The 72,089-nt window shown below is 40.5% G+C and overlaps 2 protein-coding genes across 3 annotated transcripts; both read right to left on the bottom strand.

Annotated features, from left to right (window-relative positions):
• Nucleotides 1-12,234: 12,234 nt before the first annotated feature.
• RPS13 (ribosomal protein S13) lies at nt 12,235-16,626 on the bottom strand. The gene is made up of 6 exons (XM_039553332.1): nt 16,560-16,626; nt 16,266-16,314; nt 14,524-14,602; nt 13,450-13,619; nt 12,985-13,085; nt 12,235-12,312 (listed from the first exon to the last, which is right to left on the bottom strand). Exons 1-6 carry the CDS (start codon nt 16,580-16,582, stop codon nt 12,279-12,281), a joined length of 456 nt encoding a protein of 151 aa, XP_039409266.1. The 5' UTR covers nt 16,583-16,626; the 3' UTR covers nt 12,235-12,278.
• A 133-nt stretch (nt 16,627-16,759) lies between these two features.
• On the bottom strand, nt 16,760-67,567 carry PIK3C2A (phosphatidylinositol-4-phosphate 3-kinase catalytic subunit type 2 alpha). Of its 2 annotated transcripts, none has more exons than XM_039552247.1 (33): nt 67,463-67,567; nt 54,840-56,014; nt 49,251-49,357; nt 47,470-47,627; nt 44,426-44,546; nt 43,652-43,763; nt 43,019-43,098; nt 42,849-42,912; nt 40,379-40,522; nt 38,315-38,357; nt 38,013-38,226; nt 37,798-37,920; nt 36,194-36,361; nt 33,942-34,050; nt 33,045-33,187; nt 32,234-32,422; nt 31,666-31,759; nt 31,315-31,409; nt 30,794-30,974; nt 30,148-30,252; nt 29,008-29,100; nt 28,626-28,755; nt 27,037-27,173; nt 26,204-26,373; nt 25,774-25,930; nt 25,245-25,354; nt 23,847-24,054; nt 21,923-22,047; nt 21,407-21,524; nt 21,233-21,314; nt 20,701-20,810; nt 20,341-20,466; nt 16,760-19,807 (listed from the first exon to the last, which is right to left on the bottom strand). In XM_039552247.1, the coding sequence occupies exons 2-33, from the start codon at nt 55,947-55,949 to the stop codon at nt 19,625-19,627; spliced, it is 5,109 nt and encodes a 1,702-aa protein (XP_039408181.1). In that variant the 5' UTR covers nt 55,950-56,014; nt 67,463-67,567; the 3' UTR covers nt 16,760-19,624. The 2 variants fall into 2 exon arrangements, with proteins under 2 accessions (XP_039408181.1, XP_039408182.1); XM_039552248.1 differs by having other exon boundaries at nt 49,251-49,351.
• Between the last annotated feature and the right edge of the window lie 4,522 nt (nt 67,568-72,089).

Here is a 72,089-nt window from a genome sequence, read left to right as displayed (position 1 = left end):
TCTCGTGTGTGTGCAAAAACTGAGGTTTTTCCATTGTTGGCACAAAAGCACAGCCACACACACGTGTTTAGTTCAATTCTTTCGAGAGTTTCCGTTGTTTTAAATACCGTGGTCCCGGCAAACAAACAGATATCCAAGTACCTCTCTACGAGCCCTAATCAATAGCTGAATTCGAGCCACATCGTTAGAGGGCAGGCGTAGGTATTGGTATCAGCGGGAGATGCGCGGGGTAACAGGACACCGCAAATACTTCAGCCAAGGGCACACCGACACTCCCTGCCATCCCAGCAGACGCCCCTGATCCGCATGCCCCGCTCCGGAGGCACATCTCACCAGGTGGAGCTCACAGCCAATGAGGCATGGGACGAGCGTCTGTGACCGACACTCTGCCCTGGGGACACCGCGGAAGAACAGGTAATTGGCCGCGTGGGTGAGTGTGCTGCTAAAAAGATGGGGAAGCAATGAACTAGATGGTCCCCCTAGTGCTTCCTTGCCTTTGGCTGTCGCTGGGAGGTTGGCACGAGAACGGCCCTGCTCGCTCTCACCCTGCTGCCAGTGGAGCAGAGTAGCTCCGCACCTGCTGCACATTCCTGCCTGACTGGGAAAGGTGACCCTTCCTGCTGCAGCAGCTCCCTCTTTGCCAGAGCCACTCCTCACTAGCACAGCCAACACCTCTGTCCAAGATGTACAACATTTTTATTACTGCGGTTAACAAAAAGCAGCAGCTGTTCAAACAATGTATAGTGGCAAGTGCTAATACTTTGAGGAAACATACCCAACTACAAAATGTTCAGCACATCCCTTCCCTCCATCATAGAGGATAAGAGAAGGACTGAAAACAGCTGAGTGGACATAAAGAGCTCACAAATGCCTTATTAATAAGTGTGTTGGATCTAATGATCTGTGAAACTGAAATGAGATTATTTGGATTTTCTCATTAAACAAGAATAATAGCAAGAGTAACCGGGTAGTAATTAAGAGTGGGCCAATCCAAGGACAAACTGAGTAATAAGGCCAAAAGACTCTTAATTAACGCTCTGCTTGTTTGTATCTATGCTTCTACACCCAGAATTTATGAAGAAATTAAAAACAGTGGCTAACGAAACTGCCTGATTTTAACAGCCAGAAAAGAAGCCACTGGCTACCCACACCTGCATGGAGCATTCAGTCTGAAAACTAAACAATGACTAAACGGTGCTATTTGGGCAGAGCCAGCCCTGAGGAAACAAAAACATGTAGCCAAAATGTTAAACTGTTTTTCAAAGGCTCAGCAATTAGCAACCAGCTCCGGGCGAATCTGCAAGGCAGGAGCAGAACAGAAACAATCCATAATCTCAGCCTTTCTCAGGCTTTAACCATCGGCCATCCAACCCCCCAACAAAAGCATCGCTTCTCCTCAAAGCCTGAGAGCAATTCCTAAAGGCTTCAGTGCATAATTTAAAGTGAAACAGCGCATGAATTTTACCTTTTAGGCATTGTTTACATGTAAGTATCAGAAGCTCTTTGGCTCAGGCCAAAGAACAAGACACGTCTGCAGGCTCACAGGGACGGACGGGGCATGAGGGATTAAACATGACAGAATCAGCCTGAGTGGCATTAGGTCAAAAGGTCCCTGGTGTCGAAGCCTGAAGTAATTACTGTTGTGCAAAACCCACTGCTCCCCTTGCCTTCCCTAAGTACTCGTTACTTAAAGGGAAAAGCAGGGACTGGGACTTAATCGCGCAGTACTAAAAGGCTTTCCCAGGGGATTGGATAAAGGAATGCAAAAGGTGAAGACAAACTGCTCCGAGGCCTTGGCACACAGCACTGTCCTCTCGTGGCTTTCCTGGGGAAGCACGATCTGGCCGCACATAATGCTCCAGAGTTACTGAGGCCACGCCACAGCCCAAACGCACACCACGGACTGCATTTACCAAAGGAACTTAAAATGTCGGGACACAAAGCGTTTATCTCCCTTTAAGAATTCACTTCCACATACTGAATTATTAACATTAGCAAAGAAAGAAAAATAAAAGGGTAATTGAAGGAAGGTATCCCGAAGAAAGCTGTCTTTGTTACAGGAGTTATTGAATCAAGAACAGGAACTGCACCCCTACCTAACACACTCATCATTCTCCGTAGAGAATGGTGCAATTTGAATCTTGCTTTTGTAGCAAATTTGAGCTGTAAAAGAACTACAGGGGGTTTTAAATTAATTTTTTAAAATGACAATGGCTTGTAGACATTTGAAAGATAAAGAGAAAAAAAATACAAACCCAATGCCTGCTCAATTACCCTCAAGGGTAAAGAGGCAGACTATCTCTAACATATGAAAAGCGCTCAGAGTAATTCAAGATTGAGGGAAGAAACATTTGAACAGTAATTAAAAGGGAAAAAACTACTCTACTAAGAAGTTTGGGGTCCTTCTGAGAGGAACTACAACACTGCCACATATAAAACTAATTATCCTAATTTTCTGTTTGACTTGTCCCTCACTGGGCTGCTTGGGCTGTGGCCTGTATCCATGCAGGGCAGGACAGGGAACCGTCCCTGTGCTAAAGCTCCTTTCTCTTGGCTTTTCCCCTTTTTGTCACAGATCTATGTGGGTCACATAGCAGGGAGGGGAAGAGAATCTCCCAGAAAAGGCACTGGTGGCAGCAGCCTGCTGCTACGGGGACTACAAAAACTTATCTCACGCACAGTTTCCCAGATTTGCTGGGTTGGTGACACCAGCCGGGCATGGAGGGAAAGCTGCTGAAGTGCCAAGCCTCCTGCAGCACGGCCCGAGCTGCGTGACCCACACACCCACTCACTCCTGTGCTGCCTTGAGCCAGCTGCCAGGCAGAGCTGAAGCTGCAGTCGGCATGACAGCAAAGAGCATTTAACAGACACGTGTGCTGACAGGGATCCTCCTCTGCCTCCCCTTCCTGCACCAACGCTAGCCTTGGGTCAGATCTGGTGTCCGCAGGCCGAGCTGCAACTGCAGCTCCACACTGGATTGCAATTCCAGCAGCACCAGGCTGCTACACCAACGTTGCTCAAGGGGTAAACTGCACCCTACATTGCTACCAGGAGAACTTCTGCGTCCCCTCGCTGGGTGGGGGCAAACAGAGATGCCAAAGGTGCCTGTGGAAGGAGAGGAGAAGAGGATCAGGTAACAGCAGACAGCCGCACACCTGGTGAACAGGGAATATATCCAAAGTGCACAGATACAGAGTCATTGTTTTTCGTGAGATCTTCACCCCTAGAGCGAGCTGAAGCCTAAATGAGCACGAGTGAGGCTTGGCACTTTCTCCAGCCATGGAACTGGGGGATCTTTAGCAGATCACCAGGATGCACTGGCTTGGAGGGGAAGTGATGGAAAAGACAGCACTCAGACTACATCTAACAGATCAGAGAAAGTTACAAACAACACACAACAGGACTCACATACTCCCTGATGAGATTCTGTGCTTTAATGAGTGCAGGAGTACACAGAGACTAGGGAGCATTAAAAAAAGGCCACTCCTTGAAATACCCAGCACAATCTAAGCCATGGTATTGTGGCCATAAAAATGTGGAGTGATGCCACTGCTGAAGACCTCCAGGACAACTACACCTTAACACTTCTTCACAGCATTTGTATCTTTCCATGAAAAAAAACAGGAAGAGGGAATTTCTTAGCGTCTCCCAGCTCACAGGACAGGAAATTAAGACTGAAAATACACCACATTGTGTGCTCATACCTACTCTGTAGTCTGATGCTAATACAGCTTTCTTTCACTTTTAACACATTTTTAACACAAATGTTTAAGGATTAAAAGTCAGGATGCTTAGAGAAAGGTTTATTACTCAGGGTGTTGTGCCTAATAAAAGTTCTGCATTTTAACACTGGCTGGCACACATGAAACATGTTCTAGAGTTGTTTTTAAGTAAAAATTCTCGCTAATTTGCATGGGTCTGGGAGATGGAGCTTTGTGCAATCCACAGTGTCCCTTGTGGAAGTTCCCATGCAGGCTGCTGAACCAAATCCAGTAATGTGTCTGTGGAAACACCCCTCTAAATCAGCACTTCAGCACATCTGCTTTACTGTTGGTGCTGACTCTTGCATGACCCAACTCTGCAGCTCTCCAAAACTGCTGCTCAGTTCCTCATGCTTCCAGAGTGAGCCACTGCAAAAACATCAGAGTGGAGTCCAGTGCATATACTGTTATATTCAGTACTGCCAGGTAAATCTCATGTTCACCATCCCAAATGCCATTTCACTTGACCTTCACTGCAGAGTAAGTGATGGGGCAGAACCCTCCAGTTTAACCTGGCTGTTGGTGGCACACTGGAGCAAAAACTGTGAGCTTGTACAGGACAGTGGAAGGAATAATCCCAGCCTAACCTGCCATCTACATAAACAGTCCTGAACTGCTGTGTGCCGTGGGATTATCCATCAATGTGAGGCACTGCAGCCAAGGCCTGTGTTTTGTTAGACCGTATCTATCATCGGTAGCTGCAGTGTGACATTTCCGATTACAGCTGCTTTCAGAGGAGCTTTGCAATTTTGTTGGGCAGACAAACCTAATTGCTGTTTAATACCAAACAACGCTGCAGCAGAACATGATTGCTTTGCTTAAATAACATTGTTCCATTAAACTGCTCCAATTTAACCCTATTAGTTGGATCTCTGAATCAGAAGCAAGGCTGACAGGAATCATTCCATGAAACAGAATTTCTTACTCAACTGATTTGCAGCTCTCAATTTTCTTAAACAGCTGCAGAAGGGACTGATCTCTGCTAAGAAGAGGAGACACAATTTCCAGAGATCACTGAAGCATAGGCTTTACCTATACTTTAAGGAAAACCTGTATATTTGGCAGCCTGAGGGGATTACTGTGCAGGAATTTACCGCAGAACTTGTAAGTGAAGAAGTTTCAAATCTGAGGACTGTACAACAGGGCCAAGCTCCTAAATTTTCCTGCTTTTTATGTCTTCCTTTCCTACATCCAAAGTTGCCATACACAGAAAGACAACCTGACAGCAGGAGACCAGATCATGATCTGCTCTGAGCTGACAGGAGCATTGAGTTATGTGCCCCACAAGAGCACAGTGATGTAGACACATCTCAGAGACAAAGCTGGCTCCATTTCCCTGCTGTTCCTTTAAGGAAGGAGGGTCCAGCCCACTCCCCACTCTGAGCAGGAAGAGGTTGGGGAATGGTTCCCTCCACTCTAAGCCGTGTACATACATCAGTGCAAAAAGGGATTATTGTAGCTGCCCGCTGTTGCCCACCAAGGGCCACACTCTGGGATCCTGTGGCAGGAGTCAGTGCCAAGGTCTGTGTCCCCAAAAGCATCTGTGAACTGCCTCCATGCTCAGCTCTGCACCACTCCCCACAAAGGCTGTTTATGTATAAACACCCAGCTCTGTTTAAAGTGCAACTATCACAGGCTCACAGGCAGAACATGAGACTGGGATCCAGGACCTCAGAGCTGGTGCCAAACTCTCCTACTGCCCCAAGCAAACTCTTTCACTGCTTTATGCCTCTGTCACCCTGCAAAGCTGGGGTATCTACTCTGTTATCACACAAACCACTGAATTTATGGGTCAAAACTACTACATAAGAGTAGTAGTTTTCTACTATTAGTAGTAGTAGTTTTTGGATGTCAGTGAAATGGTGTTTCTGCAGCATCACATTTGCAACACTCACATTTGGTGAATTCCAGAAAACTAAACATTCTCCAGAAACTGACTATTCCCAGGTCATTACACAACACTCACAAAGAATTTGGGAGCACTGAAACCGTCAACTCCTTGCACATTACAGGAATGTTATTTGTTAGTAAGGGCTTTATTTGCTAATCATATATTATTTTGAGATCCTAGCTTGAGACTACCTAAATACTGTTTCAAAATATTTTTCTTGTAGTGCTTGTCAGATACAGTACTGAAAATAACAGAATAATAAACCAAAAGAGAATCCAGACCTGAATCTACTGTTGAAGAATGTTAGCAGGAATAACTACCTAAGTGATGTGTAAGGAGATGTGTGTAGCATGAGTTTGAGGTGGAAATGGAATACCCACTATAAGAGATAGATATTGCTCCATCAGCAGTTTCTGAGAATTTATCAATTTATAGCCCTAGTTTTGCCAAGGCCAGCAGAGCTGAGCAAGATGGTGAAAGGAATGAGAGACTTGTCTTTACAAACAAGCTCTGGGCCTGCTGGTTCATGAAATTAGCACTGAGAGATAAAAAGAAACAATGAGAAGGGTTCCACTGACTGATGAATAGAAAGAGATTTGTCTCTACAGACAAACTGTAGGTCTGCTGATAAATTAAATTGGATATTGAGAGATGAAAGAAACAATGGGAAAATCATAAAATTCAATAAGAACTGAAAAAAAAGGTAGTTATACATTAGAAGGGAACCTTAGGTATTAGGCATTCCGGGCAGTCTGTACCTCTCGAGTACCTCAGCCGATGGGGAAAGAGAGAGGGAAATGTGGCTGGGAAATTAGGATAAAAAGGAGGCTGCACCCTCCAAAAATATGAGAGACCCCAGGGGAAATGCCCCATGGCATCTCCCTTTATTTGAATAAAGTAACAGGACTCCTCTGTCTCCTTTTTGGACATAAACCTCTGGTGTCTGTGGATTAATTTTCCTGACAACGGGATGGACTTTAAAAAAACAAAGGCATATACTATAGTTTTTCTCTAACAACAAAGCAACAGGGGAAAAAAAACTCATGAGGAAACAATTTCTTTTGTAGCCTGTATTTCACAACAGCTTTCAGTGTGCCCCTGTGTCCACTAACATATTGTACTGAAAAATGTTTCCATCCCCTTTCTTACAAATCTCAAATGCCTTCACCATCAGAACTGGTCCTCTGAGATTTGGATCCTTCCCAAGTTCATTTAACCGATTAATTTTTAATGGCTGTCACTGGTTTCTTCACCCAGTCAGACAGCAGCTTCTACAGTTCAAAACACCAGTCACCCTCTTCCCACTCTGGCATAACACAGGACTCGGGATCTACAGAAATTATTCATCTGCATCAGAAAGAACTTGAAGGAGCTGTAAAAGAGATTGATCCCTGACAGCTGCACTAAACTTGAAAGCCCCTTCCTGGCTCAGAAGGAGAATTCTGACCTGAAAAGGGGTCTTGAGTGAGCAGCCTCAAAGGGAATAAAATATCAGCCTGTAAAACCAGCAGTCACGAGAAAACTCAGGTGATCTTTTAATGTAGGTACACCTCTAGCCTCAGGCACAGCCAACATCATTACTTGCCACCCAGTATTTCAGCTCAGGGGTTGAGCTAGCAGGCTGTGCTTCACTTCCTTTGCCCTAAACACTGAGCAAGCCTCCAGAAAGGGGCTGCCAGTCCTTCTCTAATCACCAGGCCCTGTAGCACAATGTACAACGTGTAGTTTATCCTCACATCCAATACGTACTGCCATGCCATTAATAGTATCCTTTCTTATCGATTCGGCTCCAGTTACGGCTGCGTCTGTGCCGGGTAACATCTCTAATACACCCTGTGGCGAGAGGAAAGCACTCACAACTAATCAGCAACACTGCTCATTACAAAGTTTATAGATTTCTAACCAGACGTAAAATTCATCCTGAAAGCAGGAGAGGGGGTAGAGAAGAGGGAAGCCTTCATTTAACCAATTGCAGCTTTGTCCAGAAATCCTTGGAAGCAAGAAAAGGACATTCACGGACATACCAATAGCACAGCAAACGCTGTGGAAGCATTTCCTGCTGCCAAGATATGTGCTGGCGAAGGAGGGAGGTTACCAGGGCACAGCCACGTATTGTCATGCAAATGTGCCGAGTTATTGAAGGGACTTCCCAGCAACAGCCGCATTTTTTCACGAGTTTGATCCCAGCATTGAAAGGGGAACAAAACAACTGCATGAACGTGAAGCAGCATTAGCCTAAGCCAGAATCACCAGCCATCCCAGAGCCCGGCGAGTACCGAACCTGCCCTCGGTGAATTCCATAGGCTCTACTGCTCTTTATTTAAATGGGAACGGGGAAAGAAACGGGCCCTTGAGCCCCGAGAAACACGTGAGGTGCTTTTTAAAGACGTTGTGTTTCATGATCTGTAAGTGACACTGAAAACAGTGGTAGAAAGTGACACACAAACCATCACTGCGAAAAAAACCGTGCACTTTTCGTTCACTTTTTGCTGCTCGGTATTAACTTCCAAGCAATGATTTTGAGCTGAAAATGCATCTGGGAACAAGCTGTTTTTCAGAAAAAACAAAGCAGGGCTCTACATTTATAAATCCAAATAGTTTCTTGCCTTTTCTGATTGTCATTACTAGAGGTTGGTTTACTTTTTTTGCCCCCTTTTCAGCTAAAAAAATGAATGGTTTCCAGCAGTGGCAATGACTTAACAGCAGAATAATTGGTGTTTAAGTTTCCTTACTTGAAATAAATTACTAAGGTTTTTTTTCATTTTTACAGAGGTACCTGTAAACAGGAACTGTCGATTAGAAAAATTCAGAGGTAAAAGATGGTTTATTTGCCTCCACAACAGAACCAGTCACACACCACCAAAGCCTTCAGAATAAAGAGATACCTAGCAATAAGAGAGTCCTCTGGCCATGACTGAATCAAAGCTTTCCCTTAAATCCCTGTCAAGGTTAATCCTTTTCATACTTAACAGTCACCTTTCAAATGCTTTCCTAGAAATAGAGGTAGAAACTGCACATGGCATCTTTTCATTTAACCAAAGACCTTTCTGGACTTACCATTCCAGGTCGAAGTAAAGAAAACATGAAGTTGTGTTCACACATATCAGCACTGCCCTAGCTCACCCTAATCAGGGTAGGCTAAACTCATGTTACCTAAAGGAAGGGAAGAAAATGGGCTTGACTGATTTGCAAAAAGAGGGTAAATTCCTTAACAAAACTTGGACACACATCCAGAGGTGCCAGGGCAAACAGTGCACAGAAACTTGGGGGGGGGAGCACAGGGAGAAGGGCCAGGAAAGGCAAGAGAGGGAAGCCCTTCATACTCCCGAGAAAAAACATGGATTAGAAGGAAATATGTGGAATTAGAAAAATTGATTATTAAAAAAAATAAACTTTTCTAGTCCATGAAATAATGGATTAGAGAAATCTGTGTGGAAAAAAACCACCTAGAGCCTGAAGAATGCCCATGAGCCATCTCCCTGTGCCCCATCCACTGCAGAACTCAATTCCCTAGACCTAAGGAAACCATTTCTCTCCTTACCACCCTCAGCATTCCAGCAGTGACTGCAAGAACCAGGGTTTCTTCTTAAAACCCTAGGACAAGCCTTCCCAGGGGACAGCAGGCAACCCTGGGCCTCTGCCAGAGGAAAGGGTGCCTCAGCAGCCAGCCTCAAACCCAGCTGTTGATGAGCCAAAGGGAAGCAGGCTCTGCTGTGCACCCCAGAGCCCTGGAAGAGCTGGAGAGCTGGCAAGGACTTAAGCCCTTTAGTGCGAGGTTTTTGTGAACCAAGCCTGCCACAAGATTGCCACCAGAGCAAGCCTGGTGTGGAGCAGCAGTGGCCCTGTGGCTGCTCCTCTCTGGAGAAAGGCCAAGAGAGATCGAAGTGGGGGAAGCTGAGAGCTCCTTTCTGATGCATGCCCCTGCACAAAGCAGGGAAAAACTCACACTGGGATAGGGAAAAAATAAAATAATCATCATCCAGATTTGTAGCAGCTGGGAGAGCAAAAAGTGCCCCAGGAGGAAAAGGCAATGCTGGAAATTTGTAGAAGGCTGCTGAGAATAAGGCAAACCCAGCATCTTCTGAAGGTTAAATCAAGGCAAGGAAGCCTTGGAAGAGATGTGACAGTGACAGGAGAAAGCAAGAGAGCAGTGGGGCCCAAAGCCTGAGAACACCCATAGTGCTAAGGGAGAGGGAAGTCAGAGTGGTGCCTGGAGATAACCATGAGGCAGGGACAGCTTGTGATAGCTCTTAAAGAATTATATTTCAGCAACTACTTGCAGGTCTGGTTTTTGTCTCCAGTATCACATCTCTCCAGACAAGGGAAGTCACAGTACATTTACACAGGGCAGCAAGAAAGACTCCACTAACTCTCCTGGGCAGCTGGATCCCCAGTCCTGAGCTGCCCGGGGCAGTCCTGGTGCTCAGAGCATGGCAGAAAACTTAGCAGACCTGAGTTTCACTCTCATCCAGGCACAGCCCTTTTACCACAAATGATGAACTTACCTGATGCTTCCAAGTGACCATGTTCCTCCCAGAGCACATCCCTCTGACACACTGCTCTGTTTCATGGGTTCCAGGGGTCTGCCCCCAGGGACGATTTACCCCTGCCAGTGCTTGGCCCCAACTTTTCCCACAGCAGCTGGGTTGCCCTGGGGCAAGTGAGCTCAGCTCCTGCTGTGCCTGTTCTGGTAATCCAAAGCGTAAGGGATGGACAATCCCTGGGCTGCAGCAACAGCACCAACAGGTCAAGGCAGGGGATGCTGCCCCTCTGCTCCAGTGAGACTGCACCTGGAGCACTGCATCCAGCTCTGGGGTCCCCAGCATAAAATGAATGTGGAACTTCTGGAGCAAATCCAGAGGAGGGCCACAAAGCTGGTAAGGAGGTCTGGAGCATCTCCCCCTATGCAGACAGGATGAGACGGGGTTTTTCAGTCTGGGGAAGAGGCTGCATGCAAACCTCACAGCAACCTTCCAGTATATGAAGGGGGCCTACAGAGAAGCTGGAGAGGGACTCTTTTGTCAGGAGCTGTAGTGACAGGACAAGGAGTAATGGGTTCAAACCGAGACGGGAAGTTTAGGTTAGGTATTAGGAACAAATTCTTTGCTGTGAGGGTGGTGAGGTGCAGGAACAGGTGGCCCAGGGAGGTTCTGGCTGTCCCATCCCTGGAAGCATTCAAGACCAGGTTGGATGGGCTCTGAGGAGCCCCTGCCCATGGCAGGGGGTTGGAACCGGTTGATCTTTCATGTCCCTTTCAATACAGGCCATTCTGATTTTATGATTAATCCTACTGAGGACAACTTACCTAAGCGAGCCTGTAGGATTTACAGGAAATACAGAATCTTCAGCAACACAAGCAGTAGAACTCCGAGCATAACAGCACGACCGCAACACCATTACCATTCCTCAACAAGAGATATGGTGCACCTCTTTTTCCATCCTCAGGAGCACCTCCAGCTCCAGTGAGCTCCAAGCTCCCAAAGCCCCCCGGAGCAGCTGGCCGTGCTGAAACCCTTCCTGTTCCCTGGCCGAGCGGCGGCCCCGCAGGTGGCGCTGCTCGGCACACGGAAGGGGCAGCACTCTCGGCTCCAAGCGCCACCTCCCGGCCACTTTCCCTATTTACACACAGGTATTTGGGAACAAGGAGCGGGGAAGGCCACCCTGGCTGTTCGGACGGGAGGATGGGAGTTACTCGTACCACACAGCAGCGCTTCAAGAGTGCAACTGGAATGCTGCACCTACAAAAATGACATGGCTCGGATGAATTTACTCAACTTTTAAAGATTATGAAAGTAATGCACCCACGCTTAGAAGCAAGTCACAACAACTCAGACTAACTCTATGTAATTTTCTCCTAGAAAAGGAGCAAGCTGTCACTGTTTTCCCTGTGTCTTCAGAAGAAAGGGGTCTTCAGGTTAAAGCTATTAGAAACCTGGAGGCACAACCTTGGCAAGCGACTGTGCAATAGCACCAGCCCTTTGGGTTTACGGGTAACTACACCAGCAACGACACAACATCTGAGAAGAGCTAAACTGCTGTCTGTACTTACCCAAATCCCAACGATTGTTCTTAAAATCACTTAAAAATGACAGCAAGTTACTGCCAGGAACTGGCTGAGGTCTGCTTAAGCCTCCTGCACAAGCAACAGGACCACACAACCTAGGATGAATTAATTAACCTCTCCAATTTTACCCTCTCCAATTAACCCCTCACCTCCTGCATAATCCCTTCTGCAATTTCTAAATTTCCAAATCTTCCTGCTGTCACTGCTTTCTCTCCCAGTTCTTCTGCAGGACACGAGAGGCACGGCCCCACATGAATGAAATGCATTTGCAGTGAATGACTAGGGCACTTTAACTCAAGGCTCTCAGATCATAAAAAACCAAACCAGTCTGAGCACAGACACCAATGTCCAGCTGGTGCAGCACTGCAACAACCATCACCCAGATCTGATACTGCAGGACAGCAATATGGAAACCACAGCCACAAGCCTGCCCCACCTGGAAAAATTCCCATTTACATGCAGCTTCCTGAAACAAGCAGAAGCTTCTAATACACCAACCATTTAGAGACAACACAAACTCAGGTAACGAAAATTTATTCTTTCAGTAAGTCACAGCCAGCTCTTATGCGACCAGGGCAGAAGCTGTTGATGATTCACTAAAAAGAGAGAAGAGAGACAAAAGAGAAATATTAATTGCAGAAACTATTTGTCAAAAACACAGCTTCAGTTAAAAGTTTTAACTATCACTCCTGAGCTAAATCACTGCTTAAAAATTTTTATGGCCAAAGATTTCACTTGTACTTTTACAATACAAATCTTAGGGTAACAGCACAAACCCATGTGTTTATAAACCTGACTAGCTGCACTCGAGTCTCCTTAGAGAAACAAGGCTAATCCCAACATCTACAGGAATTCTATGGTGGTTACCTCTCATAGAGAAAAGCTACAGTAACTTCCTTTTTGCCACAGCTATTAAGCCATTTCTCAGTACGTTTTGAAAGTGACATGAACAATAAAGGTATCTGAGAACCAAGACCACAGCTTAAAGTGTTGTAAAAATTGTCTGGTAGTGACTTCATTTGTTGTGACCATGATTTTTATCCAAGAGTTTTAACAGTCATTTTAACAGTCCTAACACTCAGCAGTAAGTTTCATTAGTTAGTAAGTTGAATTAATCAGTAATTATGTATGAAAATACCTCTTCTCTGCTGCCTAGATTACCTACACACCAATCACAATGCACTCTTCACCCTCTGAATAACAGCCCCAGCAGAGCTTGTAAGACCATGCAGTCTTCAGTGCCGAGAGGCATGCAGGAGAAGACTTACTACTTCCAGTTGGGTGGCAGCACTCTCTTGGTTTTGTAGTAGCGAGCCAACCTATGGATCCTGCTCTCAATCAGAATCAGGCGGAATTTGGCATCTTTGTCCTTGAAAACAAAGTTACATTACGACCCCAACGTTACAACCACTTGGACTTGTCAATGTAGAATTCAGATGAGTTTCAGTAAAGCAGATAATCCACAGCTACTGCTCAAAACTTCCCATTTCCATCACCAAAGCTTCAGTAAAGTCAGAGCAGGACCAGAAATACATGGTTTAAACATTGCTTTTAAAATCCTTTTCACAAAGACCATTCTCCTTGATCAAAATGCCTCCCCAACCTCCTAAGTTTATTCTAAGGAGGGCTAACAGGAAGCACACAAAGAGTCTTTGCTTTGTCAAGCTGTAAATGAGCTACTGTGTAATTCAAAAACATAGACACTGAGTTAACCTAATTAAAGGAGCACTCACCTTTCTGTTTCTCTCAAGATGCTTACGAACAGCAACTGCTTTCTTGATCAAGTGATAAAGATCCTCTGGGAGGTCTGGGGCCAGTCCCTTGGATTTAAGGATTCTCAGAATCTTGTTGCCAGTTACAAAGCGAACCTGGGCAACACCATGGGAATCCCTCAGGATCACACCTGAAACAAACATTTACATGTTACACTGAAAAGAAAAAACATACACCAACAAGTCTTGTGAAACTGACCTTACAGTTACAAGCTATCCAAAAGAAAGGCCTTCTTCAAGTTAAAAACCTTTTTAGTGGCAACTGAAGAAATGGTGGACATAAGTGAGCAAAATACAACTTACAGAAGCTGAAACATGTTATCTGGTAACACTTAAAAGACAACTGACTCCCCCATCGTGCTCAGGCAGGTAACACATTAGGTGCTACCACACTACTGGAAAATTCTCAACAGGACTCATTAACGCTATGTATTCAATCACTATATGGATCCCTCTAGAAAGAATTATTATTGCTTTCAGGACTGCAATAATAAAAATAATTGTTTACACAGCACCTAATTACACTGCATACATAGCTCATGACAATATAAAGCTGTGTCATGCAAACACTTCAGCTCTGCAAGGGCCCAAACCCTAGAACCAGTCCGTAATGCAGCGGCAGTGCCTGGCTCAGTAAACCCTAAGCACAGGGCTGCTGGCACTGGAAAATTTCCTCCAGGAATTTCCCTATAACACCTCTAAGCAGCCATTCCTAAGGACAGGCTATAAGGTTATACAAATGCTTTAAGTCTTCCACTTGAAAAGAAACCCCAATACCAACCACCTCAGCAAAGATGCTTCTTGCAAGTACAACACATACAATGTCCCAGTGTTGGACTTGCTGATCCCTGGGGGTCCCTCCCAGCTCAGGATATTATCCTAGGACTCTTAGTGGTATCCACAGTGAACACAGGTACACCAGAAATGCTGTGTTCTATTAGCAGGTTATTTAATATAGACTGAAAGAACAATTACAATATTACAGTTAGAAAAACGTGGGTTTGTCCCCATTCAGGAGTGGTTTATAACCCTTACCAATTTGGGAGGGAGTCAGGCCTTTTTTAGCCAACTTGTAGATCTGTTCCTTTACATCATCAGAAGTAAGTTTCAGCCACTAAAGGAAATTAGAAAAAAAAAAAAAGCCAAACTGATTAACACTGCTTAATACAGAGGCACAGGCTAGCTACTGAAAACTTTCAATAAATAGTAGAAACAGATGCTTTGCAATGCTTAAAAAAACAGTCAAGAACTGAAATTGCACTTTTAATGATACAGAAACTTTTAAACATATAATACACCTGTAGTGATAGTGAAATGTTATGGGGGAAGGCAGAGGTAAAGATGAGAGTCTCCATTTTAAAAACTCCAAGTAAGTTTTTTTAAAAAAGCCTCCGACCAACTGCTTTATCAACATTTCAATTTAACTGCCACACCAGAAGCACAAATCCAATGCTACACACAAAAAAAAACAAAAAAAAAAAAACAAAAACAAACAAACAAAAAAAAATCACTGCCCTTGGGAAGGAATTCTTCATCCAGGCCTTTTGACAAATACAAAACTGAGACCCATTTAGCCACCTCTCAGTAAAGTTAACTAGAGATAAGTGAAAAATCAGATTTTAAGTACACTAATTAATTAAAAAATGAAACGAACATACCAAGATAGGACTGTGCCTTTTCTATTAATTTTATGTTAAACAGTACTGATAAAGCCACTGCTTCCATGATTATTAATGGGAAGACAACACCAAGTTCGGCAATCCTGACTTCCCATGAGCTACAGAAGCTCCAGATTTTTTTTACTTGTTAATACTATCACAACATGAAAAACACAGCAAAAATAAACACAGAAGTGCTCTAAAGATTACAATTTAAAATAGAACATAAATAAAACTAAACAAAAAAAACCCCACAGGATTTTTAAAAACAAATATAGCATTTGATCATCCTAATTGTTATTGAACTGTTTAACCATCAGCAGTACTTCAAGCAGCTTCGTATTACCTTACTTTAAATTGTATCTATTTAATTTCAGATTTTGTGCTTATGTTCTCATTTCATTGTTTTCACTCCATGCTTTTCCACATGCACCACAAATTGTTCTTTCTGCCAACAAACAGATCCTCCAAGAAATGATCTTGCAAAGGAGGACTTCCCTTACAAGTGAAAGCAGCCTCAAAGAACTAAGGGCACGCCAAAACAACTCCATTTAGTACCCTGACCAACAAATTAATTGTAAGTATTTCTGAAGGCAATCGGTTTATTCCACAATAGCAAACTCGAGTGTGAAAATAACGATTTAATCTCTAGGAATTATCAACACAGAGACTCCAAGTACTTGAAGAAGTACTTAAACAGAAAAAGGTACGAAGAAGAGACAAGACTTCTTCGCCAAACGAACCATCCGGCCAGGAAAAAGACACCTGCCTCCTTAGTAGCCTAAGGATCACCTCAGAACCACGGAATTTTTAGGGCCGAGGGACTTGTGGAGATCATCTAATCGAACCCACTCCCCCAAAGCAGGGTTCCCTAGAGCAGGTAACACAGGAGCGCATCCAGGTGGGTTCTGAATGTCTCCACAGACGGAGACTCCCACCATCTCCCTGGGAAGCCTGTTTCATTACATGCCGAAGAAGCATTTACACAGGCCATAATTTGAGAGTGATGACGCAAAATACTACAGCTCTCGTTTTCTTTCCCTCCGTGGACACCCCTGAGTTGCGCTGTGGGTGCCGGAGCGCACACGGGGTGCGGAAGATTCTGGGGAAGGTACTCACCGTGGGCACGCTGCGCCTGTAGGGCAAGGCCGACTGGGACAGGCCCTTTCTGCGGGAAGAAGCACATCAGACACTGAGCGCCCGAGCTGAGGGACTCGGCCTCTCGGCCGCGGCCCGAGCCTTCCCCACCCCGCCGCCATGTCCACACGGCCGCCCGCCTCCCCCGCTATCCCCACACGCGCCGGAGCGCTCCCGCAGCATCTCTCCCGCTCCCGCCCCCGCCCCGGTTCGCGGCGCCCCCCGACCCCCCCGAGCCGCCCCCGGGCGCGGCCCCGGCCGGGCCCTGCGGCTCACCCCGGAGCGTGCATGCGACCCATGATGGCGGCAGAGCGCGGAGAGAGGGAGCGGCCCCCCCGCGCTTCCGCAGGAAGCTGCGGCCCGGCCCCGCCCCCGGAGCGCGGCAGCCAATCAGCGGCCTCAGAGCCGCGCCGCGCGCGCCCCCTCAGCCGCCCCGCCCAGACCCCTTCCCGGCACAGAGCAGGCCACGCGTTGGGTTTTATTCCAGAATAGTGTTTAATGTACTTACAGGAGAGTTACGGAGTCACAGCGAGCCCGCCCGACGCGGGGCCATATTGTACATCTTTATTATCGTTTAATTAAAGTATTTGGTTCTTAGAGATACACAGACGGAGGGACGCGCCCTGCTCTCGCTGCCCTCCGTCCCCCCTCTCAGGGAGCGCCCGGGCAAGGGGGGACACAGCGGGCCCCCCGAGGGAGCCCCGGCCTTAAGGCAGGTGACGAGGGGTTCTACACAACCCTACAGTTGTAAAAATAGAGAAAAGAGCGTTTACCAAAGATCGCACATGCGTCCAGAGACAGGCAGCTGGAGGTCGTACAAAGGCAGTAATAAAAAGGTCAGTGCAAAGTTGGAGGTTAGTAGAGGAAGAGGTCCTAGCGCAAGCTGCTGCTCTCGGATACCAACACAAGGTCTGGAGGAACAATTACACTTCTGGCTGCAGGTCAAACGGTGCATAAAAGATTTTTTTTTTCTTTTCATTAAACAAGATATAAAAAGCTGTTAAAACTACATTTTCAAGCTACTTAGCATACCGGTAAATTCCATCCCAAGTATTTCCCTCTTTCACATCCATCTTGGTTTTTCTATATAGCATGGTAAATTCTTATTGCAACAATCAGGTTTTTTGTAATTGAGAATAGTGCAAAAGAGGTGCAAGCTTGGTGCTGGTCCTCTACACGTGGGGAGAGGCGAAGGCCAGATCCCACAGACAACATAAAATCCATGACCATAAAAAGCTCCAGCCAGTGACGATTTTGAAAAGGAAGGGAAAGGCACAAAATGAATTAAGCTATGAAGAAGATTAAATCAGAAGTCAGGACATGTGCTAACAATAATACAGTACTATACTTTTTTTATTTTTTCAGTCCAGACAACTGTTAAAACTGCAAATCATTTTTTAAATGATTTTAGTTTAATTGTATTTTGTGCTGTAAGACACTGTGCTTGAGTAGCAAACTGCAAAAAAGGCAGTCCATATTGCTTTCATTTTATTTCACAATGGAACGTTTCACAAAAACAGTAGTCTACTTTCCTGTGTTTAAGTGACTTGTGATTCTAATGATGGAATGGAGTAAGTCTCAAAAGCATCAAGTGAGCAGGAAATATATCTAGTTAGTTATATAGTTTATTATTTACAGGCTATATACTAAATGAAAAATATGCAGAAGATGCCTACTACAACTGGGATTTGTTAGCGCCCACTAGTATTGGCCCAGTTTCTAACATTCAAGATATCATTAGCTTTTTAATTGCAATAATTCCTATGAAATTGGACCGTGAATCGTTTAGGCACCAGGAGATTCAAGTTTACTTCTCTCTTCTGTATTGAAGAGTGATTGGTCAGTAGCAGGGGAAGGAAAATTGGATTATAAAATAGGTTTTTAGTGTTGGGTAGACAGAAGGCTTTCCCCATATTGTGTCTTTGTTCATAGTTGCATATTTCACTTTAAATTTTGCTTCAAGATTTTGTACTAAAGAAGTGTGCAACTTTAGAGCTTTGTTTACACAGAACATGAACATCCTGAACCCCAAATAAGGTGAACAAAAAGGTGACACCTGTAGTGCAGAAAGGCCTAATTAAGGGCCTAATTAAATAGCCAGTGGTATTAACGGGAGATAGTGACATTTGCACTCCACTCTCACAATATATTCAAATCTAATGTTCCTTGGAATTAAGTATTTTAGTGGGAGTAGTTCTTACTGGGAGTGAGACACAGTATTGCCATGAACTGCTAAAGGAAAAAAAAAAAAGCAGCCAAGTTCCTCTCTCAAAGCTGTTAACTGAACTAATTTCTGGCCTGCAATTCATCCAGCAGTGGTGCTTTTCAACTAGAGGCCACTCTTTCCCTGGAAGCACAAATGCAAATGCCACTTTGGATTAGTGTTTGAATCTGCTCCATTAATCACTGCAGTATTGAAAAGCTCTAGAAATTACAACAAAAACCCCCACTGAGAAGCTGGGCACATTTCCTACGGTACCACATTCAGCCAGTCTTCATTCAGTTTTTGGAGACCATGGGTAGAGAATGGGGAAGAAAAAAATGTATCTAAGTTGAACAAATTGTGAAGGTCAGTATACGTGATGCTATTTGTATGTAACACGTCTTGGGAAAAGGCTTCCAGTAGGACCCGCAAGGTATCAAATATGAGAATGTTCCCCCTTTATAAGGAGCTGAGAGTTAGTATGTATACATATTTAAATACCAGGAATGAGGTAAAAGAGAAGCATTTGAATTATAAGGCACCATTATTACAACTTCCACTATTGGCACTCACTCCAGTATGTCTTAGAGAAGCATGAATCTGGGATTAAATGTAACGCTAAGGAATTTTTCCAGCCCTTCAACCTTCACTTCTACAGGTGTGTGTGAAGCCACCAAAATTTTACCTGTTGCTGCTTCCGTGATGTCTCGTTAGTAGTGGGAATGTAATCCTAAAATACGCAATTCCTTTGATGTTCTCCAGCATCATGTCATGGATGACACAACAGCGGCAACAAATTAAAAGCAAAAATGCACTATATCCACAGGCCTAATGATTGAGTTATGGTTCAACCAACCAGCATGGCCAAACTGCTCATCTTACTTTCACGGATGGTTTAAAAACCCCTTCCTTTACCCTCAACTCAAACGTTTACAAATGATGCTCTGATAACACCACATGGGCATAAACCAGGATTTTTTGCAATCCTCCAAATTAGGCTACCTGAACATTGGTCCAATGTATCTGTTGAAATGGAGAGTCTCTTATTTTAAGATGTACAGGTTATCTTCAAGTAGGAAGATGCACAAAGCACAAGTGAATACAACTGTTCTGGTCTTGCTGAGGCGCAGCACCGAGTTCACAGATAGGGTACAGCAGTCAGTCGATACCAGCTAACAGTCTCCTTGCTCAGGTTGAAGTCCTTCAGTGGGAGTGTAATTCCACCTAGGAAGAAGTTCTCACGTAACGATTCTGCACTGAGCACACTTAACTGCAGCTCCCTCTGTTTCAGCGTCTCCATGCTGTATCCACTGTACACGAGCTAGGAGGGAAGAAGTCAAGAATGTTCTAGTTAGGCAAAAGAAATTGCCCAAAGTGCCCTTTCTTCTGACTGCCCAGCCACTGACAGATGGCTGAACTGCACGTTGTGACCATTCAGTACGTCTGTTTCTCAGACAATGGGCTGAAGGACATCCCTATTTTATTCTGTGCTCCCAATGTTAAGTATTTAAAAGAACTATTGTTTTTTGACTGAAGTACGGTTTACATGCCAAGACGCCTGAATTAATTTTTCTGCACATCATCAGTCAGTGAAACCAGGGCAGGGGGATTTTTAGTTTTAAGATTCCTTTCCTTCCTCCACATCACTCCTCAGAGTCAGTCTGAGAAATTTCTGCTTACTTTTAAGAGCACACTGACCTAACTCAGTTGCTTTATATTTAAACAGGGCACAAAGTTTTTCAAAACAGTTCCATTTCCATATATTTACAGATTTTTTAGACAATACTTTAATTACTGCTTAGAATATGAGATTATAGCAAGCTATAGCAAGTTACTACACTAATTGTAACTTGCCATTTCATTGAAAGTTGGGTTTCTTGTCTTCCGGGAGATTTTGGTTTTGCGTTTGGATGTTTTGTGCGTGTCTGGGAGTAAGTAAGTTTTCACATAGGGATTTGGATCTGCACCATCTTCTGTAACCTACGGCCAAAGAAACAAGACAAGTTAGAAAACTAATTAGTGCATAACTGCATATTTATTTTCAATGTCTAGACTTTGCAATCAAGCTAATCAAAAGCAGCAGTTTATTAAGCAGGCAGTCAGAAAATATAGAGGAAAAGAGAGAGTTTCACCATTCTTGCATCAATCTAAGTCAAGATGGTAATTGAGAAAGTGGAAACAGTTTTTGGCAGTGAGTGCAGGGTCTCCACTTACCAGGTCTTTGATGTGCATCACCATGATAAATAGGGTGCTATTTCTATAGGATATGGATAGTTTCACTTCTCCTCCCACTTTGCCTGAGGTAGGACTTGATGGACTTGTATCTGGAATAACAGACATTTATTTCTTCTGTAATACTGGTACATTTTCATCACTACTACACTGCTTATCACATATAGTAAAAAATACAAGCCTTATACCAAGGTCAGTTCCTGATTTTATTTCTAGTTCCCTAACACGGGCAAGGCTATGGGCTTTAAAGGTTTTTGGATTCTCTTGCAAGAACCAGCTTGGAGGTTTGGAGTGAAAACCTTAATAATTTAGTCAAGCCATAAACAAGCCCAAGTGATCACACACATTATTACAATTTTTGGTATGTACTTCCTTGAAACTCTATGTAGGCACATTAGGAAAGGCAGTGATGCAGTTTTCAATTAGAGAAAACTACAGTTAAGTAAAAAACATATCAAAGATTCGCACTGTAAACACGTCATACTGTATCATCCAATTTATAAACATCCCTTACCTGCAGGTCTGGCTATTCCATCTATTCCTTCCACTTTGTCATCACGAAGTAATGGATGGAAAAAAGTATAAACAAGATCACACTAAAATTGGAAGAAATGTTACATGTTAGTTTAAGTGTTTAAAAGCGCCAAAACTTGAAAACTTGCATTTGATTTAAATTACGTGTACTCACTTCTGCCACCTCTGGAGAACTGTTCATCAGGCTCTGTATGTAGCTGTTGAGCTCCACTTTTCTTTTGGCTGCTACATCTTTGATATGTGTTCTTCCCAGCACCATCTTATTAGGAAAGCTACATGAGAAGAACAAAAAATAGCGTTTTCAGTTAATTTATCAGAAGTACGTACAGTAGCATTTCACCACCATTTCCATCCTGAAGTGCTCACATCCATTTTTTTCTGCCAATCCAGAGTGGAAACACAGCATGCCAACAGGTTATGACACTCCAGAAAGGCAAGGAAATACTTATAGGTAATTATTATATGTAACATGACACACAGACCAAAACACTGAGATGCTCCTCTGGATGTCCTCCTTAAAATTTATAACTGATTTCTCCCTTAATTGCCAACTACGAGGTCTAGTTTGCCCCTCAGCAGTTTTGTCTCCATTTCAAGCTATTTTTTCCTCCACCCAGCTGGGAGCAGTTTTGTTGCTTTTGCAATAGTGATGGGCAACTTAGGCACATACCCTGGTAACTTCCAAAGAGGAAAGAGAATGCCAAGTTTGTTGTGGAGCTCCTGGAACTCATCAAATGTTCGGAAGACAAATGTTGGCTCAACTTGCCCTTCTCTCAAAACTCTCACTACATAGATCTGCCCAAAACAGAAAAATAAAAGTAGTTTATATAAAAATATTATAAAATAACTTAACAATACAATTTTCTTAGCAATCAACTCTTTCTCCTATAGTAATCCTTCTCCTGAATACATATCCCATTATTATATCCCTTATTCCAACATTTCCATTTCATAGTTAGAATTGTAAGCAGCCCTTAATGCAAAGTAACATCACATGGTCTTCCCATAAGGTAGACCCACAGCTGTCGGAGGATGATGAAGGTAGGGAAGACTGAGCTGTGTGCCCTCTCCCTTTGAAGACTCACTGGAAGTTCCTACCAGATACACAAAATGTTAACAATGGCGCAGGATTACATTGACACATATATCTGTGGGCACAAAACTACCAAAGAACCTTTCAGGTGTGATTTTTTTCAATTTAATTCCCTCCTGATTCTACAGGATTCCATTTTTAAAGTGACAATTTGGTGGGCAGATGCAAGTGCACTGCATTATACAAGAAGAATTTTTCAAAGTACTGGGGGTACAGTCCCAGGATACATTCACATTATTCAAAGGAAATGAAGTTTGAGAGCTGCACAGAAAATTCAACTCAGTGGGCCCATTTTATGGGTAGAGGAATTAAATGTACTTTATGTAACTTTAAAAATCTAGGCAGAATCTAGACCACCCTAACAGTTTCCTGGAAGAGGCGAGGCTGTTTTGGCTCAGACCAGGAGTACTCAAATACATTTATTATACAGTGATTCAGTACAAAGCTCTTCACTTCCAGCTTTAGTCAGATTTGTTCTACCTTCCCTTCCCGGTGCCTTACCAGCTTAAGACATTTACAGCAAATACAGCTTGGAAAGAGATGTACACTTGCATCTATCACTATAGCTCACTTTTTTATAAAGTTCAGGGAAATGAACTAGAGCTTATTATTCCAGCCTAAAAAATAGCAGTATAGAAGTAAAACAAACAAACAAAAACAAAAAAAAAAATCGAAGAAGGTTGCACATCTGCGTAGGAATACTAACATTACGTCTCAAAGTGTAACCCAGGTCTATTAAAATCCTGAAGGCAAATTGCAATGCTTGGTGTCTCTAGTAAGACTAAGAGTATAAGTGCATTAGTACAGGAAACAATGCTTTTCCTTAGGAGGAACAAATCAAACTTTAATGGAAGGTCAGACGAAAACCAGAGTGTCTGACTTAACGACTCCTACTCAGGAACAAGCCATTTTAAAGAAGGCAGCTACATAAGAGCCCGTGATCATGACTCAAATTCCCGTATTTTAAAATAATCTCCACCAACACTACTTCTGCTCTTTCTACTTCCTTCTAGATGCTTTTCAAGAGGTGTTTTCATTTTGAAGAATATTATGAGATGCTAGAAATGCCAGTCTGTACTCTAGCTGGTTGTACTGTTGCTGGTTTATCCTGGCCAGCAGCTCAGCACCCACACAGCTGCTTGCTTGCTCCCACCCCCTCACCAGTGGGACAGTTGGGAGAACAAGAGCAAGAGTGAGAAGATCTGTGGGCTGAGATAAAGACAGTCCTGGGGAGGGAGGGTGACGCAAGACAATCACCACAGCCCACAAGCAGAACCATGCTCAGCCAGTTCCCAAACAGCCACCTTGGAAGACAACCCCCTCCTGTCCCCTGCCTTCTTCCTCTACCCCCAGATTTATTGCAGTGACATTATACACTCTGTGTATAATGACATTATACAATATTTCTCTGGCTGGTTTTGGTCAGCTGTCCCTGCTGTGTCTTGTTGGAAGAAAATACACCATTATCTTCCCTGAGTGGAAGCAGCTCCCACATACTTACGTAATGTTTATCTGGGTTGTATCTCTTCTGATACGTAAACACAGACACTTGTTTGATTCGGCCGTCTTGTTTGAGAGAATAGGTTTTAGCAGAAAATGACAGGATGGGCTCATCATTAGAAGGCAGACCTGAGAAACGCAGCTGAGCCAAATTGTGAATGAAGAAATTGAACTTTGTGGCAACACTGCCCAGACTGGATTCGATCAGCCTGGAAAAAGAAAACATCAAAACACACAAAAGTGGTTCTGTCAATGCATCAGACTGAAGTCTAAGAAAAATAACCCCCTATTTCTTACTGACAAAGAAAAGATTTTTAAGAGTGATCAATGGGCTATATGGATAGTATCATATCAACACTTAATATGAGACTCAGTATCCAAACTTTGGAATAGGTTTTTATTGAAGAAGTGAAGGCTTTCCAGACTTGCATCCAACTCTAGAGCCCTGGAAAGACATGGACCTGCTGGAGCAGGTCCAGAGGAGGGCCACAGAAATTATCAGAAGGATGAACACCTCTCTTGAGAGAACAGTCTGAGAGAACTGGAGTTGTTCAAACTTGAGAAGGCTCTGGGGAGATCTTATTGTGGCCTTTCATGGGGAGGCCATTCCTACTTAAAGGGAGCTTATACAAAAGAAAGGGACAAACTTTTTAGCCAGACCTGTTGTGAGAGGACAAAGGATAAAGAATATGAGAGTAAATTCAGATCAGATATAAGAAATTTTTTTACAGTAAGAGTGGTGAAACACCAGAACAGGTTGCCCAGAGAGGTTGTAGATGACAGGACGGCTTTGAGGAGCCTGATCTAGTTGAGGATGTCCCGGTTCATTGCAGGGGGATTGGTCTTAGATGGCCTTTAAAGGTCCCTTCCAACCCAAACTTTTCTATGATTTTCAGTTGCATGCACACCACTGCAGTTTCCCCTTATATTTGAAGTGAAGTACAGTAACACTTTTCTAACATGTAGCAACATCTCGGTTACACTATATGCACTCCCCTTATACTGGAGCATCAGCCCTCCCTCCCCAGTGTGCAAAAGATTTCTCCAAGAGAAAACTTCTTTACAATGCTTTCCATCATATACTCTGCTATTAAATGATTTAGGATGTATTCAAAATGTAAGTGTTAAACAGCCAGACAGAATTATTTGCTCTCAGCACTTTAAACCAATTTTTCACACAAGGTCACTCCTAAAATCTACGAGGTATTTTAGCACAAGCATTACTCTTATATAGAACTGGTCTTACTTATACAGTTAACTGTATTTTATGATTGTACAGTGTAACTGTTCAGCTTGTACAGACATGTTTGTGACCATTCCTAGCACGTTTTTTCCTATCAGAAATCTCCCATTAACAGGATGATACTGGGACATATTTTAGTTTTCACTTATCCAGTACCTTGTAAAGAAGATGGTGGCTTCTGCATCTGTTGTTTGCGGCTGGAGAGCATCCTGGACATACTTCAGGTCCTGAACCCCGCTTAGCTCTGGTAACCCAGAAGAAAGCATCTGCAAGAAATTGAAATTTAGTTTTAATGCAATAAACCCAATATGATTTTCTACTGAAATGATTAAGACCTAGACCCTCAAATACATTTGTAGCTGCACTAAATTACTAAACACTAACAGCAATAGACAACAATTACTTATAATCAGCAGTTATTCATTATTTCTGCTGATTTAAAAGCAGTTAGAACTCTTTGCAGTGTAATTTGTGGTATCATCTTAGTTTTATATCTTCTAGAAAGAGGTAGGCAGTAAAAAAGCTTAAAAAATTCCAAATAAAGCTTCCCAAAAAGTAGATCAGATGTTTCTGGCTTTTAAAAAAAGCCCGCATTAAGAGTTTCTCCAGCATAAAAAGCACAGTTTTTAATACAACCCAGCATGACAGATCTATCAAGTTTCAACTGAATGTGAAAAATGATTACCAATGACAGTAGGTTAAGGAAGAGGCTGGCATGCTTTCTGATCAAGTTGTAAGCTTGGCAGCAGAGATCCACGAACAGCTGAAAGCGAATTGTGGGTTTTTCCCCACCATTTATGACATAAGCCATATCTGATGTCAGCACAAAAGGAGCTCGATCCCTGTTCAAAAAGCACAGAATTCCTGAGTTCATCATAAGGTCTCTTCATTGTCATGTGTTTTCTGCTTCCCTCCATCCCCATCCTGAAGTAATGGCATTAAACATTCCATTACTGCTGTTTCATGGGTTTGGGTTGGGTTCCTCTCCCAAGTGCTGCTTCAGGTTACACAGCACTTACACATGGTACTGGACCTACAGCAGATCTCCCAGAGCAACATTTGGAAAAAAAAAAAAAATCACTTCATTCTCTACAATGCTTAGGTACAGAAGATACCTTTTAAAGCTACCAAACATCTGTGCATGTCCCAGAAACTTTCCAAAGTCGATGTGAAACATATGCCCAGTGTTCCGGAGCATTATGTTATCATTGTGACGGTCACAGATTCCCAGGACATACGTGGCTACACAGCATCCTGCACAAGAGTAGATGAAGTTTTCTGAAGCCTAGGAGGGAGAGAAAAGAAGTGAACTGAGATCAAATATCAGTGGAAAAACATAATTCATGTATTCAAGAGTCAATCTTGATGAGTGCAAAATCCAAGCCAGGCAAAACAGACTCTAAATTTGCTTTTTTTTCCCCAAACTGTTCTTCAAACAGATAGTTTTGCTAAAATCTCTAGATACCACACTTTTCAGCAAAAATGGTCATTTTGCTTTTTACATAAATGAAAGAGGAAAGAGGAGTTGAAGACAAACCACAAAACTATGTTAGCAAAGAAAAGGGTACAAGACATATTCCCAATGTACTGTAATGGCATTATAGCCCAAAAAAAAAGTTTTAATTTTTGAATCTCTTGTGTACAAGAAGAGGCCACTGCTCCTGAACTACAATGAAGAGTGGCAACTATTCTCTCCTCTCTTAAATTTAAAGTACATTTTTTCTCTATCCAATAAAAACTCCTGATGAAAATCCTGAGAATCCATCTGGCTCCTTTTTATAGAGGGGATTTTCATTTGTTCTTTTTCAAGTATAGAAAAAAATTAAGTTTCCTAAATATACAAAAGAAAAATTTCAATGGAAGACCTGGACTATGAATTTCATTCCTTCATCAGATGGTATTTAGCCCTTTTAAAAGAGCTGCAAAAAGAACAGTGCTAAAAAGTTACCTTTTCATACTCCTCCTCTGTAGGATTGTACTTTCGCAACCACTCTGCCAGAGGCTTGTCCTTAAAAGAACCTGTCACTCCATATTCCACTTGAATTTTCCTAAGTGTATCTGAAGCAGGAACAAGCTCTACCATGCCTTGATATAGAATAAAACAAAGCACATCTCCTTAAGTTATCTTGCATTTTTATTATTCAGTAGAAACTTTCCTAACAATGACGAATTTTACAGTCTTAGACCAACTCTTTCAAAATCCAGCTAGGTGTAAAAATAATTCTATTAGTCCCTAAGCATTTCCACAGACTATGGTACAAAGCAAACCATGAAACACATGTAGCAATCCAACTTAGCTTACTTTACTACCCCTAGTTACAGCTCCTAGAATGCACATTTAAGTTATACTTTGAATTATTAGTTTCTACCATATAAACTACTATTAGTCTAAATTGGGCAAAATACTTTGATGCTGACAATTCTCACACACTGACGCTGAATTAATCTAGTAACTTTATCTGCTGTCAATTGTTGAAACAGATGAGACAGTGGGCTTTATATGTGGCCTTACTTTGGAGATATAATTTACTAAAAGTATTTGTATAGCTGAACTATAAAAGGAAAACATTTAGTTGGTTAACAGAATTTTTACTTCTATCTTGGCAAGAGCTACTAAAGGTACATCTGCAATTTACATCCATTTTACTTTTCCCCTTTAATCTTTTGAGTACTTTAAGGACACTAATATTAGTAAGAAAAAATAAGCTACATAAATCAAGTCATCATTCAGAGTAGGAGGAAAAGCGATCTGTTTCTCTAAAAAGCAAGTCTTACATAAATAGAAGCTTTTTGCTTAGTTTTGCCAACCTAAATTTCCATCTTTTCCATGTGTTTAAGAGTTTTTGGTCATGATGTTCATCTGACTGAAGAAATATTTAAGTTATTGTTTATCCTCCCAAATATCTTTGATTTCTATTGGCCAGCTCTAGGGAATTAGCTAAGACTAGCAAAAAGCATGTTCAAGGTGCAAGGCAGTAGTTGCACTCAGAGTTCTCTGACCTACTTTCAAACCCCAGAGACAGCCAAAGAACTTTTACCAGCATATGACACTAATTCTGGGGGATAGTATGTGTGTGGGCATGGCAAGGACTGGTTTAAATTTTTCTTCTTTTTGCACGTTTCAGTACAAGAATGATACCCCTGACTAAATTGGAGCAGATTCCAAAAACTTCAGCATTTCAGTTTTGACTGGAATACTTTCACCACAATTAAACTTTCAGAATAAGGATTGCTATAGCACCATTATTTTCCTGTGTTGCAGTAAGAGCATCAAGAGCAACCTTGGCTTTCATCACTGTATTTGGTTTTTTGTACCACTGTTCATTGACAACAGAACACTCAAGAGAAGAAACACATTTAGATGCCACTCAGCCATCAGGAAATTCAGAACAATCTAACTTGTTATACTCTCAGATACTAAAGTTCCTTGCAGTGGAACTGTTCCTTGGCACCTTCTGCCCAGAAGTTTTTTACTATCAGTGTGACAAGAAATTGAAGTGGGGGAGCAAAGATTAAAGGCGACATCTGGTTTAGCACCTCTGTCTTTTCCAGTTGAGAGACACTTGAAGATAACCATCCGTAGATCCAGTCCCTCCTGCAGCCAGATCTTATCCATAATCTTAATCATTTGTAAAGCCAACATATCTTGTCTCAGATCTTCTCCAACCTTAAATGGAAAAATAAAAGTTAACCAGAGAATTATTATTCTCTTTAATAAGCTTAAAAGAAAAACAGGCTACAATTAAGCTTTCACATGTGGTAGACTCTTATGTTTTATGGCCTGTTCACATGTTGCTTTCTAGATACACAGGAGCAAACTCATGGAATAAGCTTATTGGTCTGTGCTAAAATTAATTGATACCAATGAAATAGTGATTATCGTTCAGCTTCTTTTCTCCAATACACATGTAAGGCCTACCTTAAACATCACGTTAATTTCTTCTCCCAGAGGGTCAGCATTTATCAGTGCAACTTTGAGTGGTACTGCATTGGAGCTGAAGAAAGAACACGCCTGCAAGTAGATTTAGTGTTAATGGTCAGAAAGGACTATTCCTGCTAACCCAGAAAACGAGATATTCTGACAACAAGCAGGTTCAACACACAATGTGGCTATTCAGACTTTCAACATTTCAATTGTGGTGAATACGTGCTTCCTTTGAATAACGAGCCCTTTGGCTGTTATTTGTTGAATTCTTGTACAAAAGCCAATATTGCTGCACAGTGATGTTTTATACATTCTGAAGGGAAGAGTGAATAAAACATGAATAAGTATTTTATCAGCAGGTTTTGTTGAAACCTAGAAGATGTATTAAAAATGTGTATTTGTGTGTTTCACAGGATTTTCTCATTTATCTGCTTACAAGCCCCTGCTCATGATTTAATAGTTACAGTAGAGAAGGAAAGCGAGACGAGCTGTCTCTCCAACACAGGATTAGTTCAAGCGTTAACAGACCTTTAGGTTTTCAGTCATGCATGATGATATAATCAAGACTGTGGTTGAGCAGATATTGTCAAGCCTTGCAGAGTTCTGGAAAAATAATTTACCTGCTTCTCCTACATTATTACTTGCTGGGCCTTCACAATAAAATAAAGCTACTGCCTCCCTGACCCTGCCCAGCATCTCTGGACACAATCAGTAACAGGTAGTTTTGCATGTTTCACAGTATTACTCATTGCTTGAACTTTATATTCTTGGTCAATTTCCTCTTTTGATTACTAATGCACACAGGACTTTTTCATGCACTTTGAGCGGTCCCTTGGTTTGCTATAACCAGGATTGCTGGTCTCAAGAGACAGGCTCTGAAGATTTAATAAGTTATTACAGATATATGTCTATATTTTTTAACACAAGTGCCTTTGTCAGTTTTACACTGTATTTGTACACATTTTATCTTTGCTCAGCTAATTTTGCTGCCTTATTCAATCAGAATTTTTGATTAAACCCCATCTCCACAGCATAAAGAGCTTTCAAGCACTTAAAGTGGTTTTTTTCATTTGTACAAGCTTTACCTAGTCGTAATTTTTACAAAAGGGTTTCGAAACCCTGAATGTGCAGTACCTTAATATTTAACTCTTTTGCCACAAGACTGGGATTGAGAGGCAAACGGCATTTGTTCTTCAAGAAAAATAACTGCACACGCTCCATGCCATTTTGCAAGGCAACCTGCAGACAAAAGAGAAAATTCAGCTGACATTTTCTTAACTGAAGCATCTACAGAAAACTTCTGGACAAAGCTACCCTGAAGCCACTATTTCAACTCCTCAATGTCAAAGGAATGCTAGAAACTACAGCTGCTGCCTTAGCTATTAAAAATACCTAAGCCTAGCAATGTAACACCCATCACACATGTTCGTGGGGGGTTTTTTTGACTGAACCAGATGACAGCATCCCACTCTATCAAACTGTAAGCTCTATTATTAGCACAAAAACAGATATCCCATTCTTTTGCATAATGGGATCATTTTTCAGCAATAATTGGTTTAAATTCATTTCCAGTTTATCATACACAGAAACCATCCTACTTTCTTACACTATCACCTCACCAACATATGTTTCAGATGACAAACTTGACAAAAACACCAACTTCATTAAGCTTTGCAGAACAATAGGTTCATAAATCTTCCTATGCATTTACATATCACGTTGAACTTAGAATAAAAAGACAATTAAGTGGATTAGTTTCAAATTAAAAATATATACACACCTGCCGAGCAGATCCACTCGTTTGCTTTACTCTTTCTGCTACCATTCCAAAGAGCTGCACTAGCCTGGTCTGCTTCTCCAGCTCTTCCCTCAGCCTTTTCCCACAGACTGAAAGAAAAGCTCCAAGAATTTGCTCATACCTTACACCAAACTTTGTATCATACAGTGTATCCTTAAGAAGCCTGAAATAAAGGATTTAAGTTAATTTTTCCTAAGGAATATACAGCAAACAATGCAATATTAAGACATTAAAATATTTTAATGAATCAGTACTACATATGTCTGAAGTTACTGATATACAGGATAGAAAAGGCAAGAAGTTTGTGCTTTGTAGAGGCACCATGTATTCTTTAATTAAAAAAAACCAAAACAGCAACCAGGATCTACATTCTGTATAATCACCATTCATAACAGTCATTGTTATGTTATTAAATGATGATGTTAAGAAGGATCTTTTTTTTCTGGAAATATTAATCTTGTGGCACACACATTACACGAGCAGTGGAACAAAAAGCCCCTTACCAGTACAGGTAGTGTGCAATCCGAATGCTTCCCAGTGCCCGAGCCAAAAGAAATTTCACAAGGGCACTGTCAAGGTAGGTTTCATACTTCAGTGCCTAAACACAATGAAAATTACATAAATCAAGTCTGGATTTAACTCTTGATGAAGACAAATTTTGTGACTAATGCACAGACAGAATCACCGCAAGTGCTTTGGACAGGCACAAAGTGATTATTTATTCAAATTGTTTCCCCTACTGTGCATTACAGTCAGAGGCACACAACTGCACTTCTGCTATTAGCCAGCAGCAATTCCTTTGGGTTTTCAAGAGCCATAAAAATTCAAACTCCTGTGTAGGCAGGAAGTCTTACCTGTACAAACTGAGGGAGGAAATCTGTTAACTCATCATCACTCAGTGTCTCTATCCAGTTCACAGCTGTATTTCGTACTTCCTGATCAGCAAACCTAGAAAGCCACCACAAATCTACATTAAGTTTTCTCTGTTCATGTAAGATTTTTTTCTTAGTCTTTTTTTTGAGATCAGCTAGATAGAAAAGCAACCATATATAATCCGTAAAAGCTCAATAAGGGACCTACAAGTACAAGGCCCTTCATCACATAAGGTGCAACCGCACATGCATGTTTAGGACAAGCACAGTCAAAACCTCTCAAAACTGTGTCTCAATAAACTCCTGTCCTGTTGCATGTTAAAACTTCAGAAACCTAACCACTGTTGCTGTGCTTTCACTACATGACTTGGTTAAGCCTACATCAATAAAGTAAGCACGGGGTTCTTTGAAATTTTAAGAACACTTAACTTTTACCACAAGAAATTCAGCAATATTTTTCCACAGAACACCATTCCAGGATCTTCTACCAAAGAAGAGTCATTTAATGCTCAACAAAACATAGAGAGTTTATTTACAGCAGTTTTCTTACTTTGAATCAAGTAGTTCTAGTGCAGCTAAGGGTGATAAAGGAGGCCACCGCTGAAGTAACGAATATATTTCTGGAAGACTTGCCCAGTCCCAGTGAGGGGCACTAACCAGGATTTTTGGTAGGCTGTTAGTATGGCTGTGACAATAATGTCTCTTCTCCCACAAAAATTCTTTATCTTCTTTCGACAGCCTGCAGACAAGAGCATTTCAGTATATAGTGCACATGAAAAACTATCACCTGGAATAACCCCAATGCCACTGATTGTTGTATTCATACAGATAATTTAACACACAGAATGGAATGACATTGAAATGACTGTTCCCTCCACAAAACTCAAAACAAGAAGCCAAATAAAGTTTCAAACATTAAGGAAACAATTCAAAGTTATAATTTGGGCAGGACAAAATTAAGTTTTAGTATAATCTGAAATAAACCAAAAACATTAATGTTAGTTTGGTGCAGATCAGTAAGAAAGGTTGCCAGAAAAGCTTCCATGGCACATGAACAGCCACCGCTGAGACTGCCACTGAGAAACTGCCAGGCAGGAGCAGGTGACTGTAACATGCACGCAAAGGAGCAGCAATCTTGTAGCAAGAAATTATTATAGCACCAGCCCCGGAAAACACAAGGAAATTCATTAAGTCAGTACCATTATTTCACATGTTTAACTCAACCTCTTGTTTAAGTCTCTAGAAGTCTTCAAAATATTTTAAAAAAGATATTACAGAAACTTAAGAATATATAAGCATTCCATGCCCTAGCTACAAATTGTCATGTGCAAAAAGAGCCCAGCTAGCAGAGATGGATGTACCCAATAGTGCTATCCTTGGAGAGAATGGCAAGGAGACGTTCTCTCGATGGTTTTTCTAATGTTTCTACAGAAAGATGCACAGTAGTCTTTGCAGCTTGAGGAATTTTATATTCAATATCAAATGCATGGGATGGGAAGTCAATCTGAAAAAAAAAAAAAAAAAAGAAAAAAGATGATGTAAGTCCTTAAGCACAGTAGAGAAAGCAATGTCAGATGTTTGGGAACCTGAACTCTTTAATTCTACAAGTGTAACAGTCTTCAGATACTGTTTGCTGAGTAATTTTTTCCATCTCAATTCTACACAACTACGGTTCCTAAACGTACAGCTGTGTTCTTGCACAATGCAGTGGTTGGAGCACTCCTCAGAAGAGAAGTGAGAATGCTTAGAGCAGAGATAATCACAGAACTGTTCAAACCCACACCAGTGGCTCCCAGCCAAGCACCGACTCAGGCCATGTTTTGGGACTGCTGAGCCATGCCTAGTAAGGCACTTTCTCTTTGGAGGGAAATTTGGACTCTGAACTGAGAAAGAGAGGTGCTTATGTTCTGTAAAGGAACTGGAATTGCTACTGCTTGTAGTGGTAGCTTGTCCACACAGTTCCCATCTCAGCACACATTTCTATGGATTGCTTTCAAAAACATTCCCTCCCAGTACTGACAGCATGTAATGCCAAGCACCTCTGATTTCTCTTACTTCCAGACAGTTATTCAGTAACAGATTTGTAGAGACTTCCAGAAGCTTCCCACTCTTTGCCCTTACAGTTTAGTAATCACTATTCTATACTGACTTTGAAACACTTTGTAGCAGTACTTTCCCTCTCCACAAAACATTCATCTAATATGACCTACAAGTCCCAATATTCAAACAAACCAGAGCAAGTCACAATTATGTACAACCTGCAATACTATTCTTTCCATGTTTCCTTTCTTACTGGTCGTCCCTGACACATGATGCGGATGTGAAGAGGTCCACAGTTGCAAGAGCTTCGTCCCACAAGTTAACAATCTGAGAAAAAAACATGTGCAGGTCTTAGTATCACAGTCCATTTACTTCACCAAGACATGAGTCGTCAAATGAATTTATTTATTTTCACTGGCTGTTGTCTGTACTTTAAGTGCTTTAAAGGGCTGCACACAACTTTTAGGTGGAAAAGGCAAAGGAAAAAGTTCAATGTTGACACAATTGACACAGATAAGTTAGGTGCTCCCTGTTCTTTACGTCAGAAAAGGAATACTTTTGCCTCTGAGGAAAAAACTGAACACAAACACACACCCCGCCACACTCCTTGGACTTCCCACATTACCAGATTCTGCAAGGGCCTATCAAATGACATCTGCATTTGCCAGTGTATTCCCAACATTAATACAATTTCCAACTGCAGCAGTAGGGCACAACTGAAGACACTTCATAAATCAATTAAGTGTTGAATGTTAGGTAGAGAAAACTTCTATCAGTCTTTTAAGATCAAAATATTACTCAAAAGACTGCTTGAAGGCCAAGCCTTACGTATATTTTAAAAGATGTTTTAGGGTTTGTATTTATTTCAAATAAGGAACAGGTTGTTATATGTAAATATTGATTAGCTAGGAGCTTATCATGCCAATAAAGACTACCAAATTGTGCCACTAAAGCACAACTGAACAGCTTATTCTTTTTAATAATTATCCAGTTCAATACTGCCTTCTGTCTCATCCACAAGTAATGACGTTTTAAGCCACTCCACATGCACTTCAGCTGGAGGAATTTTAACCTGGCTATGGATTCTTCCAAAACACATACATGACCAGTTTTTTTCTCCCTGTATTTTAGTTAGTTCCAAGTTTCAGCTCCTGCCTGTCATTGATTCTATTTTCAACTGTAACTGGAATATTTGGCTACTATCTTTAACTATCTAGGTCTGGATTTAATTTATGTGGACTGCAAGTGGATTAGACTACTAAGCATCTTTACAGCTGCTATATACAGGCCACTCAGCAAGCTCTGGCATAACACACACCATTGTAGTGGTCTGCATAAACAGAAAATACAGTTTTCTCCCCAGACTAACTCCTATGAGAATACCATGCAGCATGAAGACAAGATAAATTTGCAAATCAAATCAAAAGCTGTGTTTTCAAATACTGTGAAATGTGGTATTTAGATAGGAGACTGAAATGTAACACTTAAACAGAAGGTTGAAATAAGCATCCTTTATGAAAGGAATCCAAGCTTTGGTGGAGACTGAAAGCAGCTGCAGGCCATCTTTGCAATGCAGGAAATCCTAAACTGTGACACCCTCAAGCTGTTGGAATCATCACCAGACAAAAAAAGAAAGCAGAACAAGTGAACTAAAAATCCAGAACCAGAGGACGCAAAGCCCACGAAACAGCCACAAGCAACACACAGCAGTGACTGTCCAGGAAAGATCTGCTGCCTTTCTTCAGCTTTGCTTGACAATTTAAGCTTCCAGTAAGACCTAGAACTCAGCAGCACAGATAAATAGGAAACCTAAAGCGTAAATGCAGAAGCTGTTTTGCAATGGTGTGATCACTTCTGCAACATGATGTCTAATTTGGGCACCTGTGGTTTGAGTCTACTGGTTAATGTCTCACTGAGTAGCTGCCCAAGTGGTAAGCATTTTGGAATGCACTTCGTAATCAAAGTTGGAAGCACAAAGCAACTTGAACCAATCCAGAAACACTCAGTTTAGGAAAGTTACAGCAGGCTTTTCATTCTTAGTGAAAAACATGTAACAGCATCCAGCAGCTGTATTTGAAGGAAAGCCAGTTCAAAATACAAATATGGCACAAATTTAACACACTTGTTAATCATCCCTTTATTTTAATTGTTTAAAATAAATCCAGCTCTGAATCAAAGGGAATAATTTCAGAATATTCTGGGATATAATCATCCAAACAAATATTCAACTTCCTCCAGCAGTTAAGTTTTTTCACCCAGTTAGATGGAAATCCTACCACACAGGACCACGTTTTGTCCTCTATTTAATGAAATGTATTTTTTCTGTATCAGTACAGTTTTCAATTCTTAACCTTTATCATGGCCTAGTATATTCAATATCAGAGAGGCAATTTCTATAGTTATGGGTGTGGAGGAAGCTTTACACAGAGCAAATCATATTGATAATCTTACCCATGTTTTGGATACTTACCGCCTAAAATCAAAAAGAGGTAGAGAAACCTGACCCAAAATTTCTGGGCCCTTTCTCTGCTTATTTGAGTCAGGGGAACTCCCACTACTTTGATTTAGGATTCCAAACAAAGTCAGACACAAGACTGATTCCAAAGGCAACTGTGAAATCTGGATGGGGAAAATTATTCTATAAAATAAAAGTATTAAAAATAAGTCAATTAGAAAAAAGGCAGCAGTTAGTAAGTTACAGGCTTATTCATATAATCCATGTATGCCTCTTGCTTTCAAAAAATCAATTAACATTGAAGAACAAGTGTTAAATATCCATGCAATCATATTTTACTCCACTTCATCTCCCATAACAACAGTCTGTAAAACCTCCTAAATAACACTTCTGCACTGTAGTCAGATTTGGAGCAACCCTTTTTAATCTCTGTCTATTAAATCACATTCCTTGCACAGAACTGACCTGTCCAGCAAAACCAGTTTTCCCACTCCACTCACTAGGAAGGACACACACAATTCCATGTTAGCCACCTCCTAATTTTTCAGATTGAAAGGGTCAGCTGACAGTAGTTTCACATCCAAATGAAAGAATCTATTAAGAACTACTGAAAGTTAAATTCAAATGGTACAAAACCTATAAAGAGAGCAGCTGAGGAGCATACACCTCACTAGCTATACAAGCTTCCATTTTTGTTTGCATTGTTTTTACTGCCGAACATGTTCCTTTAGTTTGATTTCTCTGTAAAACATCACAGTTCCACTATAAAGCACTACACTACTGTCAGCAGCTTTTAAGCAACCTAGCAGACCTTTCACTGTAATACACTAGTACTTGCCAGCAAAAGATCTGACAATTAATCCCATGCATCACCAGGAAAAAAAGGTAGTTGGAGTACTCTCTGAAGGCAGGTGTTCTAGAAACTCTCACCGCTGCTCTGAAATAATTTGTTCACCACAAACTTTCAGGGTATTCCTCAGGGTCTATCTCTGACCTTTAAAAACAGTCAGGAGAGTAGATATGGGGCACCATGGAGCTCACATGATGCTTCAGCTATGACAGGCTGCCCAATAACTCAAGTGGCTGTGCATAGATAATGAAAAATATTCCCCTTTCAGTTATCAGATACCACTTGCCATCATCTCCCTATCTTTTCTCTGCATGCTTCTTCCTTCTTCCTTTCTATCTTCTGTACTTGGAACAAAAACTGATTCAACATTCATGTTAGTAGAAGTGAGTTGCTTTTCCTCTCCATTTACATAAATTGAGCAGTACACATAAGCAAGCTTTATTCTTTAATCCCTCTTAAAGCGCACAAGCCATTCCCATTGCAAGGAATGTTATAACCTTCCCAACTCCCTGTAATTGTATGCTACAAACACATTAGCACAGGGCACTTGTCCAGCATTTCCATTCCCCCTTTTAAAATGAGTATTGAAATACCATTTGGAAAAATATTTCTGATTTTGATCAGTAGGTCTCACACATTGTTCTTTGGATGCTTCAAATGGAATCAGAAAACCAAGAGCTGCTTGAATGACCGTATTCAGCAGCTAGCTGGGTAGGTAGTAACTAAAATAAAACACTTTATTGAGTTTGAACAGACTAAAGTCACTTACAGTTCATCCCATTTAATCAAGTAGAAGAAGTTCTTGTATGTGCCAACCTTCTTGGACTGAACAGGTTTGAACAGATCTTTTCCATTATGGGTCAGGGAACAAATCAAGTAGTATTTTTCATAACTGGACAAGGAAAAAAAGTTAAACATAAAAAACCCATAAGAACATTAAAAAAACTATAAAAGGAGGAATTCTGCAATAAATAAATCACTTACTTTGACACCCAACCAGAAGAAATTCCATGAGCAGCAAATATTGTGAATTGGAGATGTTCTGTGGCAGTCCAAGCTTCCTGGGTACTCTTAGTCTCTTCTGGAGAAACTGCTGCTGAACTACTACAGGAATTCGTATGGAGTCGCAGAAGGGCCTCAACTGCTCTTGTTAACTGGTTTATACTCACTTTCAGAGGGTTTTCAGGCTGCTGTGAACCTAAATGACAATTTATTTTGAATGCATTTCTTCCTGAATTAGCCACCTAAAAACAGTTTTTAAATAAAAATTGAAGAACTTTACTCACCAGAGAAGCACTTGCTATTGTCATCACCACATTTTAAGGATACCTACACAATAAAGTCAGAGAAAATTTCCATACTGAATATCCATATTAATTTCCCATGGCTATTAAGTATCTTATACAGAAATTATGAAGTATCTGAATGAACTGGGCCCATATTTAAGTTTATGTAATACATCTTTTCACTCAAAGCTCTTCAAGTGTTAATTGACAGCATCACAATTTTCATATGATGCAGCAACTATTCACCAAGTTCAAAAGCTCATTTTTTGTCAAGTCAACTGTTTTGACACTCTTTATGAACCTGTAGAAGACACAGTACATTGGAATATTGCTCAGGATAATCTAACTTCTCTGGGTAGAGACAAAACTTGCTCAGGGCTGTTATGGATGAAAGCAGAGGTCATTAGCTTACTACCCAGTAATTTAAATCTGAACAGCTTTAAACAGCTTTTTTTTTTGTTTTGTTTGTGGTATTTGGTAAGGTACCTTTTGCTGGCAGAGTTATAAATTTACTGAATAAGAAAAGATATTAAACAACTGAGAGAATGAACAGTAAGGACTGTTACTTTGTACTATCTTTGTTTGCTTCTTGGTCTGCTAAAATGGAAGTCTCAACATGATGCAACATCACAGCAATGTCTAGTCTCAACAAACACACTGTTGAAACCAAGAGGTGACAAACAAATCATGGGAATTCACTCCCTTCTAATCAGGAAGGGTCTCATGCCAAATTCAAGTCCTGATAAACTAAAATTTTTAATGAAAACTAAGTTTGTGGTTTAAAATCAAAACCCAGTGAATTCCCAACACTTCAGAGAGTCTAAGAAGTCTGACAACTGCTGCAGAAGGATGAAAGCTCTCCTTACACTTTTAGTGTACTGAGCATCTTCAACTTAAAAGTCTGAGTATCAAAAAATTTCACATTCTTACAAAAAACGCGGTCACTTCTTCCAACTGCAAAGAATTACTTAAAAAAAAAAAAACAATCAAACAATATCTTACAAAACATTTAGATGCAACAGTCTCCAATATTTATAGCAATTCTGTTTCTGAAAGCAATGCTATATGCCTTTGTATGCATTACTGTGTAAGCCAATGTCCATCACAAAATAATTGCAGGGTTTTATTGATACAATCCCACCTTTTTCAAATTCTACTGGAGCAACGTTATTTTTGGGAGCTATTTGTACACTATAATCTAGTTATTTCTCCTATCAGAAAGCAAACATTGAAAAAAAATCTATATGCTGTATTTCACTTTGCTTAATGTCTGCTGCCCTTCCCTGCAAGAATTTTAGTTCTTGTGACAACTATATTTATTTGTCTTCTGTTCAGTATTACAAATACATCAGTGAACTGATGAAGCCAAAAGCAAATAGAGCATCATGTGAATTGCCACTCCAATAAGGCAGCAGGACAACAGAAATAGCATTGTAAAATTATTTAGCTTTTTTAGTTGCCCAGTTCTCTACTTAATGGCCGTTTTTGACAGCATGACTTGAGATTGTCCTGCTCAAGTGAACCACTCATTATTAGGAAGTTGCATCATCAAATTCTGTACTAATTTGAGAGATTTTGGGTTTGTCCTTATGCTCAGGAATGCAGGAGGCATGAACAGTTACGAGTTTCAAGATGCTATTGCTAGTCACAAACACTACTGGGAAAATACATGATGTCAATTCCTCCTCTAAAGTACAACTGCATTAATTTTAGACAGCATGAGCTCCTGTCAGTTCCCCTCAGTCAGATTTAGTGGCATCTGCTGTGACACAAGTTTCTAGTTACAGAACCAGAACACAGTATTTTAAAACTAGTTTTTAAACAGTCACTGTTTAGAAAGGGAAAATATTCCCAAAGCAAGTGATTAATGGATTAAGATCAGAGAGATGTCAAAATAAATTGAAGATATCAAGTAAAATAAATAAATAAATAAAACCCCAACAAAAATCCCAACATAACCCTGACAGAACTGTTGCTGGTATTTCCAGCTACTAAAGACTCTGAAATAATATTTGTCAGTTAAAAAGCATACCTCAAAATGCAATTTATAGTGTGAAAGCTTACCTCAGCATTTTTAGTCCTTGGGAGATTAACAGCCCTCCTTAGCTTCTTCACGGAGTCCGTTATTGCAGGAGTCTCTACACAATCCAATGTAGAACAGATTTTTCTGACAGTCCTAATTACATGATCTACTGCTTTATGCTGGTTCTAATGAGGAATGTATGAGAGAACAGATTGATCTGATCACAATTGTGAAACCCAGTTTGCTTTAATGTTTTTTAATGAATTGCCAAGAAAATGTCATTATGAGATGCATATCTCCATTACATTAAACTGTGGTGTAACGATTTGATTAAAGAAAAACCTCAATATTGAGAACTTCCTTGTGAATGCCAAAAACACAGTAGTACAGATCCTAGAATGGGGCACCAGGAAACATTAGGAGGTTCCCAACCATTTTTCTACTGAAGTGTTGGCAAGCAATTATTTTCTAATGAGATACTAAGCTCAAATTCCCTCATGGCCTAAAAAGAAAGTGCAATTCAAAGAAGAAAATTCAATTAGTGTGAGGAAGCAATGCTAAAGAAGCAGTGCTTCAATTTCAGCCCTCAGAGATACAGGTTTAAATTACGCTTGCGCTACTTACACTACAGTACTGCTTCCATGATGGAACTAACTTTTTTATTTCACTTTAATATACTTTTGTAGGCTACTTAAGACAAAGTTGAGCTGCTCCTAATACTCTTTTCCTTCTACTCTTCCAATAAACAAAAAGCCACTTGAGTTAAATCTGAATTATCCTAGGTTTCTTGGGGTTTGTTTTTTAATGTAAGGGATGTCTTCACCCAATTTGAAAGAATACATGTATTTGCTTCAAAATAATGGTTTACTTTTTAAAGGCTTAATGCATAGGTTTCTTTCACAATAATGTATGAGCACTTACAACTAAATAAGAGGAATAATTATTGCAATATTCTCTCACTAAGATGTAAATTGATTCCCAACCACCACTATCCTCGACCTATTCTCATGGCCTTCCTACAAATATACAGTAAAGAAGCCATTTGAATCAGAAAGTTTTTAAATTGAGAGCTACCTGGCATCAATTAACTGTTCTGGTAAGAAAATAACCACAGAAGTCAGACAACACTGTAAATATTTAAGCCATACTTCCAAAGCTAACAGTTTGAAGGTAACGCTTCTTTGTGACACAGAAAGCAAAACTGCCACTGCTATTTTCCTCACAGGCTCTCAAATCTCAATAAAAAGACAATTGATAACTTTGGAAGTATTCAACAATGTGAAATCAAAGCCTACATACAAATTATTTATGGATTACCCTTCTTCACTTGGGCTAGCAAGCTTCAGCTACTGAATATGTAAAGGAATTCACTTCATGAAGTAAAAAATTTCAAATGCAGAACTGCTGCTATTTGGACCTAATCATCACCACCTACAAACTACATCTCCCAACCTCAAAAAGATTACAAAGAGTGGAACACAAGTCTGAATTGAGATGTTTTGCATTCCTCATCTCAGCCTGTGAAATCACAGCTGAACAAAGAAACTGAAGCAGCTGCAAGAGCAAAGCAACAAAACCAGCACCGTGTCAGGAGCAGTAACAGCTCACTCTTCCACAAAAAGATTGTGTTCAAAACTACCCTTGAGAACAGGGTGAATTACCATCAAGGGAATTAAATAATATTAAGGAAGTGTGGAAATAGCAGACAGCAGCTTGCTCAGACCTGCATTCCTGGAGAGGCAAACAAACATAGTGGAAATGAAAAGTATTGCAATTAAGTAATTCAAGACCGTTCTTACAGAAACTGGTTAAGAAACACAGTTATCTAATGTTTAAGCATTTAAGACTCCAAGTTACATTACCATCAGAAGTTAAAAGCAGCCTCTCCTTTGAGAAATGAGCAAAGCAAGTTATATCCATAAGCTTTTGCACATGGGAAGTCACTCCAAACTACTCAACATGCAAGCTGCTTTAAGCTACCTGTCATATACTGAAATAGACAATTTTTTGGACAGGGTGTTTTAAATTAATTGAATAATGCAGAGTAAGACATTACTATGCTTTGTGTAGAACTTACTTATATGTTCCAAACATGCTTCAGTTCTAACTCCCATTGTACATAACTATTCCTGCTCACTATTATGTAGATTTTTATCTGTTAGTAAATACATCTTTCATGGCTGTCAACAACAGCCATAGTCAGGATTCAGACCTCTTCCCTATTCTCCTGAATTAACCCCTTCCAGCATGTTTGAGGAAAAGGTTATTTTGCACCCCAGGACTTGGAAGATACATTTCTAGTTGTGATGATCAGATAACAACTGGTTTGCAAGAAAAGCCTAGAAGAAAAGAAGAACAGAAATCTAAATACCCATGATTATAATTTCACATTTGACAGCTTGTTCAGATTTCAGTTTCCCTGAGATAACCTGCAAGTCTTTTTCCCAGCTACCTTATCAGTGAACTTGGTCACGCTACTTTTGGTTCAGCAATAATCTACAATGACCTTACCTCACTCTTGAGGGCTATGTTAACTTGCTTGTGATACACCTCAAGAAGCTCTTCAATGGAAGACCTGCAAGAAATAATAGTTATTGAACACAGGTACAGGAACAGAACAGAACACAACCTTGGTCAGCAGTGATCAGCACTTGATTACTAAAATAACCACAAAACATTACCTTATGATAGGTTCTCTGAAAGGCTTTTCTACTTTGTAGAGGTGTTTGGTTAGATGTACAGGTGTCCTGTCATCATCTTCCTGCAATAAAATATTCGGTACTAAGTCCAGTTCTCACCTTTCTATAATAGGTATACTGTTACAGAAGATTAATTACTAATACTTGGGGAGTTGAAGGGAAAAGATGTAAGGTGATCTCTTCAAAGGGGAGAAGAAAACTACTTAACAGCCTGTGAAATGTGTACACATGGGGAAAGAGGGAAGAAACAGCCATCAAGTGCCTAACTATGCAGATACCAAATACTCCTCCCTTCTTTGATGGTCTAATACATATATAATTAAACACAAAAACTCTTCTCAACTTTTATTTAACTCTGAAATTTGTTGCTTCTCTTTCAAGCCTCAGGTTTAGTCCAAATGCTTGCATACTTTCTCCAGGTACAATACTTGGTTCTAGTAAGAGGCACTACCCATATTTATACAGTTTGCTTTGTGAAAATTCAGTTATGTATTTCACTTGCCCTTAGGATAAGAGGATACCATTTCCAACACCAGGCAGACTTGCTAATCTGTCAATAACACAGGAAGGTACCCCTTGGAGCCAGCACACTCTTGCAGACCAGGAGGTACTCACTGTTCGTGCCAGGTCGCTGCATATCCCGCTGTGGGTCAGGAGCTGCAGTTTGATGTCTGTGTCCCACTTCCGGCAGTTCTGGATATACTCGTGACTTCCTATGCAGTGCTTGCTGTGAAACAAAAGCAAGCTCCAGTCACAACAAAAATATGCAGTGCTTTTCCAAAAACTCACACAGAATATGCAAGGCAACCTGTTGCCTCAAAGTAAGGAAATGGTGAATCAACCTCCACGCCCATCCTTGATCTGACTTTCACTTCTGCACAAGTTTTTATACACTATTACAGATACTATACTTGTGCTAATGCTCTTAACTGCAGCGGTTAACACTGAAACCAAATATTCTAACCCAGAAAACTAACGGGGTTTTGTAAACCATTAGTTTTGAAAAAAAATTCCAACGAAGAAACAAACCCAAAATCAAACCAAGAAACAAACAAAATCCTGCAAACCACAACCTGCCCAGTTTATTAGAAAACATTAGATTTTTGGGTTTGTTTCTGAGATTTGAAGAGTGGTCAAAAACTACAATATCCATCCACAGAAATGTTCTACAAACCTGCACCTGCATTAGAACAGAGCCTTAGGAAGTTGATGAGAACCTACTTTGCTATACCCCAGAACAAGTCCAGAAACTTCTGATCTTTGTGCAAAGAGTGACTCCCTTAATTTTTAAGGTTTCTTTCACACATTTAATCACCAGAGATACACTTTCCAGTAACTGTTTCAGGAAAAAGCATGAAATTAAGTATTAATGAAAAAGAGCTTTCTTACTTCTGTAAAACTTCTTCTTGGCCACAGACTTTCAGGATATAGCTGCCAATGTCCACTTCATTCAAGTCATCATGCACCCAGCAAAGTGCCTGCATTATTATAAGCTCAACAGGGGAACTCACTGTTTAAAGAAATTACATCTAAAAGTTAAATATAAATCTATAGCAAGTGATATTAACTATTGCTCACTCACAAATTGTAGTTATTTAATCAAACTGATTTTTGTACTTGTAAAGAAGATTTTTACACTTCTATTATCTCCTAAATTTCATAGTTTGAGATCTTCACTTTTCTCTCACAAAGAAAGGTATCATAAACTTGCCTGCCATTATAAAAAGCCAAAAAAAATCTTTTTCAATTAGGATACAGTGTAGTCACTTAGCCAGAAATACAAACACAGTCTGCAGGACTGAGGATAGCCTTTTCTTTTTTTTTTTTTAATTATAAATTAAACTTGCCCTATTTAGCAAGGACTTCAAATAGTTAAGTGATCCCAGAGGCACTTAAAGTTTAAAAAACACTATCTGAAGAGTTGGATATGGAACTCCCCTATTTGTTCTGCTTTTGAGGAACTGAGTATCAGCTGCAGCTGAGGCAAATCCTACTGAGAGTCCTTTTCCCTTTTTCCTTTCCATATGTCATGGGAAGCTTCCACTTAGTACAGAGCAGATCTCAGTAAGCACCACCAAACTTTTGCCAAATGCAGCTCTCAGCTACCAGTACTTTTGTATCAGGCTCCAAAAGCTTTTTGGAGAGTAGTCTCTCTTCCATCCAGCAACTACAGAGCAACAAAATAATCCCAGTCAAACTCAAAATCCATTCCCCCACAGCCACCAGCTGTCGCTGACTAAAAATACAGACCTGTTTGAATTACACAAATGTTTAAATACAAAATGCTCTCTAGCCCTCCTGACCTAGTTTCTGATGATCTCATTTAAATAATTTGTGAACAATATCACTAAGTGCCTCAAAATTCTGTAAAAAACCACTGTATAAGAGCAATTTTGTATTTCATCAGTACCTTCAGAGTTTTTTTCCCCTCTCCAAGGACTTTCCTAATTTTCTCAAAATTTTTTTAAAATAAAGAAATATTACTGCTGTGATAGACACAGAGGTAATGCCACAACAATATTTTCCACAAGATAACACATGTGCTTCACCTCATTAACAAATGATTAATTATTACAAGCACAGAGGTATCTGAGCACATATGAAGAATGATTGTGTGAGATTCAAGAACAAGGAATGACAGGAAGTATGAATTCAGAAACACTTTAACTCATTAAGACTGTTTATTATTGGGTGAAATTGCTGTGCTACCTTCAGCAGAGAATATATATGGTATTTGATAAAGGAAAAAGATGCAGTGATAGTTCATGCAGTGACAGGTTCTGTGCTGTAGTCACAGGCTGCATTGCCAAAGGTCTGCCAGCCCTGCAAAGCCCAGCGAAGACTGCAAAGATGATGCTACCACCTTTTCCCTGCCCCACATCTTATTCAAAGACATTAATTTCTTGCTGACACACAATGTTTGCTCAGACAGAGCAAACTTCCATGCAAAGTCTAATAAAGGAATGCAAAATGAATCCAAATAAGCTCTAAAGTTCATCTATTTCCCTCCTGAGTCCTTTCTACAAACTGAGTTGTCAGAGCACTGAGAGGCTGCAGTTCCTTCTGAGCAAGACTGAAAGCCACACTGAAGTAGAGCAGCTCTAGCATTAGGAAGCTGAGGTATGCAACACTTTGACCAAGAACAGAAGGAATTAAAGGTAGAAGATAACTTTTAAAAACCCCATTACTAGTCACATGCCCGTCTTTCACCAGCTGTGGAAGACAAGTAGTTTAACTTGCTGATTAGTTTCAGCATCAGAAAAAAGGGAGCAGAAAATGCAAAGAAGATGATATGTGGGGTTAGAATGCAAAACCCATTCCAAGCTAGCCGCAAAAAATACTAGAAATAAAGGGCTGAAGCCCTAACATTTCAGTTACCCTACCAAAGCCTTTTGTAGGAAAGGATTAAGCTTGCAATATTAGAAAACTGTAATCTTAAGGATTAAGAGCAGAAACCCTTCCCAGGCTATACTTAAAATCCACCTCATTTCTTAACAAAAGATTATGAAGTCACCACAGAATAAATGTAAGGACCAGCAAATTAATATAGAATGAAAACACTGATGCACTGAGAGCTTGTTTTTCCAATAGAGCAGCAAGTTTATGCGAGTAATAAAACAACTCCAGATCTTTTGAGTACAACCAGCTCTAAAGCATCTACACTAATACAAGCTGAGATCCAAATAATTACCCTCACAAGTGATAAGGAATTCCAGAAGTATAGAGGCAAAAAAGTTTATTACCAGTTATTTCATCACCCAGAACTGCCAAAAGTTGACAGCATGCAGTTTCAATACAACCACTGTGCAGTCAAGATTGCGCAGAGGACATGAATTTATGTAGCACAACAAGGCAAACCTCAAAGGTCCACCCCAGACCAATATTCCTGGTTACCCACAAAACTGGGACAGCCAGTTGTGGCACATCCAACGGTGTTATTTTAGTGTTTGTGTTCATAAGCATGCACTGAATGCAAGTAATAGATACTTCTAATGTTTATCCCTCTTTTCCGGCAGCAGTTTGTCTGAACTTTTAGATAGCTTACAAAAATTTATTTTAAAATATGTTAGTGTGTTGAAATGAAAAATTAAATTAAACATTAAAAATCTCAGTCCTGGTGTCATTGTCCCCTCAATAACTATAAAGTAAAAGCTTTTAAACAACTGTTTTATTCTATCCAGCTATGGACAGAACAGTGCTTCTGGTTTGCTGTGCTTTCCTTTTTTACAGTCAGTATTTCACTTTGTCAACTTCTAAGTATTTTCTGGAGGCGCTGACCCAGAACTAGGCCTTTCCTCAGTTACCTTTTCCACATTTCCCACAAACAACCCATGCCCCTGAGACCCAGGGATTACAAAAACTGAAAGGCCTTGGCCTAGGCTGAGCGTATAGTCTTTAACAAGCAAACTCCAATTTAAGAAGCAGGAACATACCATCGCATGTAAAAGTTACTGGTTGCTGGAATTCTTCGATTTCTATTGAAACCTTGATACTGGCACTCTCCCCACTTATATTTCTTTGCAGCATGATTGGACTCAGCACAAAGCCTGGGTTTGTTTGCTGATCAGTATAAGGAAACTTGGTCCTCAATCTGGAAGCAGAGAAGGTTTATGAAACATTGCAATGGAGAAGTCTAAGACTAAAGCAAAATAACATGGTAATAACCACAAGGCAGAACAGTAAGGACTACCTTTGGCTCTCTACCTCAATTGCATGTGCAAAGCACCATTTAATTTTTCTACTCTCAACAGAACATTGCCCACAATAATTATACAAGTAGTAGTTAGACAGGAAAAAAATCCTAGCATATAATTAGGGAGGTTTTCTACATAGCTTAAAATATTTAATAGGTCAATTCTTACAGGACATAGCCAGCTTCTGCAGAAACTAAGCTCTAAAACAGTTTTTAAAACGGTAATCCACAGTATTTTCTAAAAATTAAGTTAAAAAAAAAAAAAAAACAAAAAACAAAACTCTTCACATGTTTCAACTTTTAGAAGTCTAATCTGAACTTAGATATGATGCAGAAGGTAGCTATTCTAAGCTGTGGAAGGTGAGGAAGAGGCCTCAATGGAGGTAAAGGTTTTTATTTAGGACACAAACAGTATAAAACATTTACCTACTTGGAAAGCTGCTTTTTATTTTCTGCTATCTAACACAGATAAAATAATTTAACCTTAAACTTTTGCCAATGCTAAAGTAATATTATAGGAGATTAAGAACAGAACTGCTCTAAAAGGATTACTTATTTCATCATCTTTATTCTGGACAATCGCAAGAATGGAAAAACCCCCGAATCCTTCAGCAAGAGTTGTCCAGTCTTAAGTCCATCACTATTTAAAAAACTGGGTCTTGAAACGAAGGACAACAATCAGATATAACCAGAAAGTGTTACAACAAGCCTATTCTATGTGAGCTTTGTCTTAATGTTTTTCAATAGTAAGTTTCACATATATATGAATTTTCATTGTTTTTGTTGAGTTTCCTTTTCATTTCATAAACATTCCTGCTTAAAAAAAAATAGATGCTATCCTTAAGATTCAAAGATCTCTATTTCCTCCACTATGTCTTGGATTTTGATGTTAAAAGGAAAAAAGGCAAGAGCAGTTTGTCTTCTCTAAGAAGAAAACATTCTCTCATTAAATTGTGGCAGTAAGGAAAAAAAACCACATGACCTTTAAGGAGCTTCACTATCTGATCAAGGCAGGGATACATTTAAAGGTTTTACCTTACAGAAGTACAGTTGTGGAAGCAACAAAAATAAAAGCATTAAAAGGTTGGAAAGTCACTGAGTGACAGGATTTTGTGAGGTGCCTCAGGTAACAAGAAAAAAAAAAAGACTTCAAATTCTTTCAAAAGAAATGGTAATAAAAAGCCAAGGAGATACAGAAAAATACTTTGAGGATAAAAAGGTATTAGAGAAACAAGGAAAAGTGAAAGTCACAGGACCAAAATAAGAAAGAGGAAATATGGTAATACAATAATATTAGTACTGAAGATCTTAACAATTCTGTTGCATTCTTGAAAAAAAATAAACAAACCAGGACAAAACCAGGAAAAACTGAGATAAGAAAAGGAAAAAGGATACATACTGAAATCTGTCCCATCAAGCAAAAAAAAATGTAGGGCTGTTCCTGTCAAGCTAACTGAAAATTAATCATTTAGCTTTTTTTTCCCTCCTCTGAAAGTTAATTCATATTCAGTCATTTCTTACTTTGTAACTGCTTCAGAAAAAGCTGACAGTTCTTGATTCTGCCCTTCAATTGCTTGGAGAAGCACGTTTTCTGTCAGCGTGCCAGTGGTCCCATTGTCTTTCTGCAACTCAAAGATAATACGGAATTTAAATAGCTGCAAACGTATTCCTAACGCCAGCAAAGCCACATGTAGGTGACAGATTTTCATGAGTCTGAGATTTACCACTAGTTTTATGTCTACTTTTATATGGAGAAAAACATGTATAACTTGAAAAGTAAAGATTCACTGGAGCAGTGACTCCTTGACAGCAGGTAATTTATTTGCCAGCATCATTACCAGCTAAGATTAAGTTGCAAGCAGTTCCTGAGCTTTCAGCAGTGACCTCTTACATTCAGATTTGGCTAAATTCAGCTGAACCACAGATGGAAGAAAAATGTATTTTTCCTCCAGTTCTGCAACTCAGACTTCAATGTGGTTCCAGAAAGAACCACTACATATCACTGGTGCCTATGATTATCTCTTCCTACAAAGCAGGAAAATACAAGCTGAACACTGGAAGGAAGTAGCATTCAGAACATGAAACTTAGAACTCAAGGAATCAACTTACTGCTGTTTTAATCCCTTATGCCAAATGCTCCCATCACCTCTCAAAACTGTACACCACAATCTTTCAAGTATCCAATCCAAGAAACAACTGCTAAAAGAAAGCTGCAGTTTCAAACAGCAAAATCTAATAAACTTAAAAAACCAACAAAACCAAAACAACAAACACAGAGCTACAGCAGGTTTTAAACCTGTATCTATTTTCTGATCCAACTCACAATACATCCATACAAATGCTGGAGTGAGCAAAAAGCAGAGAGAAGTTGGAATAACCAGTGGAACTCAGTTGCCCATAGTCTAACAGCCACCACTAGCCTGAAGGATTCATGAAGCTCCTGCCAGATACTCCCTGGAATAACTTACATGACCAGTTACATTTTTCATCCAAAGATTTTACAATGCTTAAAGAAACCTTTAATCCAACCACAAGTCTAGGAACAAAGCAGACTGCACTACAGTTCTTCTGAAAATCACCACAATTTATTCATATTTGAGGCAGTGATTAACTACTTAACTAGTATGTGGGTTATTTATTATTAGCCAAAGTAGTCAGCTAATTTCATTAGAGCATATCAGACAATATAGTTAAATTAGACTCTCAGAAAAGGGGTCACATCTGAGAGAGCCACATACTGTCAGGTCTTTTCCTTTTTTCCCTTCAAATCAACTTGTTTAAGCACTACAGCATAAACTTGGAAGAGATACAACCTCTAATTGCCACTTGAATTGCATTTAAACTTAATTATTTCAGCGAAAATATTGGTCAGTCAAAAGGACAAATTCTGTGTAATTGAGGATCAGCCATACCACAGGAGACAATTAGAGCAGGAAGCTATAAAGCCACAAAACTTGAAATGAGCTGCAGGAGTATGCATAATACCTTAAATCAAAAAGGTTCTTCTATTGTAACATCTCAGCAAGTTCTATCACATAAAAATACTGGGCAACCTCACAAGACCTGCTAACCTGTGCAACTGTACCTAGTAAACACACTCTCTAACCAATTGCAGAACAATACCAAGAATCACAAGGAAACAGGAAGGGAACATACCCAGGGAGAGGCAAACGCCTCTGATGAAGGTTAACCAACTGCTGGTTGGCACTCAACACAAAACTCGGTCATTGCAAATCACCAAGCTGCCTCTGCAAATGTTAAATTCCATTTAGAAACTCTTCAAGGAATACTACAGATAGGTACACAATGCACTGTGCAACCACAGGATAAAAGCACTACACAAGGGGCCTACTTCAAATAAAGTCACACACATCACCACTTTATGCCACTATGTGACACTTCTGAATTACTTACAGTAAAATTTATTCAACTGTTAAACTCAAAGTTTAGGGAACTAACAAGGCAGGTCAACACATGCAAGCTTAGCCAGGGCAAACAATAAATTCTGATCTAATGAGCAAAGAAAAAAAAAGATTTGGTTATCTGTGGTTGACCTCAGGGTCACACTTGGCTAAGGAGAGAAACCTCATGTTATTACAAATATGTAACGATGAAAAAGACCTCCTGATAGAAAACTAAGATCATCAAACACCTTATTTTTTAGTTGAACTTCAATATTAATTTTTGATCACTTTGGGGAAAATAATTTCAAGACAACAAGCTCTGAAAAACCCATTTAAAACTCATTTAAAACCCACTGGACTCAGATGGGTTTCAAGCAACAAGTAGAATTTTAATTTCTTTAACTTCCAGATGGGCCAATCTAGGAGGTGCAAAAGCTATCAGTCAAACAGGAAATAACTTGAAAGAAAGGACTTCAGGCCAATTGAGATAAATAATTCATGTCAGCACAGGCTGCAAAAATAGAAGCGGTCTGTAAATACAATTACTCTGAACAATGACGAACAAACCCAAACCCCAAGAAACTAACAAAAGTCAAGTTAAATAAAATTCCATGAGTATACAAAGTCACAAAACTCAGCAGCTCTGTGGAAAGCAAGAGAAAACAACACATAAAAGAGGACAAAATGATGATTTTTGCCTCTGCTTTCAGAAATGAGTGACAAATACTGAAGTATTTAAATGGGAATATTTAATGTATAGCTACTTCAAATATGAATATACGCATCAAATAGACAAAAACATGAATAGATGGAAATAGATACTTCATTAAAACAAAGCAATCTATTGACTCAGGGATTAAACAGCCAAAAATTTTGATAGAATCACAGTGTATTTTTGATTGACTCAAAATACATGTATTTTTGTTTAAAGGGGCAGAGACTGAGTTTTTCAGGAAGGGTTGGAGGGAATGATCCAGACTTGTTAAGATGCAAGACTTAAGAATATACTTAGAAGTAAACCCAGGGTAGATTGGGTTAAGTACAAGAGAACTGCCAAAAATAGAGGATACAAAACTCAGCTTCCTTCTATACTACGTAAAAAATTATTTCAGCTAGAAAAAAAAGTAGAAGTACAGGATAGGCAAAAGAAAGACTACCCAGGTTATGTTGCAAGGATATCCAGTTGAGGGACTCATCTTTAAATCTATTTATTTTCTGCTTTAATAACTCAGCAGAAGCAACACTGATAACTTACAGTCTTGTATCATCAGCTACCTTCATAATACAGACTAGCACTGGAGCGTGATGCCAAAACAAGACTGGAGGAGCACAAGTGGAAAGTGAATCTCAAATCTTCAATTGGGCATTCGCTGCAGACATCTGCTGTAAACTAAGACCTTGATGAAAAAGGTGGTGACTTAAGCAAATCAGGTCTATTAACTGATGATAGGATTGATGTTGTGATGCCATCACAAATAAAGTAAATGCAATAAAAGAGTAGCAAGCAGGATGCCCCTGCCTGTAATGAGGGTTTATTCATGCTGAGGTACACGTGGTACACTGTGGTCTCACATAGAGAGCTAAAATCCTCATAAGTCATCTTCAAAAAAAAGAAGAAAGAAAGAGAAGCTCTCACACAGAACTTGCAGTGAAAGCTGACAGAAAGTCACTGTCTCTTGTAACATATTGAGGTAAATATCCAAACAATTCTTTCCTCTTAAGTACCTGCTGTTCCATCCTGAAAGAAGAACATTTGCTAAGAGTTAGTTACAAATGTGTTCTGCTGAAAAGCAGATGACTGATGAGGAGGAGCTGGAACAGCCTTTAAATCAGAAGTGACAGGAAGAAAAGACCACACGTGAAGGCAGAGCTTGAACTTTATTTATGAATCAGTCAATACATGACATGCAAATAGCAGGAGACTGGACCTTATGAACAGGAAAGAATCCTACATTCTTGAAAAAAAACCTGGAATGTATAAAGATTCATTCACAACAGTCAAACATTACTTCCTACAGACACCACCTGAGAAGCACTGATCCAACGTAGCCTAATTATTAGTCAGGAGTTACATTACAACCAATCAACTACCACTGAAAAACTGACAAACGCATCACCAGATGACACAACAAACTGAGAAGCAAACTGCTGTAGAGCCCAAATTTACATGCCTCTCCAAATCCTAGGAAATAACAGAGCTAATGTATCACAGTGGGGAAACAAAATAAAGTCAGACTCAAGATCTGCACACATGGCACAAAACTAGAGACAAATGGATTTTTTTGGGTTTCAGGGTGGTTTTTATTCCTTCTCCACTGGCCTTCTATCGAACTTCTGCCAGAATACTGACACATAACGCAGAAAAAACAGGACATCCTTCAAATGAGGGGCCAAAAATTTCACTTCAGAAATCTAGACAATCTTTTAGGCCACATTCTAGTAAACATTACTGTTTCAGTGAAAAACCCTCCTCCAGTTTGGGGATGGGGAGAGAAGAATTAAGGAGTTATTTAGAAAATATCCGTGAGTGATACCGTTGGTTTTTTATGCCAGGTCCCTAGCCTATTAAAAACACCTAGCAAGACAATACCTAAGATTTAAAACAGCTGTAAAACAAAGTCTCCAAAGCAAACAAATTGTTTACTTCCCACTCTCTAGCCAGTTTCTACAAACACAATGTTTTTGGCCATTATCACCCTTGCCAGGTTGCTGGCTTTTCCACTGAAAACTTTTCCACTTCTCTTTCAGTCTTTGTAATCTACCACAAAAACCCCCAAAACCCAGAAATATTCATATCCCCTTTCTAGTGAGCCGACTAACATTTTAAAACATGTCTTATATTTATGATGGAATTATCACAGAAATAATTAAAAATATAAGCAAAGTTAAATAACCTACAGTCTTTTACTGGATTTGGGAAAAAGTAGGATGCCCTAATGGGGCATGATTAACCAGATGAGACTGAGACAGTATTGATCACCTGCTGCACAGTTTAGTTTTGACACAAACTGCATATACTCCACGTCCAAAGATATGAGAGTCATAACTAAAGCCCTTGTTGAGAGCTTGGTCTTGAATGTTTCATTAAAGTGATCCTGATCCTAGAGAAGAAATCTCTTAAATATCTTTTTGCCCTGCCTGATAAAAGAAACATCACACAAAGAGGTTTTGCGTGGTACAGTATTTCTGACTCAGCAGCCATCCCATCACTCAGGCACCCATCACTCAGTATAACCAAAATGTTCTGTCCAGCATTCCTACACAGAAGGAAAGCTTTCTACATACAAAAGAGAATTATAGTCTTGTAAAAGGCAAGATAAAACTTTCAGTGCTTAGCTCACCACCTTTTTATTTCACAGTATCATGCGAACTGCTCATAATATTGTAATATTTATCAATATGATTTAGACACTTAATTGTACTGAACATTATTGCTATTTCTTATGGGAGTGTTGAGTTGAAAAACAGCAATTTCCTCAGTAAATGTGGAAGGATTACACAAGGGCAGAGGAATTTTGAGAGATAATTCAGTAGTAATGTTCTATTTTCTGAATAGCACTAATACATATGCCATAACATCACATTATTTGGACACTGCTCAAGCCAAGTAATATACATAAAATAAACAACAGACCTCAAAGTGCCTTTAAACACTGTGATTAATCTTTACTGTTACACTGCAATTTAAAGATAGAGATTTCCATACCTGCGATGTTTGGCCCTGTAACTTTGCAAGCTGAGTTGTTCTCATGTTTAAGGACTGACTCCTTGTGACTGTTGCTCCAGAAGATTTCCCGTTAACTTTTCTTTCCAGATGACAAGTCAGTAACAGCTTTTCTTCTAACAGAACAGCATCCCATGGATCTTCAGCAGTCATACTTGAAGCCCTCTCTCCATCATCCTCTGCCTTGTTTAAAGTCTCCACAGCATCCACTTTTGGTTTACTCAGAGGATCCAAATCCAACCAGTCGAATTTACTGACATCCCCACAGCTATCCGAGGCTGGCAGGCTGGAGACTGCAGACTTTATGGCAGTCATTTCTAGGTCTGCACTCGACTTCCCATTTCTCAGGAATTCCGAAGTGCTTGCAATTTTGTCAAATACTTTTGCCATTTCTGGTGTGAGTACTGGAGGGTATAAAGGTAGGCCTCCGTGTGGATGGAAAGGTATGGTAGCTGCCACTGGGTATGAAACGTATTGTGACTGTCTTGGAAGACCAAGATAAATAGGCTCTCTAGAGGGATAGGACGACATACTTGGATGGAATCCATTCTGAAATACACCAGTCTGTTTTGTATAAGAAGCTGAGGTGTAAATAGGAGGTAAAGTGCATGTCACAGGTGCTGGTATCCCAGGTGTCCACTGTCTCCTCTGACCCACGGACCCAAGATAAAATTGTGAAGACACAGAGGGGCTCAAAATAGGACTTGCTGGTAACGTAGGTACTTTACTAGATTCAAAATTGTCATCCAGCAGCAGTTTCTCTAGTTCAGCATGAGTAAGCTTCTCTATGTCAATGGTACTTAGTTTATCTTCCATGCTCTTGGCATCAGACTCTGGAAACACCATGAGATCATGGTCCTGTTTGTTATGAGTCTGTGCTTTTTGTCTGGGACTGCTTAAAGAATGAAAGGTTTGTTTATTACCAGCTACACCTCTTTCTTTCTGCATCTTGGCTAATGCCTCAGCTTCCATCTGCAGTGCCTCCTCTTTGTCCACATCTTTTGACCTTGGGGCTGACAGAGAAGGTGAGGAGCGCTGTTTGAATCCATTGCTGCTGGATATCTGGGCCATGCCGCAAGAGCAGATGTCCATGTAAAGCAGCAATGCTTCCCTTGCACTGGTTGTCTACTCTTGGCTTCAGAACAGGTTTAGCAGACCTGAAAACGAAATGAAACATTAGAAACACGTGCAACCAATCATATGTGGACAACTACACAACTACAACAAAGTCACACATCACCAGCTGACAAAGTTGAACATGTCCTTCAGAAACTCGATGTAAAATTTTAAGGAGGCCAATTTTTATGTTTTTGGAGGGGAGAGGGTGCCAAACTTAAAAAGAAGCCACACAAATAAATTCACGGTCTTTGAAGTACGCAAGACCCATTTATTTTTCTTACTCTACCTACTGGTACTAGTAAGCACTTGGTTTCTTTCTGCACCACTAGACCCAAGACACACAAAAGCCACCCTCAGGTATGTAGCGGTTTTCAGACTTGAGCAATTACACAGGTGCAATCTTGGGAGTAGAAGTCATTCTAAAGAGTATACAAATACAGCATCCATAAAGCACATTATCAAGAGGACTTCCACCTTACTTCAACAGATCACAAAACCAGACCTTTCAAACTGCTGTACCATGATTATAATGGTCATAATGACACTGAAGGACCTCTCTTCCTTTGGAAAATATTGTACTTTACCCTCTTAACAAGAAAAATAATGCTTATGAAATGATATTTCTTGGACAAGCAAAATAAGCTATTTAAGTACAGCTGCTCATTGAGTAATCTCTTTAACAGCCCTTCAAAGGAAGTGTCATTCACTACTAGGTAAGGGAAGAAACTCCAAAAGGTCACTTTTGCTTAAAGCCACCACCAAGAAAATGATATTTTACATTTCTCTGATTCCAGTCTTGTGTTTAGGACTATGATACAACTTCCCATATTCACTACAATATCTATGCAGACTCTTTATTAAAATAATTTTGCAAGAGATTACCACAAGAACTGTGTTATTTTTCGGCATTCCTTCTACTTTATGCTCCAGCTTTTGCACACAGCTGGGTCAGAGCCGAGCCCAGGAGATAAGATGTCTTCCAGCAACAGCCAGTATGCACATCAAGCAGCAAGATAAAAATCAGGAATAATGAGTTTCTGCCAGGAGGGTTACATAATCAGCAATCCTCATTAAAACACAGTTTCACTGAACTAGATGAGCCTTATAAATGCAAATCATTCTGAGTTTAAGTCATGCAACAATCTACAAATTAAGAACTCTCTGCAGCAAATAATGCAGATAACTCAAAATTCTTTATGTTCCTTTTCAATTCACACCCATTAGAAGGGTTTGGACTTTAGATTGGGGATTTTACCCTCCGTGAATTATACCAGAGATGTGCCTCAAACAAAGTGACTGTATTTCTGTGGACTCCCCACACAGACAGCAAGATTCTTAACAGATTTATAACAAATTCTTTAAATTCTTTAAGTCTGGCCAAGCTTTTGTTTTATCTACTTTATTTCAATGGCTTATAGTGTGAAGGCCAGACATCTTTGTAAGAGGTTCTATACATTTCAGCTCAGTCTGAAGACAAGTCCAAGTGAAACCCTTCACAAAGCAAGATTAAACCAGAAATGACATTACAGTTAGCAAGACAAGACTTAAACAAAAGAGGCTGTCTTCAGAAAGACTGAAATAGTGACAGACTAACAAAAGTATAAAACTCTGAAAAATCACACAACTCAAGTCCTGGGGCATAAAGTCTTAAGAAGCTTTGGAAGTTAAAGGTATGAATCCATTCCACAGGATAATTATATAAATATTCAACAGTCAAAGTCTACAGAAAAAACCAGACACCAGATCCTTTTCTGTACAGTTATGAAGCTGCAGAGCTCAACACCCATTAAAGCCATAAATATTGCATTAGGAAGAAGTCTTGTCCTGTCTGCTGCCTATTCCAGAGCTCAGCGTAAAACACAACCAGGGAATCAATTAAAAAACCCCAAAACTATTTTGTTGGGTTCCTTTGTAGACAATGAAGGTCTCTGGTCCCATTAAGAGCACAGCTGTGGCCTTCAATTATTTACTATGCTCCTGTTAGCAGGACAATCATACTAAAACTTCTCCTGAAGACATACTGAATATTTTGTAGATGGTCTAAGCCTACTAGCCACAGATAATACCCTAATGAGAAGTCTCATATACTCGACACCACCTTCTCAGACTGTCTAGAAAGCTAAGCCTGCTTTAATCTCTTCATTAACTTACAGCTGGTTAAAACTGCTATGTCAGATTTTTAGAAGCAAGAACACCCTGACTTACGAAGTCCTCTCAAGAAATCCTACTTGGCTTTTCCAAGAAGCAGCAGCCTGAGGTAAGTGCATTTTGGAGTTTTCACAGTCTTGCTGCTGCCTAAGGATTCTAAAGAGCAGCAGGACTTTTTCCTGAACTTTATTCAAAAAAATAAAACAGAATCATACTTTCTGAGACTATTCAGAACTTCTTGGGCTACAACTTAGAAGATTATCAATGCATTCAGGTGCTGCTTGATAATTACAAGTGATTTTTTCTAAAGGAGACAAAAAAAATTATATAGTCTTCAAAGTATTTATATATAGCAACAGCCAGCTCTATTAAAAAAAAAAAAAGGCAGCCTTATTTTTCTGCTGAACTTGATGGCCTTGATCTCCATATCACCAAGCAGTCTCCTGTTCACAAGGAGAGTCCCTGTTCCACGAAGTCACAGCTGCAGATAAACACACATTCCTCAGCTCTCAGAAACATGGCACACAGCTACCACAGCACCTTCATTCACAACACCTAGAGAATCCCAGTCACTCAAGAACTGCTTGTTTATTTTACAATTTCACGTTACAGTGCTGTATTTCTGTCACTGTATGACAGCACTCTTGCACTGAAAAATCCAGTGACTTCTAGCATTCGAGACAGATGGTTATTGTAAGTGATTATCTGAAAAATTGAATTTTAGCCATAGTCTTTGCAAGACAGCCTCATAAGCATACATAAATACAGCAATCAAATTAAATGTAAGTCCTGACCTTGGCAAACTTGTAAAGTCAGTGTATAAATTTCTGACAAATTTTATAAGCAGACTGCAGGTTTTTTTCAAACAGTTTGACATTTAAAAAACTGATAAAAAATTCTGATAAAATTGCAATAGTTTTGGTGAAATTATCCTGCATGCCAGTTCTAAGCAGTAAATTCACGTAACACATCAGAGTAAAAGCTTCCTAGGCATAAGCATGATTAAAATACTGATAGACCTCCTTTTAAATGCTAACCATGAAGCATCAGTTAACTTTTCCACATAAATTTAGCTTCACTTTGAACCTCTCACTTTGCAGCCATCTAAGTTCAAAGGCAGGGAGTGAGCAGAATTTAAACTTCTCCAACATGTACAAAGAGAAGGGCAAATTCCATTAGGATCATCTATCACCACGGAACTCCTCAAAACACTCAGAAAAAATAACTTTCAGTTCAAATCCTGGCATCCTGAACCATTACTGACCGAGCCATAGGAACTCACCAGAAGTTTGCAACAACTGGAGGTCACTGAAGACCCAGAAGCGATCCTTATGGAGCTAGGACTGTTCTCATCTGAACTGCTGCACACTATTTTAAGTAACAGTAATAATCAGTTTTCAGCTGTCAATCTGTTCACCTTCAAGAGTGCTCCTCCTGCCAAGCACTCAGAGAACGTGAGAAACATTTGATTTATTTTTAAAGGAAAGCCAGAAGCAATTGAAGAGATTGTAACAGAAATTCAGAAGTGATAGAACAATGCCCTACACCACTTACTTGTCCCCTAATTTTGAAATTAAAAAGGCACATTCATACTTTGGGTGAAGTCGCCACATTTCCACTGCTCTAGCAGTACCTCACCTGCGTCCTTTAAAAGTGGGTCTAAAACCTCAACCACACAATTTATGTACAGCCCTGACCAAGGGTAATCTGCCTCTTGCAGTCAGATTTCATTAACTTCAATATTTAGTTTAGCTATTCAACCAGTTGTGATCAGACAAGGGTCTGGAGACCTTTTGGCTCTGGCCTAGCCCAGTTTCTGTAACAGCAATACTCCCCAGGTTAACAATTTTACACAAATGTGTTTAGAGCCTAAATTTGATCACTCAAGCACCTGTGTATTGTTATATAATTTTGAGTATTGCACATCATTCATTATGTCAGAGGAGCAAAATACTCTTTTAAAAAAAAAAAAAAGCAGCGACAAAACTTATTAATCATCAAGAACCAAGAACCTGCAAGATGCCTGACCATCTCCTTCAGATCAAAGCCTCTACATGGAATGGAAATGAATTTTAAACCAGATTTTCACTTACAGAGGCTTACATTAAAAAAAAATTACATATGCACTAGTCTAGCAAATACATAAAATGGAACCAGGAAGAATTTTCTTTCCAATAAGGAATTTATAGTTTTCTAGTAAGAAGCTTCGGGGAACCAATACAGGACATTACGTCTCTACCAGGACAAAGACTCCCAAAATCTAAATTAGTTTCCTATCTTAATGAGCAAGGGATGACTTCATCAGACATAAATCGTTTTACCTTAAGCAGAGGTAATCTCACCATCTGCTCATGTACATGTTAACATTTTTCTCTACTTCAGATGAGCTGCACAGCTTTCTTTTCAAAAACACCCAAGGCTTGTAATGTCCTATTTATAATTTGTTCTACGCAAGCACAGAACATATTATTTGGCAATTTCTTCATATGAAGTACTTTATAGCTATCAGAAATCAGTGCACATGAACTCCCTGGAGTCCATGCACTAAATACAGAAGCAATGATAAGAAGTCAGGCCATTTCCTGCATTCCTTATAAAGTAACAGTCTGGCATACAGTAGCCAGTGCTTCCTCAAAACAAGTGCAATTTTCAAACTAACTTTGAGGTTATTTTGCCATTAAATAGAACAAAAATAAAAATATTTGAAGCATTTGCCTCATACTGAATCATAGCTAACTTAGTATTAACAAATCTTGCCCGCATACCAGAGACAGTAGCAGTTTTATGGGAAACCAGGGAAAACTTAGCAAAATACGACAGCAGTAATATACTGTGGAAAATACTAATCATCTGCAAAGGAATTCATAGCCAGACACTTGCCACAGCAGGAAAACTCCTTAGCAAAAGAAAGAAAGAAAGAAAAAAGTCACAAGAACTTTGATGTTCAGAAGCCCTCTCTGCCAGATGCATTCAGATTGCTACAAACTGAGAAAAAACTGAACACGTACTCATGACATGACTTCTTGAAGTAAGGCTGTTATTTTTTTTAAAATACTGTTAGGTTTAAACTGGAGGTTTCTCAATAACAAACAGTTCTGAAAGGTCAGTGTTAAAGCTATACAGTTCTATCACACCATCTTTTTAATGAAAACTTAGTAGCTTCTTTAATCCAGTCATTTTAGCAAAATGAGCAAGTGCCCCCTTACAGATGAGATTAACACAGTTAACCAGAAAACTGAATCCATTTTGTTTCAGCTCACATCTACAGAACCTTCAAAGGCAACTTCACTAGCTTAAATACAGGTGCAATCTTCAACTGGGCACAAACCCTGAACCAACACTAATTTCATTTGTTTTGTTCAAATCATTCAGATCATAAATACCTAAGCAGGAACCACATCTCTTAACTTTGATTTTGAAATTTCATTTACGTTTAAAAAAAGTACAATTTCATCACAAAACCTTTGATCTCGAGGGCTAGGCAAGAATAGGATGTTTCTAGCACTAGAACAGGAAGTCTCAGCCTTTAAGGTCTTTCAACATCAGCAACAAATCCCTTGAAAAATCCAACCTCAGCTGTTTCAGTGCTTATAAAAATTTATGAAATATTAAAATCAATTTTCACCCAGGACACTCTGCAGAGAGGATCATTAATAGATACAGCATACTTTGTAGCTGCTGTAACTTTGAATCCTCAGGTTTTGATCAATGTTTCTAGAGAGACAGAGCATGGATGCATCTGTCATGATGTTCCAGCCAGATCTCAGTGAGGGCAGCTACAGATACCTACAGATCATATGTTTCCCATTGCCACACTCCTCCCCTGCAATGATTTGCACCACTGGCCACTGCAAGCCCTTCCATCAGTAGATGTGGATTTATGCAGGTTTGGTACAGCAGGTTTGCAAGCTTACTCAGCACATTTCTGCTATTATACTCCTCCCCTCAAATTTTGAGCCTAACCACCATTCCATTTAAGTCTGTTAAAGAGATGGGGGTCACAAAAACAACTGAATTCCATGTAAGTGTCATAAAAACAAAAAACCTGACCCTGCCAAGAACACTGGCTGTCACAGCTAGAAGAAAACTGTAGTGTGCGCTCATATAACTGGACACTGCAGACTTATCACCAGGATAATCTTTCTAAATGATTGAATCATGGCAAGAAGTCCTTCAAGCCAATCAGCAGAAGACACAAATGAACAGGAAACTTGGCATCAGTTTCAGCAGCTGCAGAACTACTCACCAAACTTTGCATCCCTGTATTTCTCCCTATTCTGTTCTCAGCTCTTTATGAGCATCCTGCTATTCTGCTCCTGCCCAGTATTTTATGGATGCAGGTACCAGAAAAGAGCAAGAATGAAACTGATGGCATCCCAGGCTGTTTCATTCTGATGCACTTGGCCAAGATAGTTTTTTCCATGCCTTACAGCCAAGCTTATTACCCTCATTGTTTGACAAAGGCTAGGAATTTTAGTTCTGTTGCAACGTTTCTCCTTACAGAATAATGCTTTCAATTCCACTCCTCCTGTTTCAAAAGGCTGTCTTTAAAAACTTTTTACTGGTTCCCTTGCTTTACAGACACCTCTTAAATTGTGCTTTTCTCCACATCACCCTGACGTTCCCAATCCCTCCACCAATCCCACTTTTCAAAGGATACTTGAAAACACTCACACAATACAAACTTCCATACAGAATCAACATTAGCTGCTGGCTTAAGGGGAGGCTTTTTCCTATTCTTTAAGCAAGGTCACTGTCCCAAATATTTTGATTCCCCAGCTGAATAATTGGTGCAGTAATTCTTGACTTGTAAAGGAATTTTATTCTGGAATATCACTTTCATGGAACAATTAAGACTAGAAGGGGCCTTAGTTATTCATGCAGAGTGGGGCCTGACCCCAGCAGAGCATGACAAATTACCTGGAGCACTTAGCTAAACTAGTACTTCCATTAATCCCAGTCCCAGTGGTACTAAACAGAAGATAGACAACTGCATAGCCAATTTTATCCAAACCATAGAAAGTGTCTAGTGCAGGAAGAACAGGGAGAGAGGAAAGAAACATCTGTGCTGTCTGCTTTAATTACCACAACAGAGATGCCCAAACACCTTCCATATAGTACTATAATATTCTGCAGCATAGACAGAGGACTGTGTTAAAATCCCACTGTTTCCCAAATTATGTGCCTGAAGTAAGCCCTGCAGACATCCTCCTAATGTCACAAAACATTGAAAACACAGCAAAATGCAGGAGGCTCATGGTGCAAGGTACAGTGGCTGTTAACACAGGAGATGAAAACAACCCTCCCCCACAGAGATCCTATTTTACTCCCTGGGCAGCAGTGCACCATATACACCTTCAACAAACCATCATCAAAAACATGCATGGAGAGGAAACACTGACACCTCAGCTCTGGCCCAGACTTAACTCTGTATCACTGTATTAGCATCACCCTACCAGTCTACCCTAATGCAATTCTGCTGCAGTAGCCAAATTATTTCCACCATTTGATTCAGCAGCTGAGTTTCCCCTCAGGCAGGAAACTTGCACAGTTTCAGTTATAACCAGCAGATGCGTCTTAGTCACACACCTCACATTCATAGGAGATCAAGCAGAATTGCTGATTACTAACTGACAGACCAAATGCATCATTCCCGTGTAGCTCCATGCTTTATCCATCAGAAAATACTAAACGCTTATTACATGTATTGATTGAACGATTATGTGGTTGGTTTGGACTTGTTTTTTTTACAGTACACAGGTAGAGAACTGAACAGGGTGGCTACACTCAGACCAAAGGTTCACCTCATCTTTATCTTGTCTCTAAAGGTGGCTTTGGAAATGCAAATAGGGAAAAGCTAAACCAACACAAACACTTCCTCAAAATACCCTTCTAGTCTCCACTAATTTGCCACTCAAGTACTTCCTGAATCCTGAGGTAACTTCTCTAAGATTAAGACTCTTGATGGACTTTTTCATGAGGAATTTGTTCAGATGAATGCTGAACTCAGTTAAACTTCTAGCTCTCACCTTGTAACTCAGCACTGTCACCACGCTCTGCTTTTCTGCTGTGACTACAACCTAAGCAGAAGACTGGATCAGTTATTGATGACCTGATCGTGATCAGTCCTCTACAAACATCAACTACAAGATTGAAACCTACAAGCTCTATTATTTCCTCTGGGTCACGATGCACTAACCAGCCTCCAGATCTGAACCAGTGACATTCCCCTAGCACAAACCCCACAAGTGTCCTCATATACTACACACTGCAACTTATGGTTGGGTTTTGTAAGTGATGTTTTGTATGTAACTTCAAATTACAAGTTACATGAAACACGCAAACATACCTTCCCCCTCTACTTCCATTTCTTCCCTCTGAAGTGACCATCAGTTGGAATAAGCTTAATCTAAGGAAATACTTTCAGGCTGCATTCCTACAAAGTTATAGACTGAAGTAATATTTCTCATAACTTCTTTTAATGTGACGAAAGCATTTCATTCTAAAATTTTTATAGCTTAAGTAAGTTTTATCATTGCTGGCACGCTTTGAAACATTTCCTCCTTCCCTGTCCATTATGGAAACAACATCATCATTCTTCTCACAAACTTACATCACACCAACCTCCTTGCCTACAAAGGGGCTGGATGATGCTGTATTAGATGACTGATTTTATTGACCACTGTTGATAAAGACTGAACCCGGGTTCTGGTAATTAATTACACATCCACATCTTCTACTTAAAATAGAACAAAATACGTTTTCACAGTTACACATCCATAAAGCAAACAACATACATTTGTGTAATACTCTCTCATTTTTAAGCCTGTTGTATTATCCTAAAAATAAATAAACACCAAATTATTCCTGTACTAACTACAGACACTAAAAGGCAATACTTCTAAAATAAAAATATGGAAGATCATTACTGGAATGTCATAAAGGCTGACCTTAAAACACATACTATATCTTATGAATTTTAGTCATGTCAGTGTTAGACTTACACTGGCCTACCCACCAGTGCTACTTTACTGCAATTTTTGAGACTCCCACAAGGCAGCCTTAAGATTATTCAAAAGACAAACAACATGCAATCCTGCTATAATAAAATTCAAACCTAGCATTTTTTTTTTTACATAACCCCATACTGTCGGGCTTTGGTCCCACATCAAAGCCTAAGGCAACAAAAAAAAACCCCCTCCAAAACATCACCTCAGCATTTTTATTTCTTAAACAACATTTTAATCCAAGTGTCTCCAGCTGGGCAGTAAATACAACATCAGCTCTAAGAAACATCACCAGTTTCAACTTAGTTTGAGAAGTAAGAAACAAAGGAACACAAAATCTGAAAGTATTTTCTTTTACTCAACATTTTGAAACGCATAATTTTCCATTTAAGGCATTCAATTTTCTTTGTTAGTACACAGAGAGCTACTCAAATCACATAAAAACAACTAAATTATCAATTTAAGTACAATGATTATATGTACTGGTGAACCTTTGAGTTCTCAGTGATGACAGTAATACCCAAAGGAAAGAGGAACCTCAAGTATCTAAATCAGGATTACTACTGCACTGTAATTAAAATAAATCTATTTTATTAAATCAATCAAAATTTCAAATATTTCTTGAGATCTCCTTTGTATTTTTTATAAGCAAGCATCTTTAAGGGACGTAAAATAATGTAAAATAAATTGGAATGTAAAAGAACATTCAAATACAGCACAATATTTAAGAAGGACCTGCAAGTAGCCTATTACTTGTCTGATTTGTGGTCCCCTCCCCAAAAGGGGACCACATCTAACTTCAAGTATTTGTCACTTCTGCCTGTGTTTTCTCCCTCTGCCTTTATCTTCTATGCAACTTTCTTTCACTGTCGCCTTATTCTTACCAGTTTTGCTTCAATTTGCTTTTACAAAAAACAAACACAACCCCAAAAAAACCCCAACAGAATTTAGTGGGACTTATAATCCCTTTCTCCCCCTCCAGTAAATGTGCTGCATGAGGCCAATTTAAGTAACTTCTCTTCCCCCCAGACACATAAAGGAAGTTTTTTACAGGCTCACCCTCAATTTTGGGAGAATGAAGCACACAACTGCCTTCAAAGCCAACAAAGCCAAATAAAAAAAATATTTTTTTGTCTGATTTCATTTCCCCTGCCCCATTTCTGCTTCCCCATTGGATTCTTCATAAATCATTCATCACTACTACTCCTGAGCACAGCTTATATTCAAAGAAAGTATTGCACAACATCTTGTACAAACATCAGACATTTTTTCTTAAATTTTCAGTTCCCTTTGGGAAGAGATCTGCAATAAACATGCAATGTTATTAGTTAAAACCTGTCCATCTCTCCTCTACCCCAATTCAGTTTAACTGCGTTATGTTCCAGTATCAGACTTGTAATAAGTAACAGTAGAAATGAGTAGAAAGACCACCAGAATCTCTTTTCTTCCAAACGCTTTTCCTTTCACTGCATCTTGTTACCACATCATTTCTCCAACAACAGCATAGCTGAAGTGGGAGGTTACTTGTACTAACAAAGGTGCAGGTATACCTTTTTTATTGTGTTGATACAGAATAATAAACTAGATCGAGCCAAGAACAGCAAGGCAGTCACAAACTTCCATGTATCACTAGAAATATCGGCAAAGCTCCCGGAGGAAACAGCAGAGCTGCTTAGGGATCAGCTTTATAAATATCCAACTTCTCTGGAACCACAGCAACGCCCCAACCCGGGGCGAGCGAACCCACTCCAAAGCCAACAAGAGGACGAACAAAAAGGAACTGTAAACCTGGTGGGTCTCTGCAGCGACCGCCAAGGTGCCCCCTATGCTGGGCACCTCCCGGGCTCCCCGCTCCGTGCCGGTGACAGCTTCCTGCCACCCGGAGACTTCACCCCCGGGTCCAAAATGCACCTCTGGCACCTGCGGAGCGCGGGCAACTCCTCCGGACGGCTCCGCGCCCCGAGCGGCGCCGCTCCAGCGCTCCAGACACGCAGTTCCCGGCTGGAAGCACTTCCCGCAGGCAGCGCCGCCGCCGCCCGGCTCGGGGAGCCCGCACAGCTCCGGGAGCGGGACGAGCCGCGCGGGCAGCGCTGCCCGGCCCCGGGCCCGCCGCTCGCAGGTGCCGCCCGGCAGCGCGGGGAGCACCGGCAGCCCTGGGCCGCGCCGAGGCCGCGCCGGCGGCGGGCAGCGCCCGAGGGTCGCAGAGACCCCCGGGAGGGGCGGGCGAAGCGAGGCACGGCGGGGAACGGAGCGAGCGGCCCCCGGCAGCGCGGGGCTGGGACGGCGCAGAGCCCCCAGCTCGCCCCGACCGCCGCGGCTCCCCGCGCCTACCTCGACCATTTCCCCTCGTCCCTGCTGCTCCCGGCGGGAGCGCTCCAGGCTGCGGGCAGCTCCCCCCGCTCGTCGCGCTGCGCTCACTTCCGCCCGGCCGCGCGGGGCGGAGCGGGGCGGGGCGGGCGCTGCGCTGGGCCCGGCCCCGGGGCCGCCTCACCTGAGCCCGCGCCGCCGCCGCCCCCCGCCCACCGTGCCCGCCGCGCCCCGGCCCGCGCAGGGAGCCCGGCCCGCCGGGGGGCGGCTGCGGCGGGGCCGCGGGGGCCGGGTGGCGCTGGGGTGACTCTCCGTCATTTCCTCCCCTTATCGCCCGATCTTCCCAAGAATGCTCGGCATGACTGGGAACTTGCACAACGCACCAGAAACGTCCGTCGGGGGGGCTGGAGCCGCGCCGCGGACACAATGGACTTCCTCAGCCGCCGGAGCGGGGGAAGGGCCGGGACGCGGCGGGGACAGGGCCGAGCGGTGATGCTGGGGAAGCCGGGGAGCCCCCAGCACATGAGGCTTGGCTGCAGGGATGAACACCTTCATCGCTTGCCAGTGCACGACCCCGGTGGTTTGGAACAACAGGTTCCTCTCCACAGAATTTTGCTTAACTTCACTTCAGAAACTACTTTGCCGGCAAGGACAGTTCCCTGTTGTCAACTCCAACCTTCCTGACATACCAACACGTTTCAGAAAGACCAAATATTTTGGTTTGACCTTCACAATAGCTTCAAAAGAACGAAATGCTTTGGGTATGCCCAAAAGTATTGCATGTGGGATTTTATACGAAGTTTAGACAATGGGCCTTTCGTAAGATCAAATTAAAAGTTGTCATGGGCATTTAAATGCAGTAATATTATTTTTAATGTAGATGTAGAAGAACTCCAGAGAGAATAACTTCTTATTCTGTCCACTCAGGGGACACTTAACATAAGTGAAGAATTCAGTTTATGCCTATTGGTATTTTATTCTGCACTTTTAGCACACTGAAAATTCCAAGAAATACAAAACTTAATGAATACTTAATGAAGCATAGAAGACACATGAAAAGAAGACACATCAGTTTAGAAGATACAATATAAACGAATTATCAAAAACTAGTCAGAAATACACTGTGGGCAGTGATATTTTCTGTGTGGTTGTAGATAAACTTCACCATTTCAGCTTCTAAGCATTTTCTGTTGGATAAATCTTGACTTGGCACCATGAAGGTCAATGAAAGCCCTTGCAGGTGACTTCAACATGAGCAAAATGGGGACCTGGAAGGCTGACACAAAATGTGTTCCTGGAGAATCATCACAGACATGACTTTAATTACATAGATTAAAAAAATTACCAGAGTTCTTACTACCCTTGAGATCTAAGCCATCAGGAATTTTTCAGGCTGACAGTTATAAGATGTAGAAATCCATCCTTTCTAATACCATTCCAGTTTTGACAATCAATAAGCAAATTCTTCTCCAATTTTGAACACAGAATGGAGCATCAATAGAAGAAATCTACTTTGCTCAAAAGCTCGACGGTCCTTTCCAGACTGTCTGTCCAAATACACCTTCTTTTCAGATTGCATTTTAGACTTTTTGTCCTGCAGTCTTGTCTCCTGGCGACATCCTCTGCTGGGCTCCTGTGGTGATCCTGGCCAGGAGAGCACTGTACTTGGAGCAATTAGTGACTCACATAAACGATACTTTACAGAGGCACAGTGCCTTTCTGACGGGGATCCTGCTGCAAACCAGTTCCATGGCGTTTGTGCTGCTTTCCCCTTCACGTACAGGTCACATTAAACTGCTCCCAATTGCACCTGTGACTCACTGGCCACAGGGTTTAGACCTGGGGTAACCATTTGTCGATGTTTCATCCATTGCTAACTAAAGGAGCATTAACCTGCTTAGTCTGAACAAAAGGCAGGTGCCACACCCTACAGTTCCAACAAGATCATGTTGGAATGAGATATCTTTAAGGTCCCTTCCAACCCAAGGCATTCTGTGATTCCATGGTTCCATTTGATTGACCAACCTCTATCACATTACATACTATGTGACAGTAGGTCAAATATGAATCTTACTAGTTGAGATAGGAAAGAGGATTTGGTTCATTCTGTGGATTAGTGAAGAATTTTAGACTCTTATCAAGCCTGCCTACCAGGGTCACGATAACTGTAAGAACTGTCTGTGCCTTTACTTGGAAATTATTTCCTTCCTCTCAAAAATTTTTCTGCTATTCTGCATATTTTAAAAAATAATTTAAGCCCATCCTTTTTAGCACTATCTCATTTTTGAAAGGTATTCCGAAGGTCCTTCATGTTAAATAGGCACTGACTTCATATTATCACACTGAATATAAACTGAGTGTGCTATTCCTTCCTTTGCTGTCACAGAATCATTAAGGTTGCAAAATACTTCCAAGATCACTGAGTCCAACCTTTGACTGAACACCACCCTGTCAACTAGACCATGGCACTCAGTGCCACGTCCAGTCGTGTCTTTAACACCTCCAGGGATGGCGATTCCACCACGTCCCTGAGCAGTCTGTTCCAGTGCTTGACAACACTTTCAGTGAAGAAATTATTCCTGATGTCCAGCCTAAACCTCCCCTGGCACAACTTGAGGCCATTTCCTCTTGTCCTGTCGCTGGTTGCCTGAGAGAAGAGACCCACCCTCACCTGGCTACAACCTCCTTTCAGGTGATCGTAGAGAGAAGTAAGGTCTCCCCTGAGCCTCCTTTTCTCCAGGCTAAACAAGCCCAGCTCCCTCAGCTGCTCCTCAGACCCTTCACGAACTTCGTTGCCCTTCACTGGACTTGCTGCAGCACCTCAATGTCTTTCCTGAACTGAGGGCCTCAGAACTGGACACAGGATTCAAGGTGCCATCTCACCAGTGCTGGCTCCAGGGGGATAATCACTGCCCTAGTCCTGCTGGTCACACTATTTTTGATGCAGGCCAGCACTTTACACTGAAGAGCAACTCCAACACAAGAACTTTTGCCTTTCCTTTCATTGTTTCTCAGATACATCCACATTACCTAAGTACCAATTATCAGGTGTACTCTGGAAGTGGTACCAGCCAGATTTAGAAATAGCATTTTTAAGTCAGATGCCACGTAGCCTCTCCATAGCTGGGCAGTCATAGCAGTTCTCCTTCAGGAAAGACAACTGTTTGGCCTTGGAAGCTCAGCTTCCAGGTAAAGTGACACTATTCCCTAGAGAGCTGAGTCAAGAAGGGAACAATGGCATAGCCTGCAGACTTGCTTAGGAATGGATGATTACAAGTTACACATTCGCACATGCAGAAGTGACGCCAGCTTTAAAGTATTTCTCATACAGGAAGTTATTCATATGCCCATGTAAAAGCCATGCACAAGGTGTGTGTCTCAGCAGCCTCATTGTCTTGCTACTGTGTGTCTTGTCTGTGATACATAGATCAAATGCCACAGTTGCCCCGAGAGTTTTCAGGAGACAGTTGATAAAGCTAGGTCTTGTAAAAAACCCACAATTTATTAAATAACATTTTAATGAAATTTAAATTGCATACCACAGACAGAAAAAATGAGAGAATTTGGTCAAATATTTGGAGAGAGTAAGTGCTGTGCTCACTATGCTGATAGTCAAACATCCCAAAAGAACTGACACACAGCATATGCAAAGACATATATGCATATGCAAATCAGCTTGTGCAACTAACAATATTGACACTGGTATTAACTGGAAATATGACAAACTGTCACTGGCAGATGCTTTTTTAAACAATATCTAGGACACAAGAAAACTTGAAGTATACCCAGTCAAAAGGACGCCTACATGTAACGAAGCTTAACAAATGTGTTGGTGACTACAACACACGGGAAATAAACAAAACAAAAACAAAACACACAAAACCCAAAACCAAAGACTCTCCCATCAAAACAAAAAAGAACAACTCAAAACAATCACTTTAAAGCCAAAATTTCCTTAAGTTTCTTCTCAGCCTAAAATGCATTTATGTGCCCTTTAACAGGTGAATGCCTCGAACTACTGGAATTGCTGCTTGCCTTTAACTAACTGGAAGGAATAAACTTGACGTCTGTTGTTGAGTATCCTTTCTGTAAAGGAGAAATTGTTAATAGGAGCACAGGGACTATTAAAGGACAAATGTGCTTCCTGTGACAATAGGAGGATGGAGCATATCCTACCAAGGACAAAAACCTCTTCACAGAATCCATGCTGTGTAACAGAACGTGGTAAAAAACCCACACCCACTTTGTGCAGCATGGAAATTCCTGGGATTTCATTCATTGGGGTGTCAACTGCAACACAAATTTTGAATTTGAAAGTACACCGACTCAGATGATGCAGGAAAGGAAAATTATGCAACTACATCTACAACTCCAGTAGGAGGCTGCTCTTTAGATAGCTGCAAGATTCAGTGATGTTTGAATTAAAGACAAAACAGCTTTTATCTTGTTATATTTATATTTATCTTGTTATATTTTCTTAAAGAAATCATGTTAAATATATTGAGAAACTAAGCTTAACAGAGTAAACACTACAAAAATCTACCAATCCTCAGCTAATCAAGACACTGATAGCCTCAAGGTGACCTCTGTGTATTTAAAGGCAACAGGTTTTAAGAGCTAGTTTTGGAACAACTGGTAATTTGTATCAAAA

This window comes from Corvus cornix, chromosome 5 (assembly GCF_000738735.6).
Source record: "Corvus cornix cornix isolate S_Up_H32 chromosome 5, ASM73873v5, whole genome shotgun sequence".
Taxonomy (NCBI): Eukaryota; Metazoa; Chordata; class Aves; order Passeriformes; family Corvidae; genus Corvus; species Corvus cornix.
Note: the sequence above shows the minus strand (reverse complement) of the source record. Positions and strands in the feature narration are given on the sequence as shown.

What these genes read in the sequence shown, in the direction of transcription:
- RPS13 (XM_039553332.1), bottom strand. Translation starts at nt 16,582, where the DNA reads ATGGGTCGCATGCACGCTCCGGG. An exon ending in CCTGACTCCCTCCCAAATTG is followed by an intron (nt 13,620 to 14,523) that starts GTAAGGGTTATA and finishes TGTTTGTTTCAG; the next exon opens with GTGTGATCCTGAGGGATTCC. An exon ending in CTGCCACCCAACTGGAAGTA is followed by an intron (nt 12,313 to 12,984) that starts GTAAGTCTTCTC and finishes CTCTCTTTTTAG; the next exon opens with TGAATCATCAACAGCTTCTG.
- PIK3C2A (XM_039552247.1), bottom strand. Translation starts at nt 55,949, where the DNA reads ATGGACATCTGCTCTTGCGGCATGGCCCAGATATCCAGCAGCAATGGA. An exon ending in GCAGCGACCTGGCACGAACA is followed by an intron (nt 43,099 to 43,651) that starts GTGAGTACCTCC and finishes ATTTTATTGCAG; the next exon opens with GAAGATGATGACAGGACACC. An exon ending in CAATAGCAAGTGCTTCTCTG is followed by an intron (nt 38,227 to 38,314) that starts GTGAGTAAAGTT and finishes ATTGTCATTTAG; the next exon opens with GTTCACAGCAGCCTGAAAAC.